The sequence below is a fragment of the Micromys minutus genome, assembly GCF_963924665.1.
Source record: "Micromys minutus genome assembly, chromosome: 5".
NCBI classification, from domain to species: domain Eukaryota; kingdom Metazoa; phylum Chordata; class Mammalia; order Rodentia; family Muridae; genus Micromys; species Micromys minutus.
The window spans coordinates 61,511,170-61,583,245 of record NC_137974.1 but is presented as its reverse complement, the minus strand read 5'-3'; the positions used below and the strand labels follow the sequence as shown (position 1 = coordinate 61,583,245).

At 39.8% G+C, this 72,076-nt stretch overlaps 1 protein-coding gene across 1 annotated transcript; it reads right to left on the bottom strand.

The window, feature by feature from the left end:
• Positions 1-11,368: 11,368 nt before the first annotated feature.
• Positions 11,369-57,255, bottom strand: OPN5 (opsin 5; the record flags this gene model as incomplete). The annotated part of the gene is made up of 7 exons (XM_080916789.1): positions 11,369-11,446; positions 26,418-26,475; positions 29,607-29,848; positions 40,208-40,542; positions 44,094-44,264; positions 53,084-53,203; positions 57,126-57,255. The coding sequence occupies 7 exons, from the start codon at positions 57,253-57,255 to the stop codon at positions 11,369-11,371; spliced, it is 1,134 nt and encodes a 377-aa protein (XP_080772915.1).
• Positions 57,256-72,076: the final 14,821 nt, after the last annotated feature.

Genomic DNA, 72,076 nt, shown 5'->3' with positions numbered 1-72,076 from the left:
ATCTGGTTATGATGGGCCGTAAATCTTTTTGGATCTACTGTCTGGAAGGCAATTTTGCTTTCTTAAGCGTTTTGATAAGTTATTGTTGCTGTTCTGCCCGAAGCCCTCTGCTGAGAACACCCAGCCATTATTAGTACAAATCTAAGGAGCTACAGCCCTGTCCTATTTTCAATTGAACTTGACCTTGAAGAAATACTAAATGTGACTTGTTTAGAGAGGAGAAGGAGGGAATTACTTCATAGTCCTGCTGCTGTCAGCTCATCTTAATAAGTAATTTTACACCAACAGGAACTCATGACATGATGAATTGCTAATGTGCAAAGTCTCAGCAGAGGTGTGTTGCTGCATTATGGTGGTGGAAACACACTACTGTGAAAAGACTTTCACGAGGCAGCCCTATTGCTGTCTGGTGAGATGAAGTAATTTCACTGCTACTGAATCTTTGCATCTTACCTGGGAGAAAAGTGAGAAAATGCCTATACCACTTTTAAAGAAAACCATGGAATCATATTTTCCTGTTGACTTGATCTTCAAATTACATAAAATCTAATTTTACTTCCATTTCACAAACACAAAAGACGGCAGCAATTGTTACTTGCTGTATGTAATTTTAATTTTTGGTTTAATAAGTATTTTCATTTAGGATTCTTCAAAGGCCATCAAAAACATCTCTGGAAAGTTGAATGGCTCTGGTCCACTTTCCAGTTCTCCCACATTTTTCATGTGTCAGTCACTCTCAGAATCACGTCTACTTGCTTTGCACCAAGGGCTGTGTCTCAGCACCCTGCACTCTGCTCTTCATCATCAGACACATCTAGTGTGCAGTTTCCTCTGGTCTGCTCACATTATTTTAAATGTATCTCACACTGTCTTACTCACTACTATAACAGAATAGTACAGACTGGTTTGTTTGTTTGATCTTGAAACAGATTCTCATGTATCCCAGACTGACCTTGAACTCACTATGTAACTAGAAATTACACTGGACATCTAATCCTCTTCCTTCCATCTCACATGTGCTAGCATACATGCAATATCGTGCCTCATTTCTATGGTGCTGTGGATCAAACCTAGGCTTCATGAGTCCTACAGAAGAACTATACCAACTGAGCTATATTCTCAGCCATAACTGCTTAATTTATGAAGAACAGAAACCTAATTTAGATAGATATGAAACCTGAGAACCAAGCAGATTCAGCTCTCTAGTAAGAGCTGATCTCTGCTCAAAAGGTGGTACCTTCATGCTACTCTCCATAAGAGAAGAGAACTATGGCCTCATGTGACAGCAGACAGAAAGACAAATCAATGCTTGCCCAGATTCTGGGAGAAGATGCTTCTACAAATGACATAAATCCTTTCATGGGAGGAGCTACCATGGTCTCATCATCTTGTGACGTTCCCACCAATTAATCCCATCACACGGACCACCAACTGACTTTTAGAAAGAACATATTTAAGCCTTGACGTACATTTGCCCTGTCTTTGCCATTCATAACATCACCTTCCTCCTGATGCTGCTCCATTTGATGGCATTTTTAAGAGGAAAGTATGACCTCCCTATATACAGTAGTTTCCTATTACCTACAGGTTCATGTGCAAGTGTAGACCTGGCAGGATAGTGCCAAAGAGAACTCCCAAAGGCCAAACCCAGAGGCCTTGAAAACCAAATGATAAAGATTATTTCCATCAGAAGACCCAGAGCTATCAGAAGGACCTCACCAAAAAAAATGAGACTACCATTTCAAAACATCTTCGAAGTTTATCAGCACTATGACTCCTTGGTATGGTGTTTCCATCTTATACTTGTTTGGGAATGAGGCTATGGCTCATAGAAAGCTGGTTCATAACTCTAACACTGTCTCATTTGTAGGATGAATGGTGGTACTAGGCATGAGATGTCTTTCCCAAACAGAAGCAGTTATGTTCCTCACATCTTCCAATACAATAAGCTCTCTTAATGTATTAATCAGTTGAGACTTTAGGCTAACCTTCTCTTGTGAAAGTGGATGGGTAGGTGATGGTGTGTCTGTGTAATGCTGAGGAAAACCATGCAAGCAGAATATGAGTTGTCAGACAAACGTAATAACAACTGTTATTTATCTCCTATGCTCTCCTCTTGCTGGTTTAACTCTGTATATTAGCTATTAAAAAAAAAAAAAGCATGTCCCCCAAATAGAGAAAACACTTTTTTTAGTCATCAATGTAATTGAATGTCATTATGTGACTAAGCTCTAGCAAGTAAATTACAAGGGAATGCTATGTGAGACTTTCAAGTTGTGCCCTTAAGAAAAACCTTTCAACCCTCTAGCATCTTGGGATGTGTCAGAACTTTGGAAGTGACCTGAGTTACTGGTTCAGCCATTCAGAACACTAGAGATGTTTTTATTTTAAACATTAGAAATGACTGTATCACCGGTGAAAGACACCAGGGTGTCTGCTGAGAGATATACATTATCTAGGCAGCATTAGGCCATGTAGGAAAAAAACTAACTTCTGACTTACTTTGGACTATTTTTATATTTATCCTCTAGTTTACATGTCACGGAGTGAACATTGTAGAAAACATTCGATGATTATACCTTTAAGCTTGTGGTGCTGGCATGTAATTCAAATTTTGAAATCAGAACATTAACAGCAGAATGATTATACATTAAAATATCATCTAAAGTAGCTTTATAAACTTTATGTGCATTTATAATTCCTTCTAACGATGTTGTAGTGAATAGTAATATTAGTCATTATTTGGAGCTGTGATATAAAAAACCTCTAGGAGGTATGATGGCAGACCCAGTGTCTAAATCAAAGCAGGCCTGAAATAACAACTCTTGAATTTTGTGTCAATGACCAACATTTTCAGCATCTTAGTAGAAACTTCATTCGGACAAGGCTAAGTCACCACTATCAATCTCCATCTTTACCATAACACTCAATTTACAGCTGACAACAAAATACCAAGGTCAGTAGCTAAGGTATTCATTTAAATGTTAGCTTTAATGTTCTATCAAGCTTCTGGAGAAGAACTGTGGGCATTGTGTATACATAATAAAAAGAAAATAATTGTTTCCTGTCACAAAATCTGTAGAAAAGGATATAAATGGTTGGTTTTCCATTCTTAATTATTTCCTCTTTTAAAAGCTAAATTATATGAATGTAGCACCTACCTATCTCCCCACCATGGGGAAAAATTGTATCATGCTTAAATGACAAGAATATTGTACTGGATTTAACAAAGCTGTTACCTCATTTGGTTTGCAATGCCAAGAGAGCATGCCAATATCCATTTATCAGTGAGTGCATAGCATGTGTGTTCTTTTGTGACCGAGTTACCTCACTCACAGAGTGAGATTTTCTAGTTTCATCCATTTACCCAAGAATTTCATGAAGTCGTTTTTAATAGCTAAGTAGTATTCCATAGTGTAAATGTACCACAAATTTTGTAACCATTCCTCTGTTGAAGGACATCTGGGTTCTTTCCAGCTTTTGGATATTATAAATAAAGCTGCTATGGACATAGTGGAACATGTGTCCTTGTTAGATGTTCGAGTATCTTTTAGGTATATGCCTAGGAGTGGTATAACTGGGTCCTTAGGTAGCACTATGCCCAGTGTTCTGAGGAATATCCAGACTGATTCACAGACCACATGAAGCTCAAGAAGAAAGAAGACCAAAGTGTGGATGCTTCAGATCTTCTTAGAAGACAGAACAAAAAATAAATAAATAAATAACAGGAGGAAATACAGATACAAAGTTTAAAGCAAAGACTGAAGAAAAGGCCATCCAGAGACCTGATATAGCTGTCTCCTGAGAGGCTCAGCCAGAGCATGACAAAATACAGAGACAAATGCTCACAGCCAGCCATTGAACTGAGAATGGGAGCTCCAATGGAAGAGTTAGAAAAAGGTTTGAAGGAGCTTAAGGGGGTTGCAACCCCATAAAAACAACAATATCAACCAACCAGAGATCCCAGGAACTAAGCCATTATCCAAAGAGTACACATAAACAGATGCATGGCTCAAGCTGCATATATGCAGAGGATGCCCTTGTTGGGCATAAATTGGAGGAGAAGCCTTTGGTCCTGTAAAGGCTCAATGTTCCATTACAGGAAAATATCAGAGTGGGAATGCAGGAGTGGATGGGGGGAGCACCCTCATAGAAGCAAGAGGAGGGGGGATTGGATAGGGGGCTTCTGGAGGGGAAACTAGGAAAAAGGATAACATTTTAAATATAAATAAAAAGTATGCAATTTTTTAAATATAATAAATAAATAAAGTTGAAAAAAGTGTGACTTCTCAATAGTAAAATTTTAAAAGGTTTCAAAATGTAGCTGTGGCATCATACCTCTGGACCTCCTGCATCGTTATTCTCATTTCTTTCTGCTCTTCTTCTGGCTATCTCCCAACCCCCACCACAAGCATAAGCACTCACAAGTACAACATCCTCATAGCTGCTTTTTAGTCATCCTCAAAACTGTCTTAAAATTTTCCCTGTTAATAAAATTAGATTCTATTCTCACCTAACATTCTGACTGTGGTCTCCTTTTCCTCTACTTTTTCTATTTCTTCCCCACCTACCGTCCCATCTGACTCCACTCCCTTTCTGTCTCTGGTTAGAAAAGAATGGGTTTCAAAGAGATAGTAATAAGATATAACAAAATAAAATATGAGATAAAACAAAACTAATATCAGAATTCGACAAGACAAACAGAAAGGAGCCAATGACAAGGCAACAGGATCAGAAACCTACTCAATCACACATTCAGGAATCCCATAAAAACACCAAACTGGGAGCTAGAATGCTTACACAAAGGTACCAATCCATGTAGGTCCTATACATGTCATCCCAGACTCTGAGTTTATTCATGTATGGGTCATGTTGATTCAGAGAGCCTTGTTCTTTAGTATTCTCCATCCACTGTGACTCTTAAATTCTTTCTGCCTCCTCTTTCCAGGGTTCCCTGAACCCTGAGGGAAGAAATTTGATGGAGAAATCCTATTTATGACTGAGTGTTCCAAGGTCTCTCACTCTCTACATAATGTCTCCCTGAGAGTCCCTATGTGTTCCCATCTGATGCAGGAGGAAGCTTCTGTAATAATGGCTAAGGAGGTAGAAAGATGTAAGACCCATGGCTCCCATTTCTCTCTCCCCACACTCTCTCCCTCAATCTACACACACATGCACACACACACACACACACACACACACTTGATTCCTTCTGCTCCCCACACCAGCCCTTCTTCCACCCCAATCTCTATCCACCAGATGTGTACTGTATTTCCCCTTCTAGTCAGATTCAAGTGCTGCCCCCCTTGGGCCATCTTTTATACTTAGCTTCTTTGTGTCAGTGAGTAGTTGAATGATTATCCTGTACTTTATGGCTACTATCAACTTATAAGTGAGTACATACTATGTTTGTCGAGTCTGGGTTACCTCACTCAGGATGATCTTTTCGAGTTTCATCTAGTTGCAAATTTCATGTGTTCATTGTTTTAATAGCCAAGTAATATTCCATTATGTAAATGTACCCCATTTTTATCCATTCTTTAGTTGAAGGACATCTGTGTGATTTTCAGTGTCTGGCTAGTACAAATAAATCTGCTATGAATGTAGCTGTGGTGTGGTGAAGGATCTTTTAGGTATAAGCCCAGGTTGGATCCTGAGGAAGAACTACTGCAAATTTTCTGAAAAACCACAAAATTGATTTCCAAACTGATTGTTCAAGTTTTTGCTTCCACAAGCAATAAAGGAGTGTTTCTCTTGCTCCACATCGTTACTAACATGAGCTGTCACTTGAGTTTTTTTATCTTGGCCATTCTTACAGGTTTAAGACAGAATATCGTAGTCCATTTGATTTGCATTTCCCTAGTGAATAAGGATGATGAACATTTCTTTAAGTGCTTCTTGCCCATTAGAGATTCTTCTGTGAGAATTCTCTGTTTAAATCTGTATCCCATTATTAATTAGGTTATTTGGTCTATGGATGTTTAGTTTATCTGCCATGATCTATAAATCCAAGACAATGAAAAGCCTATGAGGGTAACTCTAGGTAACACTATTACCAATGGGAGATGTGAAGTTTAAATAGTCATTTTCCATAACCAGAAAACATGTCTAGTGGAGGGACTACAACATCACCCCAACCACAAAACCCTAGCCCACAATTTCTCCTGCCAACAAGATGTGTGATGGTAAAGATGAAGCAAAACTGAAGAAATGGCCAATCAATGACCGGTCAAACTTGAGATCAATGCAATGAGAGAGAGCCCACCCCTGTCTTTATTAATGATACTCTACTGTAGTTCCAGAAAGGTGCCTAACATAACTGACAATTGAGAGGCTTCACCTGGCAACTGATGAAAACATCTGCAGAGATCCACAGCTCCACATTAGGCAGATCTTGAGGTATCCTGTGGAAGAGGGAGACTAAGGATTGAAGAAGTCACAGGAGCCAAGGACATCACAAGAAAACCTACTGAATCAACTAATGTAGGTTCATAGGAGCCCACAGAGACTGAACCACCAAACAAAGAGCATGCATAGCATGAACCTATCCTCTAAGCATATATGTTCCTGTTGTACAGCTCAGTCTTCATAACAGCAGGAGCTATATCTGACTGAGTTGCCTGTCTTTGAATTACTTCCCCCTAACTGAGAGGCCTGGTCTACCCTCAATGTAATAAGATGCTTGAGAACTACAGAGAAGGTTTAGTGGTTGAAGGCACTGACTGCAGTCAGCATACAGAAGAATGCAAATCAATCCTTTCTTATCTCCTCGTACAAAACTCAAGTCCAAGTAGATCAAAGACCTCCACATATAACCAGGTACACTGAAACTAATAAAACAAAAAGTAGGGTAGAGCTCAGAACACATAGGCACAGGAAAAAATTTCCTGAAGAGAACACCAATGACTTATGCTCTCAGATCAAGAATTGACAAATAAGACCTCATGAAATTTCCTAAGCTTATATAAGGCAAACAACACTGTCAAAAGGACAGAACAGCAATCAACAGATTGGGGAAAGATCTTTATCAATCCTACATCTTATAGAGGACTAGTATTCAATAAATACAAAGAACTCAAGAAGGTAGACTACAGAGAATCAAATAATCCTATTAAAAATGGGGTACAGAGCTAAACAAAGAATTTTCAACTGAGGAATATCAAATGGCTGAAAAGCACCTAAAGAAATGCTCAACAACTCTAGTCATCAGGGAAATGCACATCAAACAACCCCGAGATTCCACCTCACACCAGATAGAATGACTAAGACCAAAAACTCAGGTGACAGCAGATGCTAGTGAGAATGTAGAGAAAGAGTAACACTCCTCAACTGTTGGTGGGATTTTAAACTGGTACAACCACTCTAGAAATCAGTCTGAAGGCTTCTCAAAAAATTGAACATAGTATTACCTGAGGACCCAGCTAGACCACTCCTGGGCATATACCCAAAAGAAGCTCCAACATCTAACAAGGACACATGTTCCACCATGTTCATACCAGCCTTATTTATAATAGCTAGAATCTGGAAAGAACCAAGATGTTCTTCAACAGCGGAATGGATACAGAAATTGTGGTACATTTACACCATGGAATACTACTCAGCTATTAAAAACAATAAGTTTATGAAATTCCTAGGTAAATGAATGGAACTTGAAGCTATCATCCTGAGTGAGGTAACCTAGTCACAAAAGAACACTCATGATATGTACTCACTGATAAGCAGATACTAGCCCAAAAGTCTCAGAATACCCAAGAAACAATTCACAGAATGTATAAAGCTCAAAGAGAAGGAAAATTAGAAGGTGGATACCTCAGTCCTTCTTAGAAGGAAGAACAAAACAGTTATTTAAGATAATAATGGGACAAATAGAGGAGCGGAGATTGTAAAATGGATCATCCAGAGACTGCCTCACCTGGGGATCCATCCCATTTTCAACCATTAAACCCACACACTATTGCTGATGCCAAGTAGTGCTTACTTGCAGGAACCTTATATAGATGCCTTCTCTGAGGCTCTGCCAGAGCCATACTGATACAGAGGAGAATGCTTACAGCTAACCATCAGATTGCCAATGAAGGAGCTAGAGAAAGGACTGAAGGAGCTGACAGGGTCTGCAACCCCATGGGAAGAACAAAATTATCAACTAATCAAACCCACCACAGCTTCCAGGCACTAAACCACCAACCAATGAATTCGCATGGAGAGAGCCATGGCTCCAGGTGCATATGCAGCAGAGGATAGCATTGTCTGGCATCAATGGTAGGAGAGGCCTTCAGGGTAGGGGAATGCCAGGGTGCTGATGTTTGATAGGGTGGGAGGGTGGTCAGTAGAGAGATCTCCATCATGGAGTCAATGGGAGGGGGAGGGATGGGATTAGGGGAAAGGGGATAACATCTGAAATGTAAATACAGAGGAAAAAACAAGCATTGGCTGCTCTTCCAGAGGTTCTGAGTTCAATTCCCAGCAACCACATGGTGGCTCACAACCATCTGTAATGGGATATGATGCTCTCTTCTGGTGTGTCTGACAGCTACTGTGTACTCATATACATAAAATAAATAAAGCTTTAGAAAGGGCTGGAGAGATGGCTCAGTGGTTAAGAGCACTGACTACTCTTCCATAGGTGCTAAGTTCAGTTCCAAGCAACCACATGGTGGCTCAAAACCATCTGTAATGAGAGTTTGTGCCCTTTTCTGATGTGTCTGAAGACAACTACAGTGTATTCATATATAATGAATAAATAGATCATTTTTTAAAAAAAGAAGAAGATACTTTATATGCCAAGGTTGACTGATATCCATATGAGGCCTTTCTTTTTCTCATTCTTTTCAGGGGTAGGAGGGTGAAGACAGGAGAAAGATAGGAGGTGAGGTGAGAGAGAGAGATTAGGAGAGGATGGATGGGAAACTGTAAAGTAAATTAATTAATTAATAATAATAAATAAAGAGTGTAAGAGCCAGAGAGAATGGAAGACATCAAGAAGACTAAGTTATCTGCATCAATAGAATTGACCCACAAAGACAGAGGCAGTATGTTCAGCGCCTTCACAGGTCTGCTCCTGGTGGGGTCCAGAGCTAAAAGGAGAAGTGGGAATACACCTCAATCCCTATTCTAGGAGCTTTCTCCAACTGACATCTTCTTGTAAATAAAAATTTAGTTTTCTCTAAGGAAACAAACTGCTCTTCGGGTTAGACCCCCATGCTCAGCAGTAGATGGTCCATAGAAAATAATTTAATTGGCATTTTTGAAGGTTCCTTGTCTCCCAACGTCATATCAGGGTTTTGTCCTATTTTTTTAAACCTATTATTTATTTTTCCTTCTCTCTTCTTACTCTCCAAATCCTCTGTGTAGATACTAGGCTTTTCAGTTTGTGGTTTCTATGGGATTTCTGTGTGTGTGAATGAATGGTTTTCAGATTTCTGTACCTTAGCTTGGTCTCCTGTCCTTCTGCTTCTTTCTCTTCTCATATTCCAAGTGTTAGTTGTGTTTTATCTTATTTTTATTTTATTTTATTATTATCCATTAGGAACCTGTTTGTTTTCTAAAGAGAGACAGTAATGGAGTCGATCTGCATGGGGAGGGGGTGGGAGGAACTGAGAGCAGGTAGAGGAAAGGAAGCTATAATCAGAATTTATCATATAAAAAATAATCTATTATCAACAAATAGGAAAAATGATAATATTTTTTATTATTTTGCAGGGCTAGAAATTGCATTGAGAACATCTCATGTGCTCAGTAAATGTCCCATCACTGAGCTGTATTATCAGGGCCAGGACATTTTTAAGTTGTAAAAACAGTCTGAGTTAAGATTTTTCCTTCATGCAGTAGTTGATTTCGTACAAATAGTCAAGCTCTTTCTTCTCTCTGGGATTCTCTTTGTTACCTTATGTTAAAGTTTAAATATGAAGTACCCCTCACAAAGGTTCCTCTGAGGACAATTTGAGTGGTGACTGAGTCACCAGGTTTGCTTTTATCACCGATAGCTCATAGAATGATCAAAGAAACTATTAGGATGGTTGCCCAGCCAGAGAAAGAAGGGACCTCCCTGTGCCTTGAGAACCATTTAGATAGCCAACATAAACTAACTCAACAAAATAATCCAAGCATATTGTCTCAAATTGCTAAGTCACGGTTTGGGGGGTGGGAGTCAGTTGGTCAGTGTTTTTTTTTTTTTTTTGTTTGGTTGGTTAATTTTGTCTTGTTTTTATTTTATTTATATGTTTGTTTACATTTTCTCTCCTTTTACCGTCCAGGTCCTTCCAGTTTAGTTTTCTTGTGGAATTGTGAGAGTAAATGGGTCTCTGCATCTCTGTCTCTTTCTTATACTTTTTCTTGAGCTCTTTTCCTCCTGTTTGTTTTGTCCTATTTTGATGTGCTAGGTTTCGTTTTTACCCTAGTATATATTATATGAAAGAAAATCTATATTCAATAAAGGGAGAAAATGAATAAACTAAAAAAGATAAAATGAAATATTCCCAATCACTGGGCATTTTTTCCTGAGTTTTGTGGTTTTAATATAAATCACCATTATGGACAATGGAGAATTACCAATCTGTGCAATTTGGCAGGTTCCCTCCATGTAAATACCTCCATTTTAGTCCTGCCAGAGCTATGCAATGCTGTTGATTCTTTAGACGTAAAATAAGCAATGACAATAAAACTGGTTCAAAATGTTGGTGCAATATATTTTCTTTATTTTAAAAAAAAAGAGTACTTGAACAGCAGCTATGGCTTCAACAGAAAAGTATTTCCATGTGCAGAGAGAGATGGACAGAGATGAAAAGTACTAATTCATCCTTTCCTACTACAGCCACCAAACTGTTCTCCAGTTCGACACACAACTGGTTCAAACACGAGTGAGTGAAACACCGCAACATCTTCTGAGTGTTCTCATAGAGAGTACTTACAATTACTATGTACAGGTTGACTTGACAGAGTATGCTGTTAGAAGCTTCCCAGATACATGTTCAGTGTTCTAACCATGTACAAAAAGAGGTGGTCTGCAGTTTCAAAGGCATGTTCACACTCATTCATGCACCGATAAGCTCCATTATTATCACAACGAATGGGAAGCTTAAGGGATGATGAACTTCCCAAGCTTAGGATGTGCTTTTCTTCTTAGACCATTTTAATCATCTATAAAAGCCTAAAGAGTGGACACTTCACATGCTATGTGCTCATGATTAAACTTCAATATCAACAACGCAGTCAACGCTGACCATATATTTTCTCAAACTTAAAAACAAATGCAAAGAATACACTACAGCTTTTTTTTTTCAGCATTTCAAAGAGTATATTGAAGCTGGCCACTTATTTCTGAAGCCCTGATGGACAGGTGCGGGGTTTCTCGGCCTCAGAACACAGATGCTTATTTCTTGCCACAGTCACCATCATTACTGTGACTCTCTCCATCCATAACATGGGCACTAGTAAATCTGGAACTGCTCTGTTTGAGAGAACAACAACATTTTTGAGGTGCATGTCTGCTAATGTCAGTCTGTCTTCACCAGCTTCCCAGTACTAGTCACAGACTCAGAATGCTGTAGATAGTCTACAACCCCTGACCCACATTCTCCAAAGCCAGACTTGGATCTGTATGGATTTGCCCACATTTCAACAATGATCAATGGAGCAGAAATGTTTAATGCTTACCTTAGGACACTCCAGGGAGATGCTAAAGATGAAGCCCAATGGAAAAAGAGGAGCTTCAAGAATAGAGTCTTAACTCAGCTGAACTTAAAATCAGAATAAACTATGGTGTTATAGCTCTCTAGAAAATGAGTAAAAACATTCTGCTGCTTTTTAAATAAAGCCATTGACCACAAGAATACAGCCAATTATTCAGAAAAACCTCAAATATATATCTTGGAAATTTACTTGAAATAAGAGATGGATCAAATACACATATGTATGCATACATATGTGTATATATATGCATGTAATTAAATAGATGAATGGATGAAAAGTATATAGATGGAAAAGACAGAAAATTAGATTTTTTTCCTTCAATTCTCCCATGAAGTAGAAACATACATTGTACATTTATGATGTATTTACTTATTCTTTCACAATTTAGACAGTGTTCTTCATCTAAAGCCCTTTTCTGTTCTACTCACCAAGCAGAAGCAGAAACATATCTGAAACAAGATCACCACTTCAGACCCAGCTTTTCCAGACACTCCTCCCATACTTTCCACAGAGGGAAGACCACACACAGCAAGCATACAGTATCAGTTTACTCTACTTCTTAGGTTGATGCTTATTTAATGCCACATCCTCAACTCTCTATGTTTCAAAACTAGCACCAAGATTTTTCCCCTTGATTTCTTTACTCTCCCCCACAAAGATACCTATTAAATATACTCTGCTGATAAGAGCTAAAGTTATGTGATAATAATTGACATGCTATCTCTGTCAAGTTTGATTAGGGAAATAGGAAGAAATTAAGGAGAGAAATCTGATTATCTAGCATCTAGGAGCCTGTAAATAAGATTGTTCCAGAAGCATCTTTCAGATATGCTCTTCTCAATTTTCTCTAGTGACCTCCCCTAGATTCTACCCATAAGCCTTCATTCTGGGCTCTTCTATTCTAATTCAACCCAATCTTGGTTGTCCGTAATGATGAGAAGTCTGAAAGACTTTGGAGATTCATTTGATGTTTTGCCTCTTTAAAGTGTTTTTCTTGTGAGTGAGATAAGATATTGTATGAAGAATAAATACAGTTTTACTCATGCCAAAGTAATAGTGAGGAAGAGTGACAGATTCTTTTTACTTTTTTTAGATTCACCATATTGTTGTATTTGTGCCAGTAAAGTCTTACTACTAACAAATGTTTAAAAATTCTCCTTGAAATTATTGAAGTATTCTTATCCTCTTTAGAATGAAGTCACACAAATCGGTATTTGCTCTCCTTTTGACACTATAACAACCTTCAACATATTAAGAAATAGTTTTCCAAAAAGCACTTTATTTGTCACTTGAAATACTGGGAATCTTTACAGAGCTTACTCTAAAGGAAATGACTTCTAAGGCTGCATGTGGACATTCAGAAATTCTTAAATCACAAGTCTATCTGGAATAGTATGGTGATAACACCTGAAAATTATGAGACAGAAAACTACAGGGCTCATCCTCAGATCTGAAACTGTTGAGGTTTTGTTTGTTGCAATGTATTGTAATGCTAAATATTGACCTAGGTTGCCCCCTTCCCCAGGAATGAGGAGATTCTACATAGTATTAACGTAGTGATTGTGTGAATGGTGTATAAAGGTTCCCCCATACACCCTTTTTATCTCAATAATATTATTGTGGAATATAGATTCCACTTTTCCTCAATAATATTATTAAGGAAAGACAGACATTTGAAGGATAGTTTATAAAACACATAATTTAATTCCCAAGAGTTCCAGAAGGAAAACCTAGTTCTGTGGTGTCCAGCTCTCTTGCTGCCCTGCTGTGCTATTCATTACGTTTTAGGAGAAGGTACTTGTGATGATGTTTCTGCTCTGGCTTCATTGGTCCCATTTACACATTCCATGTAGGACTTAGCAGCTCCATGTGTTATGTCACTTAAACACCAAAAAGTAACCTAAGGGTTTTCTCCCAATTTTCAGATAAGTGCACCAAGGCTCAGAGACTGGGTTATTCTCCCAAGGATTCGCTATGAAAGCATAAGCAAGACCTCAACCCTGGAGAGTTCAGCAGAGTCGTTCATATCTGCTCTACTTTGTTGGCAGCAGTTTTTAAAAAGCAAGCTATACACTCATGCATCTCATAATTATGAGTAGATAAAATATAATTGGATCAAGTTGCTTCAGTCTGTACCTTTCCTCCTCTAATCTACCTAGAGATGCTCCCATTTAAAGCACTTGCAATGAATGGTTGCTTATTATATAATTTTATGACCCAGATAAGCGCAACACTGAAGCTGACTGAATTAACTTTGGCAATTATAGCAGGTGTGGAGAAAAATATTACACTTGCTTACCTTGACCTGCTTGACTGAACTAATAAGGCTCATTCTTAGCAGTCATCCTGACACAAAATATTCACTATCTCCAAGCAGGTATGGTTCAGCCATAATAAAAGCCCAGTATACTAAAGGGGATTTTGGTTTGGTTTGGTTTTGTTGCAAAAGTTCTGTTTTGATACTGCTTCGTTCTCTGTAGTTAGTATACAACTGTTTTACTTTCAATGAGGCATCGAGCAGAATTGTATACTTCTAAGTTTCTGCTTTGGTTTGCACTCATTGGATAATATAACTGACACGCTGTCAAGTGACCTTAAAGAGGGAATAATAAGAGCGACATGTGTCTCTTTTAGAATTCTATTCTGTTCTCTCCAAATTAATTCTTAGATAACTCTATTAATTAATCACTGATAGATTCTGCATAGACAGGTTATCTGAAGATTTTTTTTAAATGCTAATGAAAGCAAGAGCTTCTGTTTCTAAGAGATACTGAGAAAAGCATTTCCAGTAGAACATTTACCTCTGATGAATGGGTTCAAATAAAGTATCATTTGCATGACCTTATCCCTCAATCTTTCCCATCACATCAGCCAGAACTTCACAGGTCTGGGGCTCCATTCTACTTATGAACAGAATACTCACTATGCATCCAAAAGAAACTTTCCCCAGACATAACAGTTTCTAATTCCAGTCCCATGCTGTACTTGTGACCTTGGGTAAGGCATGCACATTTTCTGCATTAACTGCTGAACAGGAAATCTGTCCTTCTGCCCTTTTCAAAGGCACTGGGAAGTAGAGTTAAAACAAGGGGATTTAACAAGAGCACACAGAATGAAAGAAATAAAAACCATTACTGTTAAACGAAATCCTAGTGGCTTTAGCCTAGTTATTTTGTTGTACCTTGTCAGTACAAGAAATGTGAAATATGTCAGAACCACCAAAGTTTCCTCAGTCATCAACTGCTGTTAACTCCTTGTCACATGAAGTACGGTGGTTGAGAACTCAGGTTCAGCAGGTGCCACATGGCCCTCAGAAAACCCTGCACATGTTCACATGCTATGGACGTATTTTCTGAGTTTCCATTTTCTCTTCTGAAATGGGATGACATGTTCATGAGTAAATGCCAATGAATTTGACTATCATAAGTAAGGATTAAATATAGGAACTAGCCCATAGAAGAGGATTTAACATTGAATCCAGCACACAGTGAGTGGATGCCTGCTCAGTGGTTTAAATATTATCTCTTCTGTATGGCAAGAATAGAGCCTCCAAGCAATAAGAATTTCCAGAATCAATTAAGTTTAGGAATTGATAAAGTCCTATGCAGAGACTATCAATGTGCCCGGATCCATTAGTGCACAAGCCAGCTCTTTAATCTGAAGGCATGTTATCTATTCTTTAGATGATGTATTTGAAGACTTAAAAGGCTTCTTCCTGCAGATGCTTTGCAGAACTGAACTTGAAGGGGTCATTCTTCAAGGTATATTGCTCTCACCAATCAGATCTTTACTATACTATGATGTTAAGCTCCACAAAATAGGAGAAAGAGGACCAGAAAAGGGATTTGTCAGATGAAGACACCTGAGAAAGCCTGACAGCATGAGTTCAATCCCAGAGACCTTCGTGGAGGAAGTAGAGAACCAATGTTTGCCAGTTACCATGAATGCCATAGCAACGTGCTCCCTACATTGAAACACAAAGAAATTTAATTTGGAAACATTTTTAAATTATGAAGAGAGGAGGCGGAGAAGAAATAGCTGGTGCATCTAGTTTTGTTTCTAATTCACTGAATTTCAAGGTACTCGGATTTGTTTCCTTCCTGGGAAGTTCGTGTTTCTATTTGCCCTCTAGCCAGGCTCTATGAAAGAAGAAAGATTACATGAAGTTTCAGGCTGTGTAATAAAAACAAAGTAGCTCATGACACTATTTATTTACCCTATGCATCCTCGTTTGTGCATGCTTTTAAATTCCATGGATGTCTTCGAAAACACATTAGATGAGCCAGAAAAAAAATGTGTCTGAATAGAGGGATAGACTGTAACTTTCTTTAGTATATTACATTCTGTTTATTTAGTTTGTGTGTTTGAGATGGTGTGGGTGTATGGCACACATGTCCCATGGCATACAAGTAGAGGGCAGAGGAAACCTTGCCTGAGTCAGTTTTCTCCATCCACAGTGTAGGTCCTGAGAATCACACTCAGCTGAGCAGGCTTGATCGTACCATTCTCCTCTGAGCCATTTCACGGGTCACAGACTATTCTTTAATCTACACAGCAAATCTAAGAAGATGACTACTGCCCTGGAATGAATTCCTGCTCATTCCTGTTCATTCCTGAAATGTCTAGTCAAGCAACAATAAGTGATTTGCTTCTTTAATGATCTTGGGGAATGAACTCTTCTCACAGTTTAAAAGCAAGAGTTTATCTGTGCTGATACCATTTGAGGGGAGTCTATATAGGGTGTGTAGAGGTCTGGGAACATTACTAGTCATGATTTGAACCTTTCTGTGAAAGTGTTTTACAGTTTAAACCTGAAGCATAAATGGTATCTTTAACTTAGTCTTCCCGCTTACCTGTCTGACAGGTGTACTAGTATATTCAAAGCCAAGTAAAATTTGACAGGATTAACAAGATAGTCAGTGTCTGTGCAATAGTGAACTTGACTTGAAGACCTGTGCCTAGTCTTCATGCTAACTGCAGCAATCTTTGGAGAGGTTCAGGTTTCCAGCTGCCAGGGAATTGTAAGGCATTTACATCTGGACCAGAATGCATTTCCCTGGCCAAAGTGCTAGCTCTTTATAAGAATTATCTTTGCTCCTGAAAGTGAAGTCAGCAAGCAGAGATCCCTTTTGGTCTTTTAGACAAATTCTCCCTAACTGCTCCTTTGTTCCAAATCATACTGCATCATTTCTAATTACGAGCAACTAACACACTTGCATATGTGAATCATGTATCTTAAGACTTAATAAACCCACAACATGTATTTTTCCCACGATCATAAAAATAATGCAAACTCCACTTTTGTAATCACTTGCTTGCATATTATAAAAAGACCCTCCTAGCTCTTAGTCTGGGCAACTTTTTATAAGTTTGGCCTGGCCATAAAATATAAAATTTTTACCTTCCAAAAAAAAAAAAAATACTTCAACTCACTTTAGTGCATTCGCTGCCCTGTCACCAAGGTTTGTGCTCCTGCATTGGTGAGTTCTCAACTGGCCAATTTGACAGTCTCCCAGAAGGCTGTCCCCACTCATCCAGTTTGTATTAAAATCCAATCAAAATTTACCTGGCAAGTGACTTTGATTCCTCCCTCTAAAGTCTCTGTTTCCTTTCATCCTAAACCAGGCACAAGGACTTTTTTCTTCACTAAGAGTTACCTCTAAAATTCAGGGAGATACTTTTGTTCTAGTTTACTCAACAACAAAACTACCTGTTGTCTTGAGTCATGGGGATAATGGCTGTCCAGTCCCTCAATATATGAATTCAGATTCAGGTTCACCTACTTTGATGGCAAATCCTCCAAAGACATACGTGGGTACATCCACAGGGGTCTTAAAAATAAGTAATTCAACTTCCAGAAGTAATACCTCTACCTGCATGAACCCACACTGCACTTCTAGCCACAAAATATACATTTTCATCAATTCACGCCCATGTCTGCATGATTAAAAAAAAAGTGATATTCCAGATATGGCCTGAAGCTGCCCCAAAGGGACACACAGCCTGACACTTTTAGAAAAGACTAGGTTAACAAAAACCTAGAGTGCTTATTCACTAGGCATGGGTCTGCTGGGCATAGAGGGGTGGGCATCTAGCACTCAGTAACACTGTTGCTGTTTTAAAATAAAATAATGGGCTTTGACGTTGCTAGGCAATGCTACCATTTTATATTGTTCATTATTTTCTTTCTTCTAATAAGATGAATAGGGTAGAGATTAGAAATCTGAAAACTAACATTTATCAGCAATCTTCTCTGCATATACTAGACACAGTCTAAGTATTTAAGTTGTGCTCTTTTCGGTGGGCAAGTTGATTACCCATTTTGTGGAAGTAAAATTTAAACTTCAGCAAAAAGTTAAATGCAAGCAAAACTGCTTCCATATATCGATGCCAAAATAATAAAGACTGTGTGGGGGTCCACTTCTCGATGACAGTGTCTCTCATAACTCCCCCTTTGCCTAGTCTTATAGACTGTTCCCACATACCTTCATCCAACTCCTTTTCTGGCCTTCTAATGACCTCAGTTATACTTCAGGCACATTTTCTTTTGACAAGAATGAAATTCATCCTTTTTAGTGTAGACTACTACACCTCTTCTGTGGTCACCGGAACTATCTGATGTTCTACGTGCCCACGAATCCATTAAACACAGTAAGTTCTCCAACTTCTGGTCAGGCCTCTCTGGAAAAAAATTTCTGCCCCCCACCTTGACTAGAGTAGAAGTTTAATCCATTCTTTAATATTCTGAAAACTCCACACTTCCTCTTTTAAGGCCAACTCTCTTCATTCCCCAACTTGGCCTTTCTTGTTAGAGAATAAGAACCTTGAGGTTTAGACTCACATCATTTCATTCAGTGATACAAGTCAGTTGCTGATGGACAAAGGTGATGAACCCAACCAGGGGTGGAACCTACTTTTGATAAATGCTTTAGCTGTGTTCATTCCAATATGCCTGTTTCTCAAGTCTGTGCTGGAGTTGGGACAAGAACTGTGCTATTCTCTTGTGAACTAAGAACACTAAAAGAAAGAGGTATCCTTGTGCTTGTCCTTTAAGCATATATGGGGGACCTCTTGTCCCACTTTTAATGACAGTGTGGTTGTGGCAGTGTGAAGTATAAGAATTTCATTTGATCATCAAACATATGAAGTGGTTATTTTAGAAGAAAACAGTCAAATAACACTTTCTGGGGGTTGGGGGAGCAGTCATGTTTATAATAGTGATTCCTGAGCAGGTCTTCCTCATGGCTCTCTAATAGACAATCTGCCCAAAGAACAGGTTTCTTAATTAAACTGAATTGTCCTGTGCCAGATTCCATGTCACATTTGCCTACACTAGTTTCAAGAACAGACTCTTGACAGCAAATTTGCATAAATAAACATTGCAGCCTCGAATACTGAGGGAATGAGACTGTTTGTTTCCAAACTGACTAGAGTGTTTCATTTCAGGGTGAACAGAAGGGAAGCTCTTAGGCAAATCAATGAATTGAAATAAGCAAGGTTCTGAATGGGAAGGGAAGAAATTCTACTTTGTGTCAATTGCCTGGACTTTTTAAATAACATAATGGTATTTATTTTGATGCCTAAGCTTCAAGCCAGTTAAATTCCAGCACTTGTTCATTTTTATTTCCAAAACATTTCTAATGTTCAATGACCTTACCTCTACAAGTCAGACATAACGCATGGGGTCTTTGTCAGCCCTTACTTGATGGCAACATTTTTAAATCATAGACTGTAGGAGAATTAGCTGGGACATTCTCTAGAATATAGACACACAGGTTCTAGTCCACAGAGTGTGAAATGAGGCCAGGCAAGTCACATGGTAAATAAGTATTGTGGGCAATTCTGATATTGGACTTTATTTGGGAAAGAACAAGGAACAATATGTCTGACATCTGAAATGGAAATATAAAAATAACTTGCATACACTAAAAATTCATGCTTTCCTACATAGACTAGAAACAAAAAAAAAAAAAAAAAAAAAAAAAAAGCTTTTTGCCTCAGTATAATGTTGTTCAAAAAACCTTCATAACCCCTTTCCTCTGATCCTACCCAACTTGGCAGTACCTCTAAGAATTCCATTCTAGAATAAGTGGTATGCACATCCTCACAAAACATTTTACTACTCTCTCAAAAACTATTACTGAACAACTCTGACCTGAGACTTCCTCTTCCAAGATCATCTTTGGGTCTCATCCTCTCCCCATACCATGTTCAAAACAATCAATGTCTTCATATTCTTAAAAACCCTTTGGTAATGTCAATCATAGTATCTCCCATAATATAATATAGCCATCCACTTACTCATGATTTTTCTGCCACACCATGAGCCCTTTTCACATTAGAAACACACCTGGTTTTATGCCCACCTCCTCTACCCAAACACTCATTAAATGTTATCAACCCAAATCCATTCTCACTGTGACTGCAGCCCCAAACAACAGATTCCTAATCCTATAAGGTTAGAGCTTGGTGTACAGGATTTTAAAGGGAATGGGAGTCAGCTCTTATTTGCCATTACATTTGGAACTAAAGTGTGGAGAGAAAAGTACCATCAGGGAAACTGATGAATATTTTAAGGCAAGCAAGGGGAAAGAGTAAAATCTCAATGCAGAATAAATCTCAGTCGATCATGAAGCAAAGTGCAGATGCCACAGGCTGACTGAGAGAGGAGAAGACCCAGCTTGTCAGTGGGTAGACTACATCAGCTCTCTGTCTCTTCTTTCTGGTCAAGAGCAAAGCATATCCCCTACGGTTTTTAAAACAATAAAAAAATGATTTGGGCAAAGATTTTTTACAAAATAGAAAAGTGCATATTTTCTAAAATCTAAGATAAAGGTTGGGGAGTTAAAAACCTTTTGAAACATAAGGTCTATCAGCTATTCAAAAGGACAAGCACTGATAGACAATATAGATATGAATAGATGCGTGCCAATACAATTTTGAAATTTCTGAAAACAGGCAGTGAGTTAGGTTTGGCCTGAGGACTGTGGTTTGCAGACTTCGGCAACAGATGAAAACGCAGCAGGTGCTGAGCTAGTAGATGTTATTATTTTTTTTTGAAGACATTTTCTCCTTGGTGAGCATCCTGATCTTCTGCCTCTTATACAACCTTTAATTGTGTCCCTGCTCTAATAAGACTGCACAGTAACCATGTGTACCCACTGAAATCAATAGCATAGGCTGTCACCTGGAGCTCACTACCCCATAGTTCCCATAATTCTAATCTATGTCTGTCAGAAAAGCAGTGGGGTAGATCTGGAAACACGTAGCTTCTCTTATAATGTTAAGCTCTTTGCTGCACAGAAGTTCAGCTGAAATTCCTTGTAAGACACTGTACCACCACCACCACCACCACCACCAGCAGCAGCAGCAGCAGCAGCAGCCTCACTGATAAGAACGGTTTTCTACTCCTTGAAAATTACTTGTATTGATTGATAAACGGTTAGCTAAGAGCTGTGTTAAATGAAATCCTTTCAATGCTGAATGAAACAAAGGAGCTAAACTGCTCATTGTGGACCCCATTGTCCCTTCCTATCACCTGCCTGAGACAGCAAAGAAGAAAAGCCCTAACCTTCAGAATTATTTAAGTATTTCTGATCCCTAGGATACAGCATCAAAGCAACTTCTCAGGAAACTTATAATGCCCTAGCATGAGACATCAGACAGATAATATGCCTATGCACATGTTGATGAAGTGTCTTAAAGAGTCTGTGGTAGAGAATAATGACTTTAAATCAGTGACTTACAGTCTACATTCCCATAATAGATTACTGGGTGCCTTTCTCTAAAAATATTACCAGGTCCCTACCTGGACAGAATGTCCAAGTGCATAGCTCTGGAGCTAATTCTGGGCAATTTGGGTAAACCCCACACATCTTCTGGAAAACCTGGTTCACCTTTCTTTTCCAAATGGATGTGTACTTCACTCTTCCTCCGACAAGTTAGATTGTGTTCACTTGGAAGTGTGTGTATGTGAATCAGGAGGGCGTTAGAAAGTGAACGGCACTTTCAAAGTAGAAAACTCATAGGGAAGTACAGCTTGGATGAAGATGAAAACTCCTTTCTGAACCATCTAGCTCAGAGCAGTAGATAATCCCCAGTAACAACTGTATATGAAGAGATGCAACTCACTCTCCCTTTCCCTGCCTCCATGAGGTAACTAGACTCTCTCCGAAGCCTTCCTCAAAGGTCTTCCTCCACAAAGGTCCTCCTGAGACACCTGTGGCTGTACTGTCCCTTTGTCCTAATGAAAGATGCTAAAGAAAGTGTTCTGTTCACTAAGCATCCATCCCTGGATCCCTCCCTGTGAGTTCACCACAACAGCTCTGTCCCATGCCAAGTCTCTTAACACTTGAGGCATGATGAATGGAGATTGGAGAACAGGAAAGCATAATTTAAAGTAACTGAGAATGGTCATTTAGATACAGGCACTTGTTTTCATTCCAATCTATGCAGTTGCATGATTTCCAGAATGTATTCCACACATTATTATGACCTGTGAATATACATGGTGACAGTTATGCAATCTTGAAAAAGCAAACTGTTCAAGTCCACAAGAGCCACAATGGTGAGCTGGGATTTTCTCAGTAAAATTCACCAACACCTTGAGGTTTTGTGCTAACTAAGACCATGCTCTTGCACATGTGTTCATAGTGAATTTTCTATGACTTTGAAGTTTTTTGCTTTTTGCTACCTTTTTACAAGAAGCATGCAAACTGTTTATAGTGGTCTAATACGGAAGCAACCTAGGTACCCGTAATCAGGTAAATGGATAAAGACAGTTAACTATTTATCCATGGACGGGGCATGAAATATTATTGAGCCATTAAGAAAAATTTATATTCTGTCACATGCAGCAAACTAGTTATATGGCAATGAGTGAAATAAGTTAAATAATCTCTCCTGTGTGAAAGCTAAAATCAAAGTAAACCGGAATGTGAAATAGTTATAACCAGCAATTGGAAAAGGAGAGGGAAGGGCTATAGAGAGGCAAGATCGAGCCCCATTAGTAGACACAATGAATAACACTATCAGAAGTGAGGACAAATGAATAAGGGCCATCACTTTACTCCTCTGGACAATGAGACCTGGCTCCATCACACCAAAATGAATTGTGAATCCAAAGCTGATGAACACTAACTCACTAGCCTCTTCCTTTATAGGACCTAGCATCATGCTGGCACCTGCTAGCCCTTACAGACCCTATTTGTCAGTCCTGCTGACATGTTTTCTCTGTCATGCTCCTCAGCACTGTCTTTCCCCCGTTTGCCCTGACCTAACGGAACTAGTTCTCTTCAGAATCCGGTTCAAGTTACTGTGGATGGTCAAAGGCAAGAGAATGCATTTTCAAGGAAAAATCAAATGAAATCAAATATTTAGTTACCAACTAAGTTATAAAGAAGTTTAACATTTGACTCTTGATAACATTGCATGGGAAAGATCAAACAGGATTTTACTTCAAAATACATTCCTTGCTGCCTTACTGCAGAAAATAATTAATTATTTTTGATTTTGGGTTTTTTCATGATTTCTGAGAATCAAATGTTCAAGTTCATGGACCATTTCAGTTCTTAATCTCTTTTATAAATTCATCATCACTCATTATTATTTTAATGGAAAAGGGTACATTTAAGTGGCTGCCTATAGAAAGAAGGCAATTTAAAATAACTGGCTGGACTTGGTAACACATACCTGTAGTTCTAATACAAGACAGGTGTGAGGTGAATCAGAAACAACTTGGATACTTAGCAAGAATTAATAATAATAATAGTAATAGTAAGAATGAATAAACCACTTTTCTAGAATTTTGTGTTTTCTGCTTAAGAGTCTACCACTCTTTTCCTGATCTCTCCCAAAACCTGATAGCTACCCACTTGATTCTAATCATTTAACTTTTAAGTACCCTTCAAGTGGCAAGCATTGAGCAACTTACCAAGAGCCCAAACAGTATGTGCAGTCTGTTCAAAGATTCAGATGCTATTAACACACAGGCAGTGCAGACTATCAGCACAAAAGGAGCTGGGACTGGGAACTGGGGAAGTGTTTGGGAAGGCACATTTGCTTCCCTAAATCATTGGATGCTCTGGGGCAAGCAACACCAGCTCAGGGGGAAGTCACTGAAAGTCTGAGCATATGGAGCCAGGTCTCAATGACTCCTGTTACTGCATTCTACCCCAAGAACCGACTCTCTTTCCTCTATCGATTCTTATGATAATTCTGGATCCTTATAGCTCCAAGGGCATCACAAAAACTTACTGGAAGCCAAGCAGAGAGGATTTAAAGTGTGTGTCTCAAATTGGTAGGGAAAACCAGTGCTAGGATTTTTCCCCCAAGCTCCTAATATTTAAACTCTATTTCCCTCCTCACTGTGTTAATCCTTTTTCATACATGCTTTTGAAAGCTGTGCTAAAGTCCACAGTTTAGTTAATAATGAGAGTGTACAGTCTACATTTAGGGACTCCTGCAAAGGTCAGTGTTACACTAGCACCCCTTCACACTCCTCTGTCATCTCCTCAACACACCTCCTGTACCTCAAACCTTTCTGTCAGGCGTTTTCAAACCAGCTCTTTTTCCTCTATCCACACTACTTCCCAAGCCAATTTCCCAAAGCCTTTCTTAATTCTTCTGTCACAGTGCAATCAATTGCCAAGGCTTCCTGTTTCTTAAGACATTTTAAAGCTATGTTTTCATTCCCATGGCTACTCCTTCATCCAAGGTCTCATAAGTTATCATTTCTTTACAAAGCCTCTAATAAAGGGGAGAGTGTACAGCCATGACCTTCCATCCTACCCAAGTCATCTACCCTCCACAATGCCACTAGACTGGTAGTTGGTAGTTCTAGACATTACAAACATCATAACTTCCGGTCGGTTTGTTCAGAACAACTGATGCCCACTTTTCTGGTAAGCATCACCCCTTACTTTAATCATAAGAGTAATAGTTAACATGTTGGAAGTACATCCTCTCTGACAGGCAGGATACTGAATAGTGTTTTCTTGTTCACTACACCTCCCAACAACCCTCTGATAGCATTGCTTCCTCTCCTCATTTTGTAAGCCTAACAAAGGCATTGAATTTTAGTTGCAAACCCAGGCAGTGTGAGCCTGTGCTCTATACCTGTGCCTACCCCATCTAGGTTCCTCCCACATCTCTGTAATTACACATCTGTCCAGAAGTAGCTTGTCTCTCCTTTCTCATGACAATCCTGTCCTTCTTCAATCCTAACTTAGTAGCTCCAAATCCCAGGCTCTCTCTCTCTCTCTCTCTCTCTCTCTCTCTCTCTCTCTCTCTCTCTCTCTCTCTCTCTCTCTCTCTCTCTCCTCCCCCCCCCAGATTTAATCACACAGCTTATTTGTCATATCTACTTAACATTTATCTGAAGCAAACAGCATACACGAACCCCTTCTTCATGCCTACTGCTGCAACCCTCCAGGAAAATAAACACACATAGGAACTGAATGTGTCCTACACAATGGTCTGGGCCTTGAGGGACTGGCTGAATCTCTACTAACCTTCAAATACAAAGAGTAAATAGATCACCACTCCACTGGAGACACCACTCACTCCTGGCTCTTCTTGCCAGCTGTTCTCCAAAGACTAGAAACAAGGTTAATGAGCAAGGCTGTGTTCATGGTAGACTCAGAGGGAGACAGGCTGCAGTAGCAGAGAGGATACCTGCTTGGGCCTGTTCCTCAGTCAAGGAGAGAAAAATCAAAGGAACACTGATGAAACAAATGCTTATCTAGACCTAGTATCTACACATCTTATTCTTCTCCTTAGCTCTTACAGGACACAAATCGGTCTTTGAAGTCATTCCTTCTTGTTCATAATTGTGTCTCTTTAATCTCAGGCTTCAAGGGGTACTTGTTGAAATTATATGTACAATAACAAGAACCAATATCACAAAGAACAAGCAGAGAAGAGAAACAACACTTACAAACAGTACTTCCACTTAAATTCCTTCCTCAGGTAACAGTGACTGGCAAGTAATATACTATCCTATCCACTATATACAAATAGCAAGACCCTAATAAAAACCTAAGTGAATAAAACAGCCATCAATGGGAGTCATTTTTATTCAAATTCAGAGATACAAGAAAATCATTTAAGGGTTTCAGACAATGCTGATTTCCCTTGAGGACTCCTTCCAGTCACTACCTGCATAGAACTTGACCCTCAACCACCATAAACGTAAAGAACTCTGAGAACCTAACCCTACCAAATAACTATGTCCCTACACTATCCCAGTGATCATCTGCCTAAGTAAACCCCAGATACAGCATTCCTGACCCTACACTAAGAAAAGAAGAAGAAGGAGAAGAGGAAGAGGATGATAATGATGATGATGATGGTGGTGGTGGTGGTGGTGGTGACATCAATATATCATGATAAAGATGTCAAGATGGTATACGTAAAATAGTACCTAACAAATAAAACTTGTAAACATTTTCCTTAATATGTCAGGCAAATCCTGTTTAGCATAAGGATAGATTTATCATAAGGAAAAGAGAATATCAAAAACAACCTTCCTAATTTTCAGAAAGTTCCAACCTAGTATCCATTTGCAATTTCCCAACAAACACTGGCTTCAAAAAAAAGAGGTGAAATATACAAAATATAAAAATATAATATCAAGGCAAGAGTGAGGCCACGATTGAATGTTGGGAAGAGTAGAGAGGCAAACATGTGAATAAGTGTGTCCATGAGTGATGCTCTGTCCATCTTCATACCTCTTGATGGATCTCCAGCACTGCAGAAGACTTCCTGACTGCGGTTACAGTGTGCAGCCTGGAAATAAGGAAAAGATGTGAAAATGCATAGAAACAGACACATTTACATGTACAAACATGCACATGTCATCACGCCACCTTAATTACCATTACCACTTCTTCGGAGGAACCTGAGGGAGAAGAGTGTAGCTGTGACCTAGATGTGTTATATACATGTATAAAATTTTAAAATTAATTCATATTAAGTGGTAGAAAAAGAAAAATAAGACAACTTGTTGGGGTGGTGGGGGAAGACCATCAACATGAGAGTTCATCTTAAAAAAGAAGAAAACTAGTAATTTCGAATATTCAAAGTGAAAAAAAACATATCTCTTGGGCAAATCTTTCCACATACAAGCCTCCACTTTGTGGCCTATTTCCTGTGCTGTAAAAGTTGTACTTCATTGCACCCATTCAAATGGACATGCAGCATACAAAATAAGGCAGTCAGGGAGACTTAATAGATAACAGGCATCCCAGAATTTAGGGTGTTGTTTTCCCATAGGCCTCAACCATCTAATGTATTAGAAATATGAAAGGCCTCCATCCTATATAGCTCAACCTACTGAGTCTTTGGATATTATTTTTTATGCAAGCACTGAAGTCTATGTCCCCTGTCAGCAGCCACTGGTGACCTCATAGGTCTACATGAAAGCTAAAAAAAAAAAAAAAAAAAATGTAACTTTGCCCTTCGTAGTTAGTACTCGCTTCTCACCATCTTTCAAACATGGCCGTGATGAAAGTCACCTGAAAAAGACAAGCAAAAGGCTGAAACTCCAATCCAGCCTGGACCACTGAAAAGCTAGTCTGCTAGTAGAGTTTTCAGAGTTCCTGAGATAGGTCGACTAAACAGCCACAAGAGGCTACATATAGACATACAAATGAAGGTGCAGTGTCATTTCAAACAAGAGTCTTTTCTAAGCTAGAAATTTTAGGGTCTTTTTTGTTGGTTGGCTGGCTCAGTTACCTTCTGCCAAAACTTTGGGGAACTTGGCTGTGGAAAGAGAAGGTTACGTTTTACTTTGCTAGGACTGTCCAAATTAACTTGAAATTTATTTTCACAATGTCACATTCAAGCCCAGTAGCTTTTCTATTTGAATTCCATGGTTTTCTTCTTCAAAGAAAATCTGTTTCAGACCTCAGAAACAGAAGGTGCAAACATATCATCAGTTAACCTCATTTCAGGCCAGTGACTTGTCCTGACCTGGCTTCACATCACTTAATGTCACCCTAGGAGCATTTAACCTCTTAAGGAAAACAAAGATAAACAACCACACATTTAGTTCTCTTTATTTATAAGATTAGTTCCAATAGCCACCCATCTGCTCTACTCTGGAACAGACCTCGCTAAAGCCTACAGCTCAACACCTCTTCAAAAATGGCTTCCCAAAAGACACTTCAGCCCATAGAATCCAAAGTCTCCTCAGTGCCTCAGCCCTGATGCCAGCTTCTTCAGAGGAAGCAGGAACTCCAGAGGAATGAACCAGCCTTAGTCAACTTCAGAAAAGCAGTCACTGGATTTCATATAAATGTTTAATGAGAACAAGCGAACTGAGCTGTCTCTTGCTTGACTGAGTTTCCTAAAGCCTAGTGGCCCAAAGTCACTTTCTGTCCCTCTTTCCCTTGCCAAATGTTAAATATTTATATGCTGTTCACACTTGTGAATAGACGTGCAAACCACAGAGCTAGTCTGTCACAAAATTCTGAACTAGAAGAAATGTACTTCCAGACATCTCTGTCCTGTTCTCATTTTTAAATAAAGAAGTCTCACATTATTTTCTCCCAAAAGTCTTTAAGAAAAATGATTCTATTCTGCATTCACAATAAAGAATCGACATCTAAGAAGGGCAAGGCTCTATGACTTCCTAAAGAGACATGTGTTTACATGTAACTATATATATCCAAAGAGAAGGCATAAACTATTAAGAGTGTGAAAAGCTACCCGTCCACAGTGGTCACATAGGCCTTTCCCACACACCCTTTTGTTCAATTATTCCAACTTCCTGTTAGCACCTAATCCCGCCCTTAAGCTCTTAGCAACTAATATGTCTCTCAGAATTCAGACTATGGGAAACTGCTGTAGTAAACACAACTTTCCATCTCTTGTCCCTTTGTCACAGCAACAGTGACAATATTTTATAAATTTTTATGATTTTTATTTGATCATATATTCATAGGGTAATAAAATCAAAGTTCAAACAAAATTCCATGTCTTCCTGATAATCCTTCTTGAATAGCCCTTGTTAAATACAAGAAGTGTTGAAAGATACCTTATCACCAAGTAATGAAGAGGACCAGAAACCCTGAAACCTCTACCTCAGTAGCCAAGACAATGACTTGAGATGCATTTTCCACCTTTTACCCAAAGATGGGGACATGTAACACAGAAGACTTCCCCACTGCTACAGACCCAGCTTTTTGACTCACTCTGAGTATCGGACCTTTACAGAAGATAGTTCCGGAGTCCTAAACTCTTATACATTGTGCATCCAAAACAGTGTACAAGTTTTAAAGAGCTAGTATTTAAGTGGCAATTCCTACTCTACTGCATTTCGGCTATATAAATATGAGTGGCTTCCCCAGTCTTCACCTTACTTGAACCTGTTTCTTCATCTAACACAAAGAAAGAACAGCTTCTACTTCTCAAAATATAACTAAAAGGACCAGACAGAAAAAGTAAAGAAAGAGGAATGACTTCACTTTCCTTCTCTCTCACTTCTGCTTAAGTCCTTGGAGAATTTTAGCCAAGAGTTCTGATGACCCAAACAACGGTGGCAAGGAATTCCTTGACAAGAATGTATTGTTGAATCAATGCACATGGGACAGCATGTTTGGACTGATATGCATTTAATACCCTGAAAGGAAGTCCATAACCAGTGAATAAGCACAGTGTGACATCCTGGTTGCTCTAGGATCAAAAACAGAGTGCCTGTTTTCAATATCTGGCCATTATCCAACCCATTCATATCTGATGGTTTGGCTTCTGGAATTCTTATGAACAGAAAACAAAAACCTCCTAACCCAGCTCCTTGAAAACTTAATTCCAACCTGAGTGTCTGCTTAAATCACCACACTTTAAAACAAACAAAAAAATATATAATTTTTGATATAATAATAATAATATATGGATTTCTAGCTTCTGAATTTTACCTAAAGTCTTCCAGAGACTTCTTCTTCGTTGCTCTCAAACCGCCAGCCTGGCAACAGGCAAATTTGTAATCAATGACCTGGTAGATGATTGGATTGTACATCGCGGCAGATTTTGCAAGGAGTGTGGGCACCACGGAGAGCTGGATGGGGATGGAGTCTGGCCTTCCAAAAGCTGACCACACGGACACTACCGCATACGGGATCCAGGCAATCAGGAAACCAGCACAAATCAGCATCGCCACCTGGTCCAGGGAAAGTAACAGACAGCAGGATCAAGAGAATTCATAAGCAATCCGAAGGAAGTTATAGGTGTGAAGGAGGAGCAAGTTCTTCCCTGAAAACATCCCTTTTTGACCACAAGAATTGCTTCCCAGGAACTTCTGAGAACGTGGCACAATTCTTTACCCATTATGTGACCTATACATTTTTCACTTTAGAATTTGAATGTACCCCAAACTCAAACTATAATAGCTGTCAGATTTTGACTACAATTAGGACAAGAGATCATAATAAAAGGATGCCAGTCTCTTGAGCTTGCAGAGTCCTCAACCCACAGGCACTTAAAGACCTGACAGAAATCTTTTGACTCAGGAAACTGAGAAGTTTTGCCCTGGTTTGAAATTCTAATGTGCACTTTCTTCAAAGATTTCTGTGAAATGTTACTTCTTCTACTCAAGTTTTTGATGATTTTGAAGTTCAGATTATAGAAATTTCCCAAATATAAAGACAAAAGAGTTATAGGGCTTCTGTCAAAGCAATATGGAAAGTGATTTTCTCTCACAAAATTAACCTCTTAGTTGCCCGAACACAGAATGGTTGACAATACAATTTAAAATACCCTCAGGGCTTTCACCGTCCCCAAGTCAGTCTTTTAACGGTGTGACCCTAACTATTGCCCTCTAGCTTCTGATCTCATAACCTCAGTTCAGGTTAACAGTTTTAGGAAATGCTTTTAACAAGATGCTAAACTGGGCTCCAGGGGACCTCCCAGCATGCCCCTGTTCCTGAGCTCTCTTCCTCTTGAGGACAAATCACAGCTGAATAGTTGAGGGGTCATCTAGAGGTGGGAAAGCCACACAGGGTGGTGAGGCCTCTCCAGGAAACCCTCATGTGTTCAGTGTTTTGTAAAACACATTACTGAGCATTCCTTAAGCTCCATGTGTTCCGCAGCTCTCAGAGGTTCATGAGCGAAGCATAGAAGATAAACGCATAGGAAGAAACTGCCTGAGAGAAAACAGCAGCTAGAGAGACTGCTTCTCATCCAGCAAGTCATATTGAGAATCTGTGCTTTATGTGGAAAACACAGAAAGGGAAAGCAGACACATCCCCGCCCACTTATAATTTCCACTCTGAGCCCATTTGTTTAGACAAATGTCTAAACAAGAAATAAGAGAGTACTAACGCTAGAAAATTAAGTCAAGGCTCTGGTTTTTTATTTTAAGTGAGCTATTTCAGGCCTGACTTGGAAGTGGACATTACTAAGCTCTAAGTGTCCTTACACTGTTATTTCTCTGGTGAGATGAATAATGAAATTATATTTAAGGCAATTCTCTGAGCATGCCTCCTCTTTTGTTTACTTGCACTTATTTTAATCTTCTTGATGTATCGTCAACTTTAGAGTTCCCAGCGTCTCCCCACCCTCCTGGTTTTCTGAAGTTGACATAACAGGTAGCTCATGACTCAGATCTGACCAATCAGAGGACCAAACTCCCCTGACTACAGAAACAGGGACAAGGAGCTTGATCAAATTCATCTTTGAGATTTAGTAAACCTCACTTTCATCTCTGAGTCTCCGCAGTTCTTGGGATGATGTAAGAAAGCTAACTAACAAAGATCTTCTTGATTCATCTTCCCATCACCTAACTCTAAAAGACAGCAACCATCCTTGATATCCTGGTCATGATGCGCTGTGAAGGGTTTCGGTGTCAAGGAATGAGACACAACCTGCTGTATAAACAAGGTAAGATATTACACAGGTTCTTTTGTTTTAGTGGCACAGCTGGATGCTACTTTTCTGTCAATAAAGCATAGGTGTATGTGTGCATATGTGTGTGTGAGGGGGGGAGAGAAAGAGAGAGAGAGAGAGAGAGAGAGAGAGAGAGAGAGAGAGAGAGTTTGTACATATGCATGTGCCTTTCCATGTAAGTTAGCAGAAACATAATTGCTATAGCCAGGAAATGATCCAAAGCCTTTCTATGACCTAAGAGTAGCATGGATGTGGGATGTGTTGCCATGGAAACCGACCTTTCTAAGATATGTAAGAATGAAGTATAAGGCTGAATTTAGTGGTAGAATGCTTGTTTAGGATGTATTCTATTCCCCAGAAACACACACACACACATGGAAAATAGGCTGTAATGTCTGAGGTTATAAACATTAATTCAAAAGTTTCAAGGCTCAAGAGGATGAAGAGATTAGCCTGCCCTTTTAGCAGACCCACATTCAGTGCCCACCACAACCACTTCCAACTCCAGCTCCAGAAAATCCAATACCTTTTCTAGCCACCTTGGGTATCTGTACTCACTTGCATATTTCCACACACAGATGCACACAAACATATACACATGACTAGAAATAAAATAAATCTTTCTAAAAGAAAGAAAGAAAGAAAGAAAGAAAGAAAGAAAGAAAGACAGACAGAAAGAAAGAAAGAATTTCAAAGCTCATCTTCAAGACTAATGACAGGCAAGAAAAACCTCAGTAATGAACAGTTTGTTCCACTTTTCTGAGAATGTGAATCCCCCAAGAGATGAGTCAAATGAGCCCAGGACACCTACTCTAGGATCCTACAACATCTTAAGCTAAATGCCCCATCTTAAGCTAAAAATTCTCTTCTGTGTTAAACGCTTCTTACTCACTGCAACTAAGCACACATTACTCTCTGCCCCTGAACCTGCTCTTCCATCATCTCACAGAAGCTTACCCAGGAGCCCTTTCTGTTTGGTTTAGTGTGATTTTTGCTTGTAAAGAGTAAACGCCACAAAGTGCTCAGTGAGCCCCCCCTTTTTTTTCTTAAATTCCCAAATAAACACTAACTACATAAAGAAAGCTGTATTAGCAGCTGCATAGAGACTTAACATAGCCCCTATCTTTGATTCTAGGGTGAGTCATCTCAAAAATCCATTTTCGGTACTGTCACCAAAGCCATTGACAAAAAATAGATTAGCAAAGAGCCCATAATATTTTCCCCTTCTATGGGAATGTGCAATAGGAACAAGAAAGGTTTATAACATGCATGCTGTTATCCTGTCTTATAAAGTAGAGAACCGAATGTACTGTGCACTTCAAAGCAGCAAATTGAGTACAGTGGGTGGAGCTTCTGGCTGGCCAATAAGAGACAGTAAGTAGAAATGTAGCCTAACACAGAGGGTAAGCATGGGGTGTGTTAGATGATGGTGCTTGCATGTGGACGCAACGTCAACAAAAGGCCCGTCCGTTCCCTGTCACCTCAGTTTGGATTACATTTCACATCATTCAGTTAAACTGCAGTATCACTTGTTTAAATACCAAGTCTGATGAATGACATAACGCACACCCTAAAGGCACGTTTCGCTAAGCCTGACAATTTAAGTTTGAACCCAGAGACTCACATGGGGGAAAGAAAACCAATTCCTGCAAGCTGCCTTTTAACATTCACGCTTGCAAAGGGACAAATGAGCACACGTGTGTGCAAGCACACAACCTGCACATGCCTAAATTAATTAATCAACTAGATAACTCATTAATGTTTACATTTTTCTAGTATGTTTGCCACACACTTTCTGAAACCTTTGTGACATTTTTCCAGAGCTTGGACTGGGGTTTAGGGTTTTCATCAATTCCTTTCTCATTTTTCCCACTACAATCTCATTCCGATTTTCCAACATTTACTTCACAGCCATCCTTGAACCAGTGCTACCAGAGGCCTCAGCATTTATCATCCATCCCAAGTTGTTTATTTTTTTAATGATTTAACTCCCATCACTGTTTCTTGGTTCACTGACAAAGCACTAAAACCCCCGGTTCCCAAATTAGACAGTTTTGTGGGAGGAAATTCTCACAGGATTCATGTTTAGCGTGTACAAAAGAATCACACATCTGCAAACTTGGATCACTAGAAATAAGTTGCCACAGACAACCCAAGAATGTCAGAATTCCCGGCTCTGGTTCAAGTTGACAAAAAGTATTACAGAGTAATGCTGCTGAATGTGCTCAATTCCAATGAACTAACTTGTTAACAGCGTCCTAAGATAATAGGGCTGAGCTTAAATATTTGAAGTTATACGTGACCCTGACTCACCATAGCGGACAAGGAGAGAAGAGAGAAGAGAAAGGTCCCATCCTCTCAGTGTGAAGGATAATACAGGAGTCTTTGGTTATGAGATACTGTGACTCTCCATTGTCTCGATCTTAGTTTAGCCCCACTGACTATAAGAAGAAAATATTCTGTTGCTGTATTCACAGACATTTCAAAAGAGGAGTCCAGTTCCTTCCTCCAAGCTCCTTTGCCTGAATTTGAGTCAGGCATCAGGTGCGTGCTTCACTGAATAAGGAAATACATGAGAGGAAGCCACGGAATTTATGTGAAAGGTAAAGCCTAGAAGAGGGGCCAAGGAGATTGTTCTGCCTGGTTTTGTGTGCAAACTTGACACAAGCTGGAGTTACCATGGAGAAAAGAGCCTCCCTTAAGAAAATGACTTCATGAGATCCAACTGTAAGGCATTTTCTCAATTATTGATCAAAACTGGGAGGGCCTATTGTGGGTGGTTCCATCCCCAGGCTGGTAGTCTTAAGTCCTGTAAGAAAGCAATCTAAGCAAACCAGTAAGTAACATCCTTCCATGGCCTCTGCATCAGATCCTGCTTCCTGATTCACTTGAGCTCCAGTCCTTACTCCCTTTGGTAATGAACAGCAATGTGGAAATGTAAGCCGAATAAACCCTTTCCTCCCCAACTTGCTTCTTGGTCATGATGTTTTGTGCAGGAATAGAAACTCTGACTAAGATAAAGATGAATGAAACCTCCTCCAAAACAACTTTGAAATATCACTGAACAAGCATTAGCCATCCTAATTCTGTGTTTGAAGTGAGTTTAGTGCACAGAGAGAAGGTGGTGGTAGGGAGTCCTGCCCACTGCAAGAGAGTATGTAATTGGTCCAAGCATGGGATGAAAAGACTGAGAAATATTATAAAAGATCTGCCTAGCAAGAACATAGATTTGCCCACAATCAGTGCAAATTGAATTGAAAGACAGTAATGCTATTTCTAGGGCAGCTGTCTTACAGATGTGAGTATGCCATCAGAAGCCAACACAGAGGCACATCTGTAATTCTAGCACTCCAGAGGCAGAAGCAGAGGGGCAGTGGCCAGTGAGTCCCAGGACAGCTTGTATTGTAGAGGATAGTCTTGGGGGGGGAGGAAAGAGAAAAAGAGGAGAAGAGAAGGAAAAGGAGAAGGCTAAGAGAAAACTAAATAAGAAGACAGGGAATATAACTGTTGTTGTAGCTTCTCTGACCCTCAGTTCCCTCATACCTTTACAAATACACAGGTAACAATGTCTGTGCTCTCAGGCTACCTGCTAAGAACTTAATTCATTTAACAAACTAAGAATGTCCACTATGGGTTCTTCTGTTTCACCCACAGAGTGCCAACTGAGGTCAACCGTCTCACACCCTCTTCCACTGACTTGCAAAGAAACTTTTCTGGAGTCTTTGGGGCGCCTGCCATCTGTTAGCCCTGGCTAAGATCCAAGCAAAGAATATGAGCTCATGCTTAAAAAAAAAATCCACACTTTCCAGTTGCAATTTTCTCAACCCTTAAAATACCACTACTCTAAAACAAGCAAAAGCTGTGATTAAAAAGAGAGGAGACAAATTGGGTCATGTCAGCTTGCCCATCTGTGTTTGGGAAGTTAAGTCTAAAAGTGACCATATTATCCCCAGACTAAGCAATGGCTTGTCCTATTGAGTGGGGATAATTTCTAAGTGCCTATTCAACACAATTAGGGACCTGAGGGAGATGGGGTCATTACAGGTGAGCCAAAGTCCTTAGGTGGGACAATCCTGTTGAGAGTAGAACAAGTAACTACAGGACTCAACTAAAATTATTTTTGTCAAACTAACATAACAGACCTTTAAATGACCCAACATATATAACAACGTTGGCAAAATCTTGGAGTTTTGAAGTCAATAATGATGCCATTTGATTTTAACTGCCCTCCCCCAACTCTCTCCCTCACATCCTTCAACAGATAAGAAAAGCTAAGGCCCAAAGAGGGTAAGTCTGGGGTCTAGGTTATGAGTAATAGAGCTGACTTACATTGAATATAATAGCACTTATTGAAAGATGCAAATTGAAGCACTGCCTTACGGTTGAGACTCTGGAATGGAAGATAGTCAAATCACGGAAATTGATTGGCTCTGCTGTATAAAACACCAACCTGGGTGAAGACTCTGGGCCTGGCTCTCCCTTCATTTGACCCTCAGACACATGATGGATGTGTAGCGATAGGAGTCTACACATGTGTCCCAGCTTGGATGTAGACAGGCTAGGAAGTTAGCTGTTGGTTTTTTCCACATTTTTAATTTGAGTCAAATTACTCTTACCCATACTCCTCCAAAACAATTAAAAATGTCAGTGATTTCTCAGCACAGGATTCAAGCACTTACCCCCAAAATCAGTAATAAATGTTAACAATGTATGTCCTCTCAGGGGGCTAGGGGCACAATTGAAAATTATCATTACTTTAAATCCATTTTTGTTATTATGCCTTCATGTCTTAGGTTATTTTTTCTTCCCTTCAACAATTATATTAAGTACTTAGCATGTTAGAGGTGATGCATTGGGTTCTGGGGACATGAAATGACAGAAAGTCAAAGTGTCCCTGCAGCCCCTATTGACTGGTAGTAAAAGACATTGAGCAAGAAATCACAAGAATGAATATGCAATTTTGAATTCATTAGAAATTTGACAATTCTCAAGAAGTAATGATGTTTCTGTGAAATATTGTAAAAGGAAAACTTGAATCCCATTTTTAAAATACCTCTCTGAGAATCGACTTTTAAGACTGGAGCCACTAAGGAGAACAAAGAGAACTAAATAATTCTTTATTTTTTAAGGGCAACCATGCCTCTTCATTGCCCTTAGCATCCACAGAGGGAGTGCCTTGAATCTGACAGCTCACTGATAAGTTAACATCAATAGGACAACCAGTGAAACAATTCACCTGGGAGAAACCAAGTTCATTCCTAGGGGCTTCACAATCAAAGAAAAAGAGTGAAACAAACTAAATGTCCCAAAGAGAGAGATGCCTGAGTCAGAAGTCAAAGGAGCACTTTGCAGTTAGCAAGGTCCCCCTTAATCAGGAATTCAATGGAACCACCACAGTTACCATTCAGCAAGTGCTGACCTATGGGATGGAGAACCCAAAAGAACCAAACACTTGCCTGAATCTCATTCACTCTCTTGCAAAAAAAGAGAAGCAAATATTTGACTGTGGGACAAGTGCCTCTAAAGGCAACGTGCCCAATGCTCTGGTGACCTGCCTTAGGGGAACTTGCACTCTCTAGGGACAGTTGCAAAAGGGACATTAAGAGATATCTGGGATCGTCCTACTAACTACAGGTCTGGATGTGATAGGTGATCAGTGTGTGCAAATGAAAAAATAATGAATACCAAGGTATTTGCATAATAATGATTGAGAAGCAGAGGTGCCCTCTCTGACCTACCCTCCAGCCACAGCGCTATCCCCCTTCTTAGACGAGCTTCAAGATGTTCACTTCAGTGTGTGAATACTATTTACAGTGAAAATGCCCAGTGGAATAACTAAATATTCACTCGTGGGCTTCTTGGTTTCAAAATAGAAATTTAAGCATAGCAGGGCATGGTAAAGCATTCCTGTAAGTCTAACAATGGGAGCTGAAGGCAGAAGGATCAGGAAACCAGGGCCAGACTCAGCTACACAGTAGTCTTGAGGAAACTCTGGGATACATGAGATCTGAAGGAAAGAAGGAAGAAAAGGAAGGAGGGAGGGAGGGTGTGAGGGAGGGAGGGAGGGAGAGAGGGAGGGAGGGAGAGAGGAAATATGAAACTTACAGGAGGAAAAATAGTTGAAATAAAAGCTTTGGGGGTTGTGTGTGTGTGTGTGTGTGTGTGTGTGTGTGTGTGTGTGTGTGTAGTGAAAAACAATTGACTGACCCCAGCTAGAGGCCCAAGGGATGCTGAGAGTGAAAAGAAAATCTAAGTCCAATTTTCCACTTGAATAAGTGAAATGTCTATAGTCCCGAGACAAGAGAGTATGTCAGGGGAGCTGAAAGCCTGTCCTGAGCTGGCCTTTCTGAGCCAAGAACCAGAGAGCAGGTCTGTCTGAACAACGCAGCAGAACCTCTTGCATGAATGAGGATGTACACACTGGAAATGCATTCCTTCCTCTTGGGCTCTTAGATGAGTTCATAGGATCTACTGCACAAGTTATAACAGAAAGTAGAAACCCTGCTTACAGAGGCCTTTGTGGTTAGGATAAAGAACATGCATTGGGCTATATGACATGTCCAAGAGGAATTGGATACCTCATACAAAATCAGGTGAGGAAAGAAAAATCCTGACCAGAATCTCCAACCAGTTGGCACCAGTACACTTTGAAGACCTCCTCAGGCTGCAAAGGCAGCTCTGGGAACAGAAGCACAGTGTCTAATGCTACTAAACTTCCCTTTATTGACCAATAATAAAATGTGTTCCACAGGGTCAAATGTAGACAGAGAAGTGAGATGATATTGAGTCATAAAATGAGAGAGCACTTGTGTGAAGGATACACATATGCAAATACACACTACACTTCTGTTTGTAGTACTTGTACTATGAAAGTCAGAGAAACCATCACAAAAAGAATAACTAGAGGGGAAAGAAGGTTGCAAAAGCGTTAAAAAGAGATGTCACTTTGTATCCTGATGGGTGGATGAGAATCAGACCCAAAGAAGGCAAGTCAAAATAGATGATGAACTTACTTTGTCACTGAAATCTTGGACTGTCACCTTGGAGTTACACACTTTTGGACCTCTGGCATTGCAGAGAGCAGAAGCTCTGAGTGGATGAGAAGCTGAGAAGTCCTCAGCAGGGGCTGAGTGGAGAAAAGGTTTTATCCAGAGAAGGGGGCTACTGTGTCATTGCATCTTCTTAATTCAGTAGAAATCGATTGGAAACAGTGTGGCTGTATAGTGGGGTCCTAATGGGAAATGATACTGTTTTATTTCTACAGTTCCTTGTATTGGGGGGGTGTTTTGTCTTCATATATGTACAGCATGAGCATTTCTGGTGGCCGAGGGGGCCAAAGAGAGAGATGCTTGAGCCAGATGTGAAAGGAACACTTCACAGTTTTCAAAGCCCCCTTTAACCAGGTGTTCAATAGAGCCACCAGTTACCATGGAACAAGTCTTGGGCTGTAGGACAGAGAACTAAACAGATACAAACACTTGCCTGAACCTTATTCACTCTCAAGCCTGAGAAACTATAAGCCACCATGTGATGCTGGAAGTCAAAGTTGGTTCCTCTGCAAGATGTGCTGAGCCCGTGTCACCAGACCCAGACTGACTATGCTTGTTACACAGTTAGAAGACGGACTCTAAGAAGCTGGGTGTCACAGAAAAAGATGGGCTCAGCAAGTTGTACTTATATATGCCATGTAGGAGCATATGTGTGCGTGTATTATGTGCATCGGGAGAGTAAGTGTGTGTGTTGGGGGGGTGGATGGGTGGGTGGGTGTGGGTGTGTGTGTGTAAAGCAATAATCAAAGAAGGAGAGTCTATTCATTAGAGTGAGGTGAGATATGGGGAACTGAAGGTAGGGGACAAGGGTGGGGCTGGAGGGAGAAAAGAGAAGGGAAGAATTAATGTAATTGTATTTTAATTACAATGTAAAAAAAAAGCCCAATCAACTAATTAACTTTAAAAAGCTAAATGTCTCATGTTGGGTTCCAAACAGGGCAATGTTTGTGGTGGAATTCAAACCTTTATCCATTGTCAAATTCCATGATGTGTTTTCCATTTACCATAATATCTAAAGAACTGCCAACTGTCAACTGTGTTCCTTTAAACTTACCAAAGGGTCCAACCATTAAGGAGTGCCAAGTAGTGCTTACTGTCAAGAACCTGACATGGATGCCTCCTCAGAAGCTCTGCCAGAGCCATACTGATACAGATGAGGATGCTTGCAGCTAACCATTGTACTGAACATAGGGACCCCAATGAAGGAAGTAGAGAAAGGATTGAAAAAGCTGAAAGGATTTGAAAGGGTTTGCAACCCCATGGGAAGAACAACATTATCAACCAACCCCTCCCCCCAGAGCTCCCAGGGACTAAACCAAAAACCAGTGAGTACACATGGAGAGACCTATGGCTCCAGTAGCATAAGTAGCAGAGGATGGCATTGTCTGGCATCAGTGGGAGAGAGGCCTTTGGTCCAGTGAAGGTTCCTTTTCCCAGTGTAGGGGAATGCCAAGGTGCTGAGGTGGGAGAAGGGTGGTTGGGAAAGGGAGCACCTTCATGGAAGCAAGGGGAGGTTGCTTCCTCACTATATGTGGTGACTGTTCAAAAAATACCTATAAAGGAACTGCAGTTACAGTTACCGTTACCTTGGTCAGCTTCATCTCAAGCACGTGGCTGCTATGGATCCGACTGTCGAAATGGGCTATCTCTTTTGAAGAAGATTTCACTTTGGCAATGATCTTCGCGTATGAGAAAACAATCACAGCCGTTGGCAGCAGGAGGCAGAAGAAGAGGATGCTCAGGATGAATACCTGACCCCCACCTGAAGCCTGGGCCAGCCACCAGTCCAGGGTGCACGAGGTTCCGAAGGGCTCAGGTGCATAATCCCCCAGGCCCACCAAGGGCATGGTGGTCCAGAAGGAAGCATAAGCCCAGATGACTGCCAGGCAGATGTAGGCATGCTTTCTCTTCAGCCAGACCCCTGGTGGAAAAAAAGAGCATTACCCGCATGTAGCCTGCCCTGCGCCCGAATACCTCCCCTGGACATGTCAAATTCCATCTCCAAAGATTTATTCCACTGAATTCTGGGAGACGTGGACAGATTAACTGAAGCCTGGGGGAGAGTGAAGTCAAGACAGGGAAAGTTCCAGAGCTGGAGCCTTTGTCCAGGAGGATGCAATTTGAAGAGAATTCACAGGGAAAGTTTTCTCTAGGCACCTAGGAGCTTTGGGAGGGAGAAGTGACTCAGGATGGGAAAGCGGACCGCAAAAAAGAGGAAAGGACACGGAAGCCGATGGGGGAGCTTCGGAAGACATCTCAAGAGTATGTTAGTGAGTGGTCTAAGAATTCAAAGAAGAATCCTTCCCAGGAGGTGAAAAGTCACAAAGGATTCTCCTTGTCTTGAAAACACCCTTATTTCTCAAACACCTTTTGTGTCTACATCTCTTCCCTGCCTAGGAATTTGGCGGGTCTTGATCCTGAACCGGTGCAGTGGTGCTAAGGTGAACGACTGCGCTTGAAAATTCTTTCCCATTTTTGAATCTTTTGGGTGTCTTTCAAGGGACAGTAGAGGGCACACAGGCATGATGAGAGAGTAGCAGACAATCTAATTAGTTTGCCACACATGCTGTGTAAGTAATTCTGGGGGGAAAAAAAAAAGTCTTCAAGAATAAGGGAGAAAGGAGTAGGAGGCAAAGAGCTCTGTGTTCCCGCACTAGTTTCTTAAGCAAAAGAGAATACCAAGAGAAAGAAGCGCTACAGTCATTTTTTAAACACTAGTGATCATTTCCCGAAGTTCCACACAGTCACCAAAGTCAGGTCAGCTAGCTTGTTTACAGCAGTCGTCATGGGAATCTCTGCACCTCACATAGCATATTGCCAAAGGGTGATGAAAATACTTCCTTGGTATTTCTTTTCTGCACAGTAGCAGAAAAGAAGGATCAAAAGACCCTAAGTAAAGCTAACTGTACATTACTTAGTGATGTATGCATGTCGCACATGTACTCGGGATTGCTTCTGTCCTAAGCAAGTGAAATTTAATGCACTAAGACTGCAGATTTCTCTGAGTGCACTGTGATTTCATCTGTGTGGCCTTTCTGAGTACTCAGCATTCCTAACATTAAGGGGAATTTTCGGTAACCCATGGCTTATGGTTTGTTGTTAGTTCCTTTGCTTTCTTGTTTGTTTGCTTTGGGGAAGGAATGTTGACCCAAGCTAGAATGTAGCTGAGGATGAACTTTAACTTGTGATTCTCCTGCCTCCATCTCCAAAGAACTAGAATTATAGGTGTATACTCCCACTGTGCCCAGTTTATGTGCTACTGGTACTAGAAGACAGGGCATTGTGCCTGGTGGGCGGGCATTGTGCATGGTGGGTGGGCACATACTCTGCCAACTGAGTTATCACTCACTGGGCTTTGATGATGTTTAAAGTAAATGAAATAGTGTCAACTTTGCAAACTATAAACTTAAACATTAATATGAACACTTACTCTTCTGTGTGTATGTGTGTGCATCTGTGTGTATGTCTGTGTGTCTGTGTGTGTGTGTGTGTGTGTGTGTGTGTGTGTGTAAGATCACTAAGAACAAAACAGAACAAATTGTGTCTGTGCTCCGTTATCTCCATTTACTCAAATGCATATCATTGAACATTATGGAATATATAATTTCCTCAAGCCCAACCAGAAAAGGGTAGCGATCGGGTAGCCACAAAGGTTCGTCAGCTCTTGGTTATCCATCATAACACGTCAAACACTGGCAAAGATTATGGCATAGCTTCTTAAGGACGTGCATAGGCATACGGATAAGCATTGATAGTGAGGGTTACTTAGTGAGATGCTTTCATACTTACATTCCAGTATGCTGAAAGGCTGTCAAGTACAGGAAGGAGTAGATTAGTAGATGGGTTCTGTGATGCTCCAGAAGTCAGAACTAGGACCAATGGGTGGAGGTTACTGGGAGGCAGTTTTGTCTCAATATAAGGAATAACATTGTAACAATGAGAGCAGACCAATCAGAGAATGGGCTGCCTTGAGCAGTAGTAAGCTCCCCGTCACTGGTCACAGGAATTATTCAAGAGTCCAAAGGGTCATCTCTCGGGAATGACCACTTACAATACAACGTGGTTGTTTCCCACCATATATGTTTGCATGTCCCTGAGTGACCTTTTAAATTCCAATATGCTAGAGAACACTGTGTGAAGGTCCAGTAGTGAATCAGGTTACAAGGTGAAATGTCATAGAGAGTCAAGCTTAGAAGAAGCTTGGTAATAGATACATTTCCCCTACCGCGCTTATGCCCCGCCATGATTCTGGAAATGGATAGCATCCTCTCTTTAGTTACTACAACGCTTAACCTCTAGATGACATTTTAAAAACAGAGATCAAGGTTTATTCTTCCCCAAATACTCCAGGGAGTTGAACTTTTTGGACTTCTTGTCTATAAAATCTATGGTTTTATTAAAAATTCATTTGCTGTGCTATAAGACAAGATTATGGTAAGAACTGGATCCTAACATCATACAAACGGCATAATTTGTGGTTTTATCTCATTGGAATTTTGACTCAGGCTGTTTCAAACTGGGAGTTTTAGACATTTATGAAAAGAGATCCAATTATTTGAATCCTGAAAACATTTACAGCTGTCCTCCTCCTGCCCCATACATGGCCTCCTTCAGAGTCCCTCAAAGTCCTCCTTTAGAGTATCAGCTTTTTAAGGACCAAAGAAAACATTCTTCACCATGTCTGTACAATGGCTGTCCTCTGTCCTGCAGCCTCAGCCACACTAACAGTTTGTCAGTCCAAGCAGCTTTAGCCAACCATTCCCCAGCTAGGTCTGATTCTTACTATTAAAATTAAGTGCCCCAAACTTTTCTTCTCTTGGATCAATAAATTCCCAGGATTCCAAGAACCAAATATACTAAAACTTGAATTAGCAAAATAATCTATTCTTTAAAATATGGAGTTCTGGAAACACCATTACTGCTGCCTCGCTGGCTCTCTTAGATGCTCGTCTACCTACCAATACCACAAGAGACCTGCAGAGCCGTATTTCAGTTTGTGTGTCCTTTCAGGTAGAAACATCTGTACAGCTCTCTATACCTGGAGAACATTCTGGAATTCTCCATCTCTGAAACTTTAGGGAGCCTGAGTCCTAAAGAAAAATCATAGATAACAGTTCTTATAATCACAAACACTAAATAGGTCATCAGCTAAATCTCTCAGACCTGATTTTGTTCATTTGTTCTTTTGGTTTTTGTTTTTCCACATGAGGAAATGTGTAAACACTTCCATATTTTACACAAGAAAGTGAGACATTTAAAAGCTGTAGGCATATTATAGGAGTAGGACTAAAAGAAGCATACATCAACACAGGTCAAATCTAAATAAACAGTAGAACAAGATAGGCTATGAATAGAAGGATTCTTGGTCACTGGAGTTATTAATAACCTTGATTTACTGTATAAAATATGCACAGCTCTGATACTACGATCATCTAACTTCCCTATCAGGGAACAAGGAACCTTCCAACTTACCATAAGACAGATAGCAGATCTTCAGATAGCGGTCCAGGCTGACAGCAGTCATGGTAATAAGGCTTCCACAGCCAAAGAAAAATCCAGCCCATCCATACCAGCGGCAGCCAAACCAGCCAAACACCCAGCGGTGGCAGAAGCAGGAAATGATGGTGAACGGCTTGCCTACAACTAAAGCACCAAGTGGGCATCAAAGGAAGCTCCTTTCAGTTAAAGCCTTCACCTGTTCACTCAACTGAGCTGGCCCTTCATCCCTACAGACACATTTCAAGGTGTGAGTATACACACACACACACACACACACACACACACACACACACATACACACTACATTACACAAAACTGATTACTAAAATTCTGAAAGCTCATCAGAGACCCAACAACAAAGTGAAGACACAACAGGTCTTGATCATAGACAGAAAGTTATCAAGCAGGAACTGGCCTGAAGGTTTCCTCCATGCTGACTAGGTGTCATAGGACTTGAAGGTTCTGTGCAGACTTCTGGGAGAGAACTGTCCTCAACAGTCCCACTCAGCTGTAGATCATGTGTTCAATAACAACCCATGAGTCTACTTGTACACTAATGAATTATACCACAACTATCATAAGCCTAACCAGCTATTTTCCAATTGGATTTGAGGCTTGCTGCAGAAGTGGAGGAACTATATGGGGAACTGTAAACCTAATCAAAAGCTGATGACTTGGGAAGTCCTGGGCACTATGACGAAGCTACTACTGTTGACGTACTAAAGAGACATGGTCTGCCTTCTAAATAACCATGTTTTTGGCCATAGGTTAGTGCTGCTGTTAGCTTTGATCAGAGAAATGTTGCTTTGCAGTTAACAGCTGTGACTGTAAGACTCACAGACGACCAAAATACTGAGAATGAATGACTGTTGGATGTCAGGCTGTAAGTGGGACATTTTTAACACACCAACCTCTTGGAAAACAACTTAAAAGAAGGAGCAGAAAGAATGTAAGAGCTGCAGGAAGGAATAGGGAGCTGTACGGAATGCTGACATCGTGATTTGACATGTCATGACATGACATAACATGACTGTCACATTCCTGAGCTCTTGGCATATGTGATTAGCTGTACTAGGTGGGCTAAGCTTGTCAGCACACTGTCATGGGAGGGAAGGGGATCAAAGGTGACCATTCCTCCCTGAAGATTTATAAGTACTTAATGACTGCTGAGGGGGGAGAGATATATCCTTCAGCAGTGTGCACTGGTAAGGCGGGACCAGAAGCCTGTAAGCAATCTTAACATATGAATATATGAATCATTGAGACACACATACAAAGGATGTGAAAGTAGAGAAAGGGCTGTTAGGGAAGTAGTAAGAAATTAGTGAGAAAGAGAATGGGGGAATGAGATGGGGAAATGAGGGAGTAGATTGATTTTAATATATTATTTAGATGTATGAAAGCCCATATTAATATATGCTAATAAAACCATTCAAAAATACCTTTCAACTATTTTTGAAATGGCACTGAATTTTTTCATGAACTAAGTTTGAAATTGCCTTGAAAAGTTTTCATTCATGCTAATAGTCAAAGAACTTTTTTAAAAGTTCAGTATTACTTTACTTATGATTATAACTGTCTCAAAGAGAGTTGGCCTCAAGGAGTAAAATAGATGTGACCCTTGTTAACATTTTATTAGAGTGGTTCTTTTAAAAGATGAGCAAGAAGGACAGTGTATTTACAACGAAACATCCAAGAGAAATTTTCTTCTGAAGCATAATTTTCTAAGCATGGTTTTGTTCCTCCTTGATAATCTAGGACTCTGTTGTTTCCTTCCTGTGCAAAAATAGATATTCAAGTTTAAGTGTTGAACAAGTATTCCTGGGAACAAAGTTTTCTACAGTGACACTCAAACATCTATTCAGTCACACCAAGCTTATTGGCAGACTTATGCCTTGGCATCCAAAGCAAATATACTTGGCTAGTCAAACCATACCCAACAAAGGGTACCAACTCTATAGTCTTTAATGGTGAATATTCCAGAACATTTACAAATTTTCCACTCAGAAAGTATCTTGTACCCAGATATATTGACTATAGACTCCTCCTGGTATTGTTATGATTACTATACAGATTATGATATATGCCTCATCTAAGTAGGAAAAACTAAGTAAGACTTCTTGTCGACTCTTGGAACTTTTCCTCCAGTTGGGTTGCCTTGTCCAACTTTGGTGTGATGGTTTTTGCCTTGTCTTGATGTGCTTTGTCATGTTTGGTTGTTTTCTCTTGGAGACCTGCTCTTTTTGGAAGGGAGATAAAGAGGGAGTGGAAAGAGGGAGAGGGAAGATGGGGGAGAACCAGAAGGAATGGACAAGGGGAAATTGTGACCAGAATGTATATCAGAGAAGATTCTATTCTCAGTTATTAAAAAACAATAATAGCTCTTAGATCAATAAATACTTCAGTGCAGAGAATTGTAACCTTTATGTATGCGTGTGCTACCTTCCCAAGTATGCTGATGCTCCACTGTGTAGTCTGAGGAATAACCAGTAATTATGGCTTCAAACTCATTTGATTTATATTTGTGTGTGTGTGTGTGTGTGTGTGTGTGTGTTATTACAACATCTAAGATTTACAGAATATTATTGAATAGATGTATCAAAGTGGCAACCATGTATTGACTCATTGTAAAAAGAAATGTTTCTATTAGTTTCAGCTGATGTTGCAACTCAGTTTGTAGAGTGTTTTTCTGCATAAGGTCCTGGATCAATCTTCAGGGTACACAAACCAGACACGGTGGCATTAGCCTCCAGCTGTGGGGTTTGGGAAGTAGAGTCTGGAGAATCAGGGATTCAAATCAACCTGTACTACTTACAGAGTTGGTTTTTCATTTTAGGCTACATGAGACTATGACTCAGAATGAAAGAAAGAGAGAGGAGGAAGAGGGAGAGAAAGGGGGGAAGAGTGAACAAGAAAATGGGAGAAAGAGACCTTTAAATCTTTTATTATTGAATGTGATATTTTTGCTGCTTTTTAATCAAAGATACTTTTTCATCATACTAGCTTGTTAAGAATTTTTTAACCAGAAATACAGATTAAGTTTTAATAAAAACCTTTTTTTCATGAATTCTTGTGTACTGTTCATGGGTATTTTGTCCTCACTGAATGTGTTAAGACAATCACTCCTGCTGTGAGAAGATAATATGGCTTCTAACCCCAGATGTAATGTCACCAGATGTAATGTCACCAGATGTAATGTCATGCACTCACAGTTAGCCCCTGAGAAGAGAGACTTGGGAGAGGAAATGAGGAGGCCATCTTTAATGCAGAAAGAGAAACCATGCCTTGGATTCAGGACAGAGAGAGCGAAAGGCCACCAAGGTGTGTGTGCAACTCATATTCTCTCAATCTGAACTTAAATACATCATAATATACATTGTACACTATACATACATATGCATATATTGTTTTCAGGAAAACAATAGCATTCAAGAACAAGAAAAATGAGAGGAATGCCTTCATGGAATTGGCAGGAACTTTCCTAACACAATGATTTTCAAATGTTCCTCCATCAGGGAGTCTCTGAAGTTCTTCTCACAGTAAAATATTTCTACAGATGTATGTGTATATACATATGTGTGTGTGTATGTGTGTGTGTGTGTGTGTGGCTAATATGTGTGTGTGTGTGTGTGTGTGTGTGTGTGTGTGTGTAGAAATGACTTGATGTGTATATGTTTGCATGTGGACATGCACATGTGTGAGTATGTGAAAGGGTATGCTGTCTGTGCATGACTCTGTGTGTGTGAGGCAAGACTATCACGGAGATCCCAACCTTCTTTCAATCAGAAAAGACATCACATCTTATTTATGACTATTTTATGACATGATTTGATGGGTTTTGTTTCTGTGTTTTTATTGTTATTGAACAGAGAAGTACAGGTCAGGGAAGATGGAAAATATGAGGAGTGGGGAGAGGTGAGGAGAAAGGAGAGAGGAGGGAAGGGAGGGAGGATGAAAGTATGGAAGCCACACCTGCAAAAAACTCATTACTTTGTACACGATTTCTAAAAGAAAAAAAAAAAACTAACAAAAATTGCTTACCAATAACCTCTTTAAGCTCTTCCACATTTAGATTAAATCCAGATTCCCATGTTCTCTTGAAATTTTTCCCTCTCTATCCGTCCTTTGTCACAGTTGTTCTGTTGATTTATGTCTTACTCAGATGCAAGATAGCCATTTTAATAAATGTAAGATTCAAGCACATGACAGCTATTAGTAAATGCAAAGTTCGATAGGCTTAGAACCAGGCCTGGAGAGAAGTGGGCCTTATCATAACAATGATGAATAGGATGTTGTGGGGTGAGAAAAACAGAATGCAGAGATAGACAAGCATCACGATTTTATATAAGGAAGTGACATTTAAGTAGGGAGAGGATCAGTAGCCTGAAAAGTCTTCAGGGCAGAAAAGACAACAAAGCCCAAAGCTTGCAGAGAATCTCCTTGTGTGGAGGCCAAGGTAGAAGAAGAAATTAATGTGGCCTAGAATCAAAAACTAATATCCATGCTAGGTCTCTATCCAAAATGGAGTTTTTGTTTTGTTTTGTTGGATGGGGAGGCAAACATGTGTGTGTGTGTGTGTGTGTGTGTGTGTGTGTGTGTGTGTGTGTGTGTGTGTGTGTGTGAAAGAGAGAGAGAGAGAGAGAGAGAGAGAGAGAGGGAGAGACATAGACAGAGACAGAGACAGAGAGAGGACACACACTCACATACATGTATGTTGGTTTGTTTTGAAACAGGGCCTCATGTAGCCCAAACTGACCTCAAACTTATTCTGTAGTTGAAGATACAGGGTTACCCTAGACTACTGAACATCTTGCCTTCACCTGTCAAATGCTGTGATTACAGGCTCTAGTTCTACACCCAGCCTGGAGTAGAGCCTTTGATGTGTCTTGGCAAGGTCATCTACAACAAATACCAATATCTGTGTCTGTCTCTCTGTCGGTCTCCCTCCCTCCATCATTGCCTCTCCCCCTCCTCTTTTCCACATAGGAGAATGCTCCTCAGCCTGGTTCTTGAGAGAGTCCTTGTGATTCTGTCTTTCTTCTGTTTTTCTTTAGCTGTCGGTGTCCAGGACTTCAAACCACTAGACCTGCTGATACAGTGTGTCTGAAGGGAACGCAAGCAGTGATTTACTTTCTCTCTCTAGCTTACTTTACCACATATTCCTGAATAAGAGCATGTGTGCCTAGGACAACCTACATTCGTTGCCTGAGTCTAGAATGTGATTCTTTGGTGTTTAGGATAAAACACAGCTGGATCAAAACTTTTAGCCGAAGAACTATCCTGTCTACAAGAAATCCAGCGATGGGAGGTAGAGCATAGACTGGGGAAATGGCCAACAACTAACCACCCGCCTAACTGGAGCCCCTTCCTATGAGCAATCACCAATCCCTGACACTATGAATGATACTCTGTTAAGCTTGCAGACAAGAGTCTTGCAGCCTGGCTACCAGGCAGCTGACTCAGACAGATACAGACACCCACAGCCAAACAGTGGATGAAGATTGGGGACTCTTATGGAAGAATAAGAGAAAGGATTATGGGCCCCAAAAGGGGATTGGAACGGCACAAAAAGACCAACAGAGTAAACTAACCCGAACCCTTGGGGCTCTCAAAGACTGAACCACCAATCAAAGAGTATATACCACGGGTTGGTCACAGGCTTCCCCACACAGACATAGCAGATGTGTGGCTTGGTCTTCACTTGGATCCCTAAGAACTAGAGCAGGGGCTATCACAAAAACTGTTGCCTATGAGGGATATGTTGTTCTAGTTGAGTTGCCTTGTCTGGACTCAGTAGGAGAGGATATGCCTAGCCTCAAAGACTTTGTGGATATCCAGAGGGCTCCACCCATTGAGAGAAGGGGAGAGGGAATGGGAGAAGGTTTGAGGAAGGGGGTGACCAGGAGAAGGCAGTGAGAGAAATGAAAAGTGAATAAAAAAATATAATGATAAAGAATGCACCTGGGTAAGGGAAAAAGACACATTTTTAGGATGTATTAGAAGAAAGTGTATTATAGACACTAAACGTGACCCAGATTTACCAAAGAAAACTCAGGTGGAAGAAAACACCTTCTGGTGGATTCCTCTAAGCACATTCACTGGGGAAGGAAGGATGTGATTTCTGAGCAGACTGGCAAGGCTGAAAGCAGTTTCAATATATCAGATCAATTAAAAGCATTTTTTTTTAATTCCCGCCTTGTCTGTTTCAGCCTTAAGCACCAGTCAGCTATTACTCACTGGTGAGGGATGTAGCTGAAATGTCAAGGTTCTCTGCGACAGACATTTTACACTCAGAACTAGGAAGGGAGCCTTAGGCGAGCAGATGGAGAGAAACCGAACCATACCTGCTGCTCTATCGCCATCTGGTGGCAAGACCCGAAACCGCAGGCATTTTGCAGCCCTTCACAAAGCCTGTGGGTTCACACTGGGAATGAGGCTTGCAGAGCCCCTTTCCTCTACAAACACATCAGCACCCTAAGAGTTTTTGATATTGGAGTCTATCCGTACCCAGTCAGGCCTTCTCAAGTAACCTGGAGTATATAAACACTGAGGAAGAGGGTAACACGTGCTATTTTATAGTGCGTCAACTCAACAGGTCAACGGTTATTATTATTAAACAGTTTTTGTAAACTAGCAGCAGTAGAAAATTAGATTCATGAAGAAGCACACTATTTCAAAAGGGAGGTGAGAAACTGCTTTTTTTTCAGTCTTCAATGTAAAAGCAAATACTTCGAAGACTCTTTCTCTCTAACAGCCTGAGACTACAGCTAGATAATAGATCTTGAATCCGAATAAAGGTTGGGATACAGCCAGTTAACCCTGGAACAAGATAACTCATACCCAGAATTACTCTTTCTTAAACAAATTGCAGTTAAAGAGAGAATATTATATCTCTGCTTTGCTGGGTTATCTGAAGAGTCTAAGAAGCAAGAGAAAAATCCTGAAATTTTCTATTTGATCCACAAAGTAACATTTCTTATCTGGAAATGCATGAATACACATGCAGGCTTACACACACGTGTGTGTGTGTGTGTGTGTGTGTGTGTGTGTGTGTGTGTGTGTGTGTCTGTCTGTAGGTGTTTCTCTGTGTGTGATATGTTTGTCTTTATCTGTGAATGTCTGTGTGTGTGCACGTGTGTGTGCAGGTGCACACATTTGTATATGCAAATGTGTAGGCCAAATGTTAATGTTAGGTGTCTTTCTCTATTAATCACTTGTCCCCTTATGAGGGGGTCCTAGGGTCTTTCGGTGATGCTGTTGTAGCCGAAGCCCTCCAGTATTTCTGTCTCCACTTCCCGGGATGGAATTACAGGTTTGCATTGTCACATTCATAGATGCTGACTTTATGTTTTCATAGCAAGTACTTTATCAGCCGAGCTTCTCAGGCACATACATTAAACTCCCCAACATTGAGCATCATGGAAGCTGAAGCCTGTGGTATAAACCCTTAGGCTACAATTACAATCGCCAGTGTCCCAGCTGCTCTCTTTCCCCTCATGGTGACCTGTCACTGTCTGTGGCTTGCATTTGCCCTTCAAGTTTCTATCAACTTACAGTTTGTTTTCACCAGATTTCCATGCCGGAGGGAAAGTAGTCCTAGAGTGCAAAGCACAGGCTGCTGGATTCTGAATCTGTAGCCCAATGTACTTGGAAATACACAGTATCGTGTGTTGTCCCAAACTGTGCCCTTAACCCTTAACATCCCTGGGATAAAGCCTAGCACTGGGCTTGGAAATGGCTCCGGGGGTAAAGTGTTTGTCATATAAGTGTGAGGACCAGAGTTTGAATCCTCAGCAGGCAGAGAGAATGGATTCCCTAAGGCACTCTGGTTCACTAGAGAAACATATTGAATTCAAGTGAGAAACTTTGCCTCAGTACATATGGGAGACAAGGACTGAAGAAAGCAGTAATGTTGGCTTCTGGTTCAGGAACTTGCAGGTGCACACACACACACACATGTGCGCACATGCACATGAATATGCATACAAACATATTCGTGAATTTGTCACCACACAAATTGTCCATATATGTGAATATGCACACTCATGCATACATCACACATGTATATGTTCAAGAAATAAATGAGTAAAAAGTAAAATATTTGACAAAAATAATCTAACATTAGAGCCCTTATCACTCAGGGGAGGTAAGAGGGTGAAGGGTTCAAGGTCATCCTACCTACATAGGAAGTTAAGGAACAGTCTGGGCTGCAGGAGACCTTATCTCAAAAGGACAAAGAGAAAATAAGGAAGAGTACAGGAACAAAACAAGAAAACAGGAAGAAGGAATGAAACAAAGAAAGAAGAAAAGAAAAATAGAAAATATTTTTTTTTTGTTTTTCTGTTTTTCTTTTTTCATACAACGTAATTTGGTCATTGTTTACCCAGATCCCTACCCACACAGAAGCATGCTTTCTCTCTCTAAAAAGAAACACACGAAAGAAGGGGGAAAGAAATGAAATGGAAGCCAAACAAACAGAAAACTAATAAGACAAAAAAAATGTTTTTAATTAAATTAAATTAAAAAGCTTGCCAAAAAACATGAAGTTTGTTTCACTTCGGCTAAATATTCTTGATCACAGGTCCTGCCTGCCCTGGAGTGTGGCATTCCACTGGAGAAAATTAAATCTTTTCCTTTTCCTTCCAGGTATCAGTTTGAAAATAGCTTTGGGTATGGAAGGGGGGTCCCATATATTTAGGGAGAAGTGGACAGAGGCCCCATGCTTAGCCAAAAATAACAAATGGTCTCTTAATAAGTATATTTTTAAATAAAATTAAACATATTAATAATTTTTTTAAGTTAGCTGATCTCTTTAGCCGACGTTTCACTGGCTGGCTGCAGAAAGGACAAATGCCCTAGTGACAGGAAGGAGCCGGCAGGAAGCGATCTAGCTCCGAGCCAGTGCAGGGTTCAGAATGGCTAATGTCTTAAACCCACGACGAAGGAGCAGCGTGCCCAATTACCTGATATCCCCAGATCACAGACTGCTAAATTGATAGTCATTATTTCCGCAGGTCTCAGCTTCTTCTTGCGTCTAGAAGACATATAAAGGACATACCCATTTCCAAATGTAGAGAGAATCCCTACAAAGAAGAATAAAATATCCCGGCATTAAAATGAGGACGAGAATTCATTTGCCGATGAAACACTTCAACTTAAAAAACAAAATGGACTCCACAGATTCAGAGGGTAATGAGAGGACACTAAATAAAAATCTAAGTTGAGAAGATGAAATAAGAGCATGGATTGTGAGTGACAGGCAAGGGATGGGTCGCCTCAGAAAGGGTAGGAGTCAGGAATTACAGGACTGAACTTACCCAGACAACGGAACCACTAACTTCTCGGTTAGGCTCAGGAGGATGTGGGAATCCCAATGGTCAGTTCTTGTACCGGCCCCCAGGGCAGAGTGTTTCCCTCAGGCATTTTTATAAGGTATTGGCTTTATGTGACTCCCTCCCTTGGATAAGTGGAATTAACCCCTTAGCTATTTATAAAATCCTGAAGATGAAGTCAACCAAGAGAGATGACTTCGGTGCCACTATCAGCTCACGTAGGAGCACTGGCATGTGGGAGAGGTGTGGTCAGAGGTGGCTGTTGTGACCCCTTGCAAGAAAGGGGTCATCTCCTCACACAGGCCCCAGGACTTAGATTCCTGAGGCGGAATGGACCTTCACTATCCGGAACACGGGACGCCTTCAGCTACCCCTGGACTAGCTGTTGAGGGTAAGTCTGTAACCACTGATACCATAGGCATTCCCCTCCCACCAAGGAGAGAGAGAGTGACCCTCAACCCACCAGACCTAACAACAATGGCATACATGTGTTTCCCAAGTTTGAATATTCTTTTATTAATGCCAAGTTGGTTTGGGGTATTACAATGAAACTGTTCACAAGTTTTTACAAGCCCAGTTAAAAAATAATAATAATAATCCAAAAAATAGACCCATTATCTACTGACTGTATTTAAGAAAAGAATACACCTACTTCCACAGCTTAACATGTAGAGTAGATTTCCTCAGGAATTCTTGCTTCATAGTGTAGCTGTGTATAAATGAGAATCTGGTACAGCTGCCTTCAGTAGTAAGGAATAAGGAAAGTATTAACAGGAGAGACCCAGAGTTTTTCTGTTTAAATTTCTACTTTACTTCCTCCACCACAATTCATTTGAAGGGGCAAGGGGAAAAAAATGTGTGTCTCTGCTGATGGTCTAAAACCACCAGAACCTGACTGCATTGTGCTTTTAGGGGATGCTGACACTCTGGAGCCAAAGATGCTTAATGGTCCATGAACTTTCTTAAAGCAGATGGGGGAGGGGAGACTGAAGGGATTGTGCAGTCCTAGAGCAAACCAGATAAAAGGCAACTCCTAATGAGAAGCCATCTAGCAAGGCACACTGGGGACAAAAGTGCAAAAACGCAGCTCAAAAATAGTAAGACAAATTCCATCCATGTCATATCAAAAAAAAAAAAAAAAGAGTAAAATCAAGTATTTGCATGCAGTCAATCTAGAAAGTTCCTCTAACATGCTTCTGCCTGTCAGCATCTCATGAGATTATTTCTTACTTGCGTTTTCTTAAACTTTTTACTAACCCTATTTCATAGGGTTTCACCCAGTGCAAATTGTGACATTAAAAAACAGTGAACTCTATTAAATGCTATGTCCAGTTGTTTGCATGAGCAACCTTGTCTGCAGGTGAGCATTGAGAGAAATCAGATATATTTTTCAGACTAAGGAAAACAAGATTAAGAAGATAGAGACTCTGGGGTGGACATTTTCTCTGATCATCAAAATACTGTATCTTTTGCTCATAGACAGGTTGACAAGCCTTCCTTATAGGCAATTAATAGGTTTTAACCTGGAGAGAGGGGAGTGGAAAATGGGTCTCACATTAATTTCTCCTGCATACCAAACTAGACTTTCTGTTTTCATTCCTCAGTTTCCCATAAGATTTCTAGTATTTAACAAAAATGGTCAAGAAAGCTGCTCTGTCCTCTCTGGCTCCTTACAAAGGATCTAGACAGGTGACAGGCAGACATGGGTCTAGGAGTATTAGCCCCTCTATCCTCATCCAAACCCAGCCTTCTTCACTCATCCCAAATGATTATCCTATGACTTCAGTCTGTCTCCTTGTTTGACCTAACACTCCCTTCGTTTGGAGACTCCTTTTTAGCATCTAGTCTTTAAGCTTTGTTCTAGCACTGAAATCTGATTTTGTATCCTACATGCATAAAAATGAGAACTTCTCTCATTTTCCCCCGACACTGCTAAAGTCCTTCAAGCTAGGAAGGGAATGGGCTGATAGTTCTCCCACTGTTAGATGGTCTAGAAGCATTTATCTGGTTAAAGACGCTATTTTCAAAGAATCCCTTGCAACTCAAACAAATTAAGTTCAATTTGTGAAATGATTCCTCATCTGTCTTTTCTAATCACTAAGTTTAATAGGACATGATGCAGAGTTTATTTCAGCAGAGGGTTTTTAGTTACTGCTCTACCCCAGCTACTTAAGAGTAGCAAAGAGTGGGATACTTCATATATTTGTGTTCAAAAGGCCAAATTTAAATCAAATGAAAAGTAGTCAAATGCTCACAGTAAGTACGAGGACCCTGGAAATTATTTTACCACAGAGCATGTAATTTAACCTCATAAATTCTGCCTCAAGTACTGACCATAGAGGGATCTATGGAACATTCTAATGTGTTTTTTCCAATTTCAGGAATTACATGAAATTCTTCACCAGTCATAAATAAATGAGGGGGGGAGAAAAAGGAAGGAAGGAAAGTGAAAGAAACAAAGAAAGGAGAGAGAGAAAGAGAGGTTGAGAAAGCAGGCTTGAACCAACATCTGAAATATTAAAGACACATAAACCTAAAGATGGAACCCACCTGCACACGGCTCACCCAAATTTAATATAACAACATTAAATTAAAGAAATGCTATAAGTATTAATTTTGAATATGGTACCATAGTGTGGCTATGGCTGGCTTGGTGTTTTCTTTTATTGACCAGGTTGGCCTCGAACTCATGGAGATCTCCCTGCCTCTGACTCTCAAATTCTGGGGTTAAAGACACATGTCACCATGCCCAGACAAAATGTCACTAGTACAAAATTGCATTCATGCAATCCAATAGAAATAAAATACAAACCAGAAATGTGAGCTACAAGCATATTGCCTTTTTTATTCTGGTAGTCACATTAAGCAACATAAAAGCACATAGAAAAATTAGTTTTAATAATTTAATGTTTAATCTACTAATCCAGAAATTATGTAGAAATCTAATCCATAAACTCATAATCCAGAAATTATAAGTTTGATGGACATTTTATATTTCAAAATATTAGTAAGGTGTTTGTACATTATTTTCCAGGTACTAAGCCTTCAATAAAAGGCATGCATTTTCACTACAATATGCTCATTTGAAATGTAACAGTTTGTGTGCTCAGGAGCCATGGGTGGCTGCCAGTTTGAATAGTACAGTCTAACCTGAGACAGATTCAACCCTTGTATGAATTATACATAAAACTCTTTTCACCCTAGGCAGAATTTCATTGATCACCAGAGTAATTTCTATCTTCGCAAGACTGATATGGTGCAACTTTTAAAGCAGTTTGTCTACCGTCGCTGTTATATTGGGCCAGAGTTCCCTCAGTTATGAGACAAGGACGCCAAAGTAGATGGTGCCTAGGGGCCATTCTTTTCAAAACAGAAAAATTATCCGTTATCATTCTTTTGATATCCAGAAAACAAACCTACTAGTTGAATGACCAAATGAAATAGCTTCAAGATAAAGAGTTCACTATGAATTGTCTTTGGATTATTAATAGAGTATTTATCCCTAATGACAGCAAGTCATTTTTTATGAAGCATTGATTGACTGTCATACTGATAAGCCACCTTCTCCACCTCTGCTAATACCTATAAGTATCGGAATCACTTGTGCAAAATCAATACAGCCTGGGAATTCTCTCAAGGCAGCCTCTGGCATGGGAGCATTAAGGAAGCTTACCGATTATTGTTAGGTAAAAGCCAGCCACTAAATCCGCTTCCCAGGACAGTTTGGAAGCAAAGGGGTCCTCATCTCGAAGATAGTGGGGCAGGCGCTCATCCTGAGGTTGGGCAGTGTGGTTCAAAGTCATGTTGTCCTCACACCCCCCAAGGGTCTGTAAAGCAAATCAGCAGAGATCTCAGCAGATGGAATTATAAGTCCGTGAATCCGCTCACAAAATGCTTTCCTTTCTGTAAAAACAAAAGGCATACTCCAGGGCCCCACGGGTGATTGGGACCTGGTGGGGAGATGTTCAGCGTTTTGGTTTTTTTTTTTTTTTTTCCTTAAATGACGTAAATACACCAACACTCAGTTGTTCAATTTGCAGTCTAGACAAGCCTGCATCTTCTCCTCAGGCTGCCTCTGAGGCTTTTCACACCTCCCCCAGTGAATAAAAGGTTGAAAACTAGTTTGTTCTATTGCTCCTTCGCAAACTTTGCGGTGATCTGAAGTAAGAAAGCCCACAGTAGGAAATGTGGACGCGGGGTATACTGACTTGCCAGAGCGCAGCATTCCGAGATAGCCCACGCTTCTCCATTCCTCACAGGCTTGGTGAGCTGCTGGGTGTCGCTAAGGGGAGAAACAGAGTGTTCGGTGCAAACATGGACACTTCACTAAAGGAAGCTAAGAGGTCAGAGATTGACAGGCTTAACCTAAAAGCTGAAGCTGTCCATGAGTGGGGAAGGGGCACATCAGCTTCTGTCCATCACTAAGGAGCTATTGGCAGTGAGTGCTGCTAAAGGAAAGAGAGACCATTTTCTCTGGGATGTGGCCGATGGTAGGGTAAGCATGGTCCAGTAGCTGGCCCTGCAGCCATGTGTGTATGCAAAAAAAAAAAAAAAAAAAAAAAAAAAAAAAAAAAAAAAAAAAAAACATAAAATTGACAGGTGGGAATGACTAGAGAGTCAGAGGAGTGGAATGGAAAAATATATATAATTCATGATTCATATATGTGTGTGTGTGAAATTCTCAAAGAATAAATGTTAAGATATATATTAAAAATTAAGGGCTGGGGGAAGGAGAGGTTGCTCAGTGGTTAAGAACACTGGCTGCTCTTCCACAGGTCCAGAGTTCAATTCCCAGCAACCACTTAGTGGCTCACAACCATCTGTCATGGGATCCAATGCTTTTGTCTGGTGTGTCTGAAGAAAGCAACAGAAAATTAATTAGGGGCTGGAGAGCTGTGTCGGTGACTGAGAGCCTACAGTAAGTTTATGGGATAGCTGAGCTTGGTCCCTAGAACTCAGACCTCCAGCACCAGAAGGATCTGGTACCTCTGACCTTAGGCATTGGCACTTAACACACACACACATACAGAGAAACAGAGAGAGAGACATACACAGACACACACATACATACAGAGACACATTCACACATACACACACAGAGATACACACACAGAGATACACACATACATACACACACATACATATACTCACACAGAAATATACACAGATATACACAGAGTGAGAGACACATATATGTACATAGAAAGACATACATACGTACTTACATGCTCACACTCAATACACATACTCATACAGTTAAAAATAAATTAAATCTTAGGAGAAAGTTGTCTATTTAGCAAATAATTGGGTCTTGACTAAAGCACAAAAGGCTAGCACAGGAAGGTTTAGAGTTGCTTAAAGCAGAGAACAACGTATTTCAACCACTCAAATTCAGGCTAAGATCATGAGCAATGAGAAACCTCAAAGCACACAGAATTCTGTGCTATTTCTTTTGAATTTTGATTTTGAAAGGTTTATAAAACAACATCAAAAACAACAAAAAACCTTTAAGTGAAATTCTCCAGAAACCCCAGTCCCATCCTTCTTCTCCCTGGTAAAAAAGGACCCAGGTGCTTCTGGGAAGTGACACACATTGCTAAGAACATGACGTCCAGTGAGACAGTAGTTACTTCTCGGTATTAAAGGAGGAGAAATATTTCTGCTGAAGTGTCACTTTGAACCAGCGCATTTCAAGCTGAACCAGTAGGTGTCACTGTTCAGCCCTCTGAGACATTGGAAGTAAAAGGCTTTGGCTGGAATCAGCTCTCCAGAGTTGTCACACAGGGTGACTGGCAATCAGTAGATGTCTCAGAGGTGTTTTCAGTTTCTGTAAAAGGACAGATCTAGACCCTTTCTGACAGACAGTTTGCAGCCCATACAAGGCTTTTTGGTGAGAAACAGCATTTGTCAGAAGTCACTATAGTTTGAGGACACTCTGTAATTAATCTGTCCCCATCCTCCCCAGTTGGCTACAGAAAACTATCTGTTCGTGAACGTGGCTGCCAACCCCACTCCATCTCAAGCCCTGCCCGTCCAGAGGATTTCTTTTGAGTGTCAAGCTCCTGATTCCTCTTATTCTGGAAAAGGCTGTCCTCACAAGGCTCCCAGGCACTCTGGCTGTCTGGCCCCTTACATTCAGTAACGTGAGATTAGGGCTGAGCCAGATTTGGCAAGCTCCATCAGATCTTTAAATGCTGATCTATGCCAACTTCTGAAAAGACGCATCTTATGGGTCCCTCGTGTTCATTATCGGTAAGATAATGAATTTCTTTTCTTTTCTATTTCATTTTCCCCTATGTGTGATTGACATGTTTGCATCCATGGGGGCCCAGGTTAGTTGACTCTGTAGGTCTTCTTGTGGTGTCTTTGACCCCTCTGTTTCACTCAGTTCTATCTCCAACTGTCTCACAAGACTCCCCCATCACCACATAAAGTATATACCCTGCACGTTTGAGGAGGCAGGAACACTAGAGGGAGCTGGTGGGCCAGACTTGTGTTCTCTGCAAGCCGAGGGCGCTCACAGAGACTGAATCACCGATCAAAGAGTGTGCAGGGGCTGGATCTAGGCCCCCTACACGTTCATAGCAGATGTGCAGCTTGGTCTTTGTGATTTACATACAGTAAGTAGTTCCTCAGCTTGGGCAAATGCAATTGAGGCCAAAGACCATTTCCTCCCCAGACTTTGGACAGATCAGTGTGTGGAGTCTCAGCAGTTTCTGTTGCCATGCCTATGGTCCACTGTTCTGGACTCTAACCCTCTGAAACTATAAGGCCCATTAAATGCTTTCTTTTATAAAGAAGAAGAAGAAGATTTTAACTTTTCTGCCATCTCTTCCTCCTCAGCACAGTGAATTTGCAGATTGTACACAATGAGGCAAGAAGCACTGTCTCACTTTTACACACAGGAATACTTATTTTCCAAAACTTGTGAACGTTGGACTATTCATACTTGCATTTCTCTTTAAGCAATGAAATATTCCCTGCGGCTCCCACCACTTAGTCACTGAGTCATTGACCAGGTATTTATTTAACAATTCTTTTAAACATATTTAGAGAATTAATATTTCAAAAGTGACATGCTACCGCCAGTTAGCTGAGAATTTGGGGCCGCATTAAGAAACTTCCTCACCTGGGTGCATGGGGAAGCACCCTCATGGAAGCAGGGGACATGCCAGAAAACATTTTAAGTTCTAAAGAACAGAGATCTGTTCTCAGGTTCTCAAGAACATCAACCCATTGTGTTTTGATGTGCTATGAAGCATGAGTAACCAACAATCTAAGGGAGCTGCTGAAGTGTCCCTTATGACTTTCCACTATACCTCTTTATTGAGGCAGGTTTTCCTTTTGGAGTATAAACGTTGAAAAGAGAAAAAGAAGTACTGTAATGGGTTGAATAAATAGGCAGATTCAGGAATCTAGTTGTCAGCCAATATGGTGGTGCATGCCTTTAATCCTAGTATCTGGAAGGCAGAAGCAGACAGATTTCTGTGAGTGTAAGGACAGACTGGTCTACATACAAAGTTCCAGGCCAGCCAGAACTACATAGTAAGGCCTTGTCTCAAAATAAACAGACAGAAAGTTTTAAAAGAATCTAGTTATTTAGCAAGTATTAAGTAAAGCAAGTCAGTCCTTGAAAAACATGACAAAATAATGTCATATATTGTATTCTTTTATATCCTTTTCTTTTGTAAATGATAACATTTTTTTTGTAAAAAATACTTTGGCCCATATGTAATGAATTGTAATTGTTGTTATAAATAAACGAACAATATTATTAAAGGTAAAAAAATTTTAGTGGTTATATTAGTAAGACATTCAAACCATCAATTTATTTCTAAAAATATTCATAAATATTTTGCACAGGCACCTACTGAGGCTGTGAATTACTTTTCTTGTGGCTTTATCATTAATGTGGTGCTTTGCAGAATCTGCAGCTGAAGGTGTTTTTTGATGGTGGTTCAGTTGGTTTTTCTACATGAAACCTTCTGAGGGCCCTGGAATTTCACCACCAGGTAGCTGTTCGAGTCTCTGTGTTTTCTCTGAAACCAACACTGCCGTGGGTGGATCTCAATCAAAAATCCAGATCCCATGTGACATTGAGGGGTTTTTCTCCCTAGCAACCGTGTCTTTTCTTGCTCCCTGAGTATCTCACAGACTCAGCAGACTTCCGCAATGTTTTATTTCTTCTGTGTGAGCAGCTTCAGAACTGCTTTCACCCTTGATAATGCCAATATTGTTCTAATTTACTGTGGATCGCATCTGATTCTCTTTAAAAAGTTGGAATTATTTTGACAGTCATAAAAATGTAGTATGATCCTTCTGTACAATGAGAAGAACCAGAAATCGCAGGCACATATGAAGTAGAAATCAAGAAATAAAACAGTTTGGAAGCACAACTCCCTGAAGTCAGGGTAGCCTTTATCTGCCACAGAGTGTTAATGAGATCTTTGCCTTCTCTACAAACAAAATGTTCACAGCCACGAAGAAAACGAGAGATTGCCTGTGGGTGCCGGTCACACGAACATGCACACACGCTCTAGCTTCTGTTAGTCTGATGTGATACTAGGCACTCAAATGCAAGAGTAGCATTTGTTTCCAATCCACTAAAGTGAAAATACGGGAGGACACATGGAGCATACATGAGAGAGGTAACAACGGTAGAAGAGAAGATTTCTAAAAAGGGGAGGAGGAAAGGTTATGTTTACATAACCAAGCAAGCAACAGAATAATCAATAAATTCAATATCTTCTAAGCCATGTGAAAAAAATAGAGCAGCGCCGTCTGTCGAGAATAACAACCTTTATGCCAATTTATTTTCAACAATTTCAGCTCAGAGCAGAAACCAAGTCATAAGTAATAGAAGGGACCACTTGAATATTTTGAGAGAGTCACTATAGTGTTAACCGGATCTCTCATGTGGCGAGGGTTCATTTCATCTGCCTTCCCCTCTGAAATTCTAAGCAGCAGGTTTCAGGTCGATTTAAACCCATGTTATCTCTGCAGTTGACTTCTAGACAAATTCCACAAGGTGCACATCTTATGTAACAATTCTTACTGTAACTGTGTATCTTCCGAAAGTCCTATGTGCAGAATGAGAAAGACATCCTTCTTCAAGCCTAGATGGTGTGTACTATCTCCAGCACGGTGCACACTGCCCATCTCTTTCCTAAAGAATCTTGCATATATCCAAGAGCCCTTCCTGGGGAAGCAGGTAAATAATCCAACCCTCTCCACTCAATAATGACAACTCTTGGCCTAAGACTACCCCAAGAGCACACATGAATCCCAGATATGTACCGGGAACCTCTGCATTCCTACCAGCATCATCAAGGAACACAGGACCAGAGAATCCTCACCTACAAAGCACCTTTGACTTCAGCCTCATGACAGTCCTCTCATTTCTCCTCAGCCCTCAAATCACTGGGAAAGAAATGTAAAGGGGAGATTACAAACTTTGAAAAGGAGGTTAAGAATCCCCTAACTTACTCCCCAAATTTAAGTATTCCAGCCCTGAACTCAGATCTCTGAACTCAGTAGATCATGAGCTATGATTTACAGCCACAGAATAACTTCAAATACTGGTTGTTAATAGTAACAGTCAACATAAAAACGCATCAAAATTGATAATAGTGGCCAGTGTAAAACACATATAAAATTTTCAACAATAGAATTTGCTCATGCCTTCTCAAAAACGAGTTTCATGCAAGGTTTAAAAAAATACAAACAGGAACATATAGGCTAAAGATATTTACTTTGTCAATGAAGCAGCAGAGTATTTCAGAAAAAAAAAAAAAAACTGAAACGTTATTTCCAGATACCACTCGTAAATGTTACTTGATAGATACAAGCCGGAACTCAACAGGAAAAAAAAGTAATAACTTCTTAAGTTACACATTAGTATTCAAAATAAGCTCTGATCAGTTATTACTATGTTCTTTGCTCTTAAAATCTTAAGGAAAAAGAGGAGGGAAGGACTCACACACACACACACACACACACACACACACACACACCATTGAATCCAGGTCACAGTCTCTTTCCCTGTGAATCATGCCTGGATGTCCTCATAAGCTCCCTCATAGACCATTGAACTCCAGGTCCAATTTAAGGTTGTACATATTAGAATGTGTTCTTTCTAAATTATTTCAACCCTTTGTTAAACTCACCGTGAGTTTGAAGGCCCTGCCAAAACCAGAAGTTTGCTTGCTTGCTGGGCTTCTAGCCGGGTCTGCTCAGATCTGTCAGGTCTTTTTATTGGTTCTTTCCAAAACGATGCTCCAGTTGCTTTGCACCTCCGCTGATGTTAAACATTATTGAATAAAAGGTACTCATTTTCTAGATGTCGCTCTTCTCCCCACCCCTTCGCTGAAAGGACCAATCATAATCTTGGGAGAAAATAAACACAAGCTCATGTTATTGAATTATGGGAGATGCGATTTTGGAAGCTTAATTTATCGTTGATTGAAAAAAAAACAATAACAACAGCTATTTGGCCCTTATATTGATCAGAGAAAGAGACAGAGAGAGACAGAGAGACAGAGACACAGAGAAAGACAGAGAGAGCAGGAGACACAGAGAAAGACAGAGACAGACCAAGAGAGAAAAAGAGAGAATGCTGTCTCCTGGCTATATTTTAAAGGTTTATATACATGCTCTTTGTTCTTCTGATACCAAAGCCTTTGCTTAATCTTTTAAATAACTGAGGATTAAAATCTTAAGTTCTTTCTGAATTGTCTTCCTAGGCTATCTTTTCAATCAAGACAGATTCGAGTGCCTGATAGAGTTGGTGGAGGGGCAACTACTAAACTGAACAGAACTGGACTCTTCCTCTGGAAGAGCAGCCAGGGCTCTTACCTGCTCAGCCCTCTCAGCCCGTCTGGCGCTTTGCATTGCTGCATTTCAGCTCCACAGCAATGACAAGACAAACTCAGCTGTGACTGTCACTATCTTGTGGATAAGGACATTACAGTTGCAAAGACAACTTGTGGTTAACCAAATATACATCCATTTTATCAGATCCGGAGAGGACACACAGTTCATACTAGGTCAAGCTATATGGTTCCCAGTAGTTTCTTATAACAGGTTTGATGGCTAAATCGATGACTAAACCCTTAGCGATTTTATAGTTTGAATATGAAAACAGCCCTCACAGGATCATATGTTTGGATACCTGGTTCCCAGCTACTGGCACTGTTTAGGAAAACTATGTACTCTTTATGGAAGAAATGGGATACTGGGAGGCAAGCCTTGTGCATAACAACAAACCCCTTCCTCCAGTCCCAGGAAGGGTCGCCCTGCTTCCTATTTTGTAGATATATGGAGTGGCAAAGCTCTTCCTAGCACAGCTACCAGCTCCTTGCCTTGTAGCCATGATGAGCCATAGCCCCTAAACTGTGAGTCAGAATAAATCCTTCCTCTTTTAATGTGTTAGTGGTACGTACTGTCTTCACAGACTAGAAACATAATTAATACATGTAGCATTGCTTTAATAATATTTTTATAAACAATGGCAGTGTCATTTTTCTATTAGAGAAACCAATGGTATGCATCAATGAAAGTAATCATTTATCTCCTGAGAGATAAGGGTGTTTCAGACAAGCCCTCTGAAGTTATGTTCCTAGATATTCCTGTAGTTTTCAATATCTTAACCCACCAAGACTAGACTTAGGCTTTTTGTATGATAAGATCCCATTTTTTTCTGAAATGTCAAAATATTTTTAAACTGTAATCTTTTAAACTGTCACAGTCATTATGGAAATGAGAGGTTCCTCAGAAAACTAGAAATAGATCTACCATATAACCCATCTGTGCTTCTCCTGTCTACACACTTGAAGGATTCCATGTTCTAGTACAGAGATGCTTGCACACCCTTGATCATTACTCCTCCGTCCACAATGACTAAGACATAGGCTTAGCCAACATGCATGCAAATGGATGCTAAATGAAAACATGGTACATGTACACACTGCGATACTCACCAAAAGAACACAAACTATAACACACAAAAGAAAAAAGAAAAAAAAAGTTCATGTTAGTGATCTAAAACTTCGTCCTGAGAAATTAAGATAGAAAACAACAATGTAAGCAGAAGAGATAAAATGCTAAATGTAAAAATTTAAGTCAACAAAATAAAAACATAAAATCAATAAAGAAAGCTCAATAGAAGCACATACGGCCACTCAAATGATACGATGATCAAAGGAAGAGGTAGCCCATTTGGTAGAGTTTTTCCTGGCACACAGAAAAGGCTGGGATTTGAATTCTGGCAGCACATAATCAGGCAGGGTAACACCTGCCTGTAATTCTAGCTTTTAGAAGGTAGAAGTCAGAAAGATCAGAAATTCAAGGTCCTCCTCAGCCACACAGTGACTTGAAGGTCAGTCTGGGATCTGGGAAAAGACCCTTTAACACAGAGAAGTCTCCTGAACAGAGAGACAACCTATGGAACAATGATGTCCAACACACTTGAAACTGACAGAACAATAGAATATATCCATTTTTAGTTCTCAAATGAAACACAGAACATGTAAAAACAGAGGTTAGTTACATACATTAGGAGGCTGCAATAAAATTCTACATACTCTAAAATAATAAGGAGGAATTTTTCATTAGGCAACACAAAATTAAACAGTACTTAGTGGAGAGATTTATTTCTACTCCCTCAATGCAATGATTTTGTTGATTGTTTATTTGTTTCTTGAGCCCTGTCTACCTGGGATGATAGTCTAAAAACAATAGTGATGATGGCAATAATAAGTAGCATTTACATGTCTACTAAATGTATATGCACATGTACATATAATAGTATATAAATTGTATAGATACAATGACCCTGTCTGCCTAGACATTCCCCTTACTTTGTAAGTATACATTATCATCTACAAGTTCTGACCCATAATTTCTACAACCAAGTGTAGAAATTTGGCCTCTCAGTCACATACCTTTGTTGAGGAAGACTTCCTGCACAAATGGAGGAACTGGAGGGTGAAGACTCATAACTAGGTGAAGTGTCACAAACATGTTTGTCAATTCCAGTCGGTGTAGGACTCTTGAGAGGGTGCCAAGGACCAAACTTGTTGAGCAGTTTTTCGTCACTATAATAAAATTCCAGGGCTTATTACTTTAGAAAGAAGAAGGTTTTATTTTGGTTTCTGGGTTTGGAGAGTCCAATCCAAGATCAGGTGGAGTCACTGTTTTAGGCCATGATGGATGTGTGGGGTTTCTATCAGGGAGTTGATGATAGAGCAAAAACACTCAGTTCATGAGCCTGGAGTTCTTCTAAACTGAAACATTATTTTCCAGGACAGAGAAAGGAGCTCAGGAGAATCGGGAAGTGAACAAATTACCTGTCTGGAAAGGATGCAACTTTCCCAGGGTTATAGAAACAGCAAACCACTTCCGGAGGCAGAGGCTTCAACCAGAGCAGTCTTAGACCTGTTGAACTACCTCCAATACCTGTATCCCACGGGTATAGCTTTCACCAGTCTCCCCTATCTCAGGGTGGGATTTGGGGTCATGTTGCTACTTCTGAGTCACCCCTGCTTTTTTAGGTAGTCAATCTCCGATACTCCTGTAAGTAACCCCAATAACTAAACTGAACGGCGGAGTAATCGCTACTTTAGTCTGTTGTGAGGTTCCTAGCTGGAGTGAGCAGCCATATACAAGTGCCATTTCCACCTAGGAGGCAAAGAAGAAAGAGCTAGATTACCACAATCCTCTTCAGCAACATGCCCTCAGTCACCTAAGGTCATGTCACAAAGACCCTGTCTCCTGAAGGTTTTTTTTTTTTTACAACTTTATTTTTAAAAAACAGAGATACATGTACAGATTTTTAAAAAGCATTTTGGCATAAAACTATATGAATATATTTTTGTCAGTACTTGCTTTTTTAGAGATTTGATAGTATGCATTGAAATTCTACTAGTTAAAATGAGCATAAAGTACATGTAAAACAAAACATAACATGGAAATAGTCAAAGTTTTCTTGGTGTGTAAAGATTAAACATAATGACTTTTAAAGACCAAGAATTGCCAAAAGTCTGCATTCTTAGCTCTTGAATTATTAATGATTTAAGGTCTACTTGTACCCCACTGTGAGAAGGTGCTATAGACTTACTGTTTTTTTTTTTTTTTTTTTTTTTTTTTTTTTTTTTTTTTTTTTTTGCTTTGTTTTGTTTTGTTGTTTTTTGGGGTTTTTTGTTTTGTTTTGTTTTGTTTTTTGACCTTCATATGGTCTGTGAGTTGTTTCTGGGGTATTCAGAGCTTTCTGAAGCTAGTAACTAATTATCAGTGACTGAATATTATGTCTGTTCTTTTGTGACTGGGTTACCTCACTCAGGATAATATTCTCTAGATACATTCATTTTCCTAGGAATTTCATAAAGTCATTGTTTCTAATAGCTGAGTAGTACTCCATTGTGTAAATATACCAAAACTTTTGTATCCATTCATCTACTGAAGGACATCTGGGATTTTTCCAGCTTCTGGCTATTATAAATAAGGCTGCTATAAACATGGTAGAGCATGTGTCTTTATTGTATATTGGAGCATCTTTGGGGTATATGCCCAGAAGTGTAATAACTGGGTCTTCAGGTAGCACTATGTCCAATTTTCTGAGAAACCTCCAGACTGATTTCCAGAGTGGTTGTATCAGTTTACAACCCCACCAACAGTGGGGAGGTTCCTCTTTTTCCGCATCCTCACCAGCATCTTTTGTCCTCTGAGTTTTTGATCTTAGCCATTCTGGTTAGTGTGAGGTGGAATCTCAGGGTTGTTTTGATTTACATTTCCCTGATGACTAGGGATGTTGAGCATTTCCTTAGGTGCTTCTCAGCCATTTTCATTCCTCAATTGAAAATTCATTGTTTAGCGCTGTACCCCATTTTTAATAGGATTCTTTGATTCTCTGGAGTCTAAATTCTTCAGTTCTTTGTATATATTGGATATTAGACCTCTATCAGATGTGAGATTGGCAAAGATCTTTTCCCAATCTGTTCACTGCCATTTTGTTTTCTTGACAGTGTCCTTAGCTTTACAGACACTTTGCAATATCATTAAGTTCCATTTATCAATTCTTGATCTTAGAGCACAAGCCATTGATGTTCTGTTCAGGAAATTTTCCCCTTTGCCTATGTGTGTCCTAAGGTTTTCCCCACTTTCTCTTTTAATAGTTTCAGTGTACCTAGTTTTAGGTGAAGATCTTTGATCCACTTGGACTTGAGCTTTGTACAAGGAGATAAGAAGGGGTCTATATTCATTTTTCTGCATGCTGACTGCCAGTTGAGCCAACACCATTTGTTGAAGAGGCAGTCCTTTTTCCATTGAAGGTATTCAGCTCCTATGTAAATAATCAAGTGACCATATGTGTGAGGGTTCATTTCTGGATCTTCTATTCTGTTCCATTGATCTACCTGCCTATCTCTGTACCGTACCAATACCATGTGGTTTTTAACACAATTGCTTTGAAATATAGCTTGAGGTCAGGGATGGATATTCCTGCAGAAGTTTTCTTGTTGTTGAGAATAGATTTTGATATTCTAGGTGTATTGTTATTCCAGGTGAATTTGCAAATTACTCTTTCCAACTCTATGAAGAATTGAGCTGGACCTTTGATGGGGATTGCATTGAATCTGTAGATTGCCTTTGGTAAGATGACAATTTTTACAATGTTGATCCTTCCAATCCCTGTGCATGGGATATCTTTCCATCTTCTGAGATCTTCTTCAATTTCCTTCTTCAGAGATTTGAAGTTCTTGTCATACAGGCCCTTCACTTGCTTAGTAAGGGTCACACCAAGGTATTTTATGTTGTTTGTAACTCTTGTGAAGGGTATCTTTTCCCTATTTTTTCAGCATGTTTGTCCTCTGAGTAGAGGAAGGCTATTGATTTGTTTAAGTTAATTTTATATCCAGCCACTTTGCTGAAGTTGTTTATCAGTTGTAAAAGTTCTCTGGTGAACTTTTTAGGATCACTTAAGCATACTATCATGTCATCTGAAAATAGTGATGTTTTTACTTCTTCCTTTCCAATTTGTATCCCTTTGATTTCCTTTGCTCTCTAATTGTTCCACCCAGGACTTCCAGTACTATGTTGAATAGTGAGGGGGTGAATGGGCAGCTGTATCTTGTCCCTGATTTTAGTGGGATTGCTTCAAGTTTCTCACCATTTAGTTTGATGTTGGCTATTGGTTTGACGTATATTAATTTTATTATGTTTAGGTATGGTCCTTGGATTCCTGTTCTTTCCAAGACTTTTAACATGAAGGGATATTGAATTTTGTCAAATGTTTTCTCAGCATCTAGCGAGATGACCATGTGGTTTTTTCCTTTGAGTTTGTTTATATGGTGGATTACTTTAATGGATTTCCATATATTAAACCATCCCTGCATCCCAGGGATTAAGCCTGTTGATCATGGTGAATGATCATTTTGATGTATTCTTGGATTCGGTTTGCAAGAATTTTGTTGAGTACTTTTGCATCAATGTTCATAAAGGAAATTGGTCTGAGGTTCTCTTTCCTTGTGGGGTCTTTGTGTGGTTTAGGTAGGAGGGTTATTGTGGCTTTGAAGAATGAGTTGGACAGTGTTCCATCTGACTCTATTTTGTGGAATATTTTGGAGAGTATTGTTACTAGGTTGTCAATAAATGCCTGATAGAATTCTGCACTGAACCCATCTGGTCCTGGGCTTTTTTTTTTTTTTTTTTTTTTTTTTTTTTTTTTTTTTTAATTTTGGAGTTTTTTGATGACTGCTTCTTTTTTTTTTTTTTTTTTTTTTTTTTTTTTTTGGTGTTATGCGATTGTTTAGATGGTTTATCTGGTCCTGATTTTACTTTGGTATCTGGTATCTGTTTAGAAATTTATCCATTTCCTCCAAATTTTCCAGTTTTGTTGAGTATAGGCTTTTGTAGTAGGATCTGAGGATTTCTTCAATTTACTCGGTTCCTTTTGTTATGTCTTCCCTTTCATTTCTGATTTTCTTAATTTGGATACTCTCTCTTTGCCCTCTAGTTAGTCTGGCGAAGGGTTTATCGATCTTGTTAATTTTCTCAAATAACCAGTTTCTGGTCTTATTTGATTCTTTGTATGGTTCTTTTTGTTTCTTCTTGGTTGATTTCTGCTCTGAGTTTGATTATTTTCTGCCATCTACTCCTCTTGGTGTATTTGCTTCTTTTTGTTCTAGAGCTTTCACCTATGCTGTCAAGTTGCTAGTGTATGCTCTCTCCAGTATCTTTTTGGAGGCACTCAGAGCTCTGAGTTTTCCTCTCAGTACTGCTTTCATGGCATCCCATAAGTTTGGGTATGTTGTGCTTTTATTTTCATTAAATTCTAGAAAATCCTGAATTTCTTTCTTTATTTCTTCTTTGACCAAGATATTGTTGGATAGACCATTGTTCAGCTTCCATGTGAATATGGGCTTTTTGCTGTCTTTGTTGTTATTAAAGACCAGCCTTAGTCCATAGAGATCTGATAGGATGCATGGGAGTATTTCAATCTTCTTGTATTTATTGAGGCTTATTTTATGACTGACTATTTGGTCAGTTTTTAAAAAGGTACCGTAAGTTGCTGAGAAGAAGGTGTATTCTTTTATTTTAGGATGAAATGTTCTGTAGATGTCCATTAGTTCCAGTTGGTTCATAACCTCCACTAGTTTCCCTGTGTCTCCATTCAGTTTCTGCTTCCATGATCTGTCCATTGATGAGAGTGGTGTGTTGAAGTTTTCCACTATTCTTGTGTATGGTAAAATGTATATTTTGAGCTTTAGTAGGGTTTCTTTTATGAATATGGGTGCTCTTGAATTTGCAGCATATATGTTTAGGATTAAGAATTCATCTTGATGTAAAAAGTGTCTTTCCTTACCTTTTTTGATTACTTTTGGTTGAAAGTCTACTTTATTCTATATTAAAATGGCTACTCCAGCTTGTTTCTTGGGGCAATTTGCTTGGAATTTTTTTCCCAGCCTTTTACTCTGAGGTACTCTGAGTCTGTCTTTGTCTCTGAGATGACTTTCCTGTATGAAGCAAACTACAGGATTCTGTTTATGTATCCAGTCTGCCAGTCTATGTCTCTTTATTGGGAAACTGAGTCCATTTATTTTAACAGGTATTAAGGAATAGTGATTGCTGTTTCCTGCTATTTTTGCTATTAGAGGTAGATTTATGTTTGCGTGTCTTTCTTCTTTTGGTGTTTTTTTTTTTTTTTTTTTTTTTTTTTTTTTTTTTTTTTTTTACTTAGTTATTTTCTTGCTTTTTCTAGGGTGTAGTTTCTCTCCTTGTTTTGGGTTTTCCTTCTTTTATTCTTTGTAGGGCTGGATTTGTGTTCAGATATTGTGTAAATTTAGTTTGTCCTGGAGTATCTTGGTCTCTCCATCTATGGTAATTGAGAGTTTTGCTGGATATAATAACCTGGGCTGACATTTGTGTTCTCTTAGAATCTGTAAGCTGTCTGTCCCAGATCTTCTAGCTTTCATAGTTTCTGTTGAGAAGTCGGGTGTAATTCTGATTGGTCTGCTTTTATATGTTACATGTCCTTTTTCCCTTACTGCTTTTACTATTCTTTCTCTGTTTTGAACACTTGGTGTTTTGACTATTATATGTCAGGAAGAATTTATTTTCTGGTCCAATCTA